At 38.2% G+C, this 66,831-nt stretch overlaps 1 protein-coding gene and 1 long non-coding RNA gene across 9 annotated transcripts; one reads left to right on the forward strand and one right to left on the reverse strand.

Annotated features, from left to right (window-relative positions):
- Positions 1–17,318: 17,318 nt before the first annotated feature.
- Positions 17,319–37,941, reverse strand: LOC103885389. Of its 8 annotated transcripts, none has more exons than XR_001903731.3 (9): positions 37,798–37,941; positions 36,241–37,700; positions 28,241–28,310; positions 27,906–28,029; positions 26,441–26,544; positions 25,825–26,007; positions 20,010–20,157; positions 18,787–18,874; positions 17,319–17,829 (listed from the first exon to the last, which is right to left on the reverse strand). It is a non-coding gene; the product is annotated as an uncharacterized LOC103885389 (long non-coding RNA). The 8 variants fall into 8 exon arrangements; XR_001903733.3 differs by having other exon boundaries at positions 26,441–26,549; XR_001903734.3 differs by having other exon boundaries at positions 37,767–37,941.
- Positions 21,217–33,222, forward strand: CTXN3 (cortexin 3). Its single transcript, XM_003900057.4, has 3 exons — positions 21,217–23,576; positions 27,508–27,614; positions 31,603–33,222. The coding sequence occupies exon 3, from the start codon at positions 31,702–31,704 to the stop codon at positions 31,945–31,947; it is 246 nt and encodes an 81-aa protein (XP_003900106.1). The 5' UTR covers positions 21,217–23,576; positions 27,508–27,614; positions 31,603–31,701; the 3' UTR covers positions 31,948–33,222.
- Positions 37,942–66,831: the final 28,890 nt, after the last annotated feature.

Consider the following 66,831-nt stretch of genomic DNA (forward strand, 5'->3'; position numbering starts at 1 on the left):
ACCATCAGAGAATACTATAAACACCTCTACGCAAATAAACTGGAAAATCTAGAAGAAAGTGGATAATTTCCTGGACACTTACACTTTCCGACAACGTGTTGTTTGAACTCTGAAGAGACAAATAGCAGGCTCTGAAATTGAGGCAACAATTAATAGCCTACCAACCAAAAAGTCCAGGACCAGATGGATTCAGCTGAATTCCCTCTACCAGAGGTACAAGGAGGAGTTGGTACCATTCCTTCTGAAACTCATTCCAATCATGAAGAGGGAATCCTCCCCTAACTCATTTTATGAGCCAACATCATCCTGATACCAAAGCCTGGCAGAGATATTAACAGTAAAAAAAAGAGAATTTTAGACCAATATCTCGATGAACATCGATGCAAAATCCTCACAAAAATACTGGCAAACCGGATTCAACACATCAAAAGCTTATCCACCATGATCAAGTGGGCTTCATCCCCTGGGATGCAAGGCTGGTCTAACATTCGCAAATCAATAAACATAATCCAACATATAAACAGAACCAAAGACAAGAACCACATGGTTATCTCAATAGATGCAGAAAAGGCTTTTGACAAAATTCAACAGCCTCATGCTAAAAACGCCCAATAAATTCGCATTGATGGAACGCATTCTCAAAATAATAAGAGCTATTTATGATGAAACCCACAGCCAATATCATACTGAATGGGCAAAACTGGAAAAATCTCTCGGAACACTGGCACAAGATAGGATGCCCTCTCTCACACTTATTCAACATAGTGTTGGAAGTTCTGGCTAGGCAATTAGGCAAGAGAAAGAAATCAGGGTATTCAGTTAGGAAAAGAAGAAGTCAAATTGTCCCCTGTTTGCAGATGACATGATTGTATATTTAAAAAAAAACTCAAGAAGTCAGGAGGTTGTGAAGATTTCAAGTTCCTGATTACTCTTTAGTCAGGAAATTTTGGGTGAGTTATGTAGGGAAGCTGAATGTCCTTATCAATTTCAAGATAAGATGGTTTGCATAATCAGGCCATATATATATATTTGTATATCAATACACATTATATCTCTATTATTTGAACTCATGTTGTTTTTCTTTGTATCTCTAAATATGTTAGAAATTTTGTAAGATTATATATGCGTGTGCATATATCACACACCCACAAAAGCCACCAATATCTATTCTAACATTTTAGCTCTTATGAAAGACATTTAGGTGAACTATGTTTTTGGAATACAATTTGTCTAGAAAAAACTTTTGTGAGATTTCTGCAAATACTATTTTCACATCCTAATTACAGGCATGAAATCCATAACTGAAGTGTTATACTCTTCCCACTTCTCATGCATGTCTGAACACCTGCACCCACTCCTGTCAGAGCTGGTTCTGATAGAAGCAGTAATGTACATGGCATTGCTTTGGGCCCTCGTCTGCCCCTGGTAGCCCACCTCTCCTCGGGCTTACCTCAGGTCATTGAGTATTAATGTACACATACACGAGTACATCTTTGTGATTTTTTGTACTTTAGTGTGAGTGCTGATGAAGAAAGAGAAACAAAAGGACAAGAAAGCCCTGAATAACTCCACCACATTGCCAATGTGCAGTCAGCTGCAGTGGAAAATTCCCCAAGGAGCTGTCACCTCATCTTCTAGTCTAAGCCCAGAGTTCCAGTGTCAAGAGGTGACACACTCTACCCCGTGGTCCAACACCTCAGGTTCTGAGGGTTCCTTCTCAGATTTTACACAAGGGAGAAAGGGAACACTATTAACACTTTTCTGCCCTTATGGGCCTTTTAAAGATCAAAATCAGGGAGACAGCGGGCCTGCAAGGATGCCTTATGGTGACAGAGAATCTCCCCTTCTCATCCTGTTGGAATCTAAACACTTCAGAAATAACATAAGTCGTCTTCCAAATGACAATTTTGCCTTCCTAATGTGAAAATATAAATCATTAGTGCTCTATGTAAAAGAGACTTTTTCTAGCCCCATCTTAAAAAACTAAAAGTTGATTTGTTACTAAAAGAACGTGTATTTTGGAGTTTAATGATTCTTTCAATCTTGTGAACCTAATCACTTCAATCTTGATAGCACATTGAGAGTAATAATAAAAACTAGTTAACAGGGTTTCTGTAAGAAGTAACTGATAGAATTATAGATAAGGAGGCTGGGCCCCTTTACCCCAGGAAAATGTGAGCTAAGCCTGAACAAAGGATGCCCCTATCCCACTGCCACTGCCCCCTCAGTCTGGTGATGGACCTAGGAATGAAAGTGGATATGTTAAAGGTTTCACTCTTTTTCTTTTCGATATTCATGAGCTTGGCTGTTGATCCACAAATGCATCCACTGACAGAGAACAAGCCTGAACAGATAAAAGTATCCTAAGAACGGTTGGGAGCGGTGGCTCATGCCGGTAATCTCAGCACTTTGGGAGGCTAAGGTGGGCGGATCACGAGGTCAAGAGATCAAGACCATCCTGGCTAACACGGTGAAACCCTGTCTCTACTAAAAATACAAAACATTAGTCAGGCATGGTGGCGGGTGCCTGTAGTCCCAGCTACTTGGGAGGCTGAGGCAGAAGAATTGCTTGAACCTGGGAGGCAGAGGTTGCAGTGAGTGGAGATGGCGCCACTGCACTCCAGCCCTGGAGACAGAGCGAGACTGCATCTCCGAAAAAAAAAAAAAAAGTACTCACTTTGGCAACACATATACTAAAATAAATAAATAAATAAATAAATAAATAAATAAATAAATAAAGTCTCCTAAGATTTAGGCACAAAGTGAAAATTTGTTTCTGGGCAGATTTCAGCATTGCATCATTGTGCAGAAAGGCTCAATGTTCTTAGTTGCTCTGCAGCCAATAAATTGTTTTGTATCCTTACTCAGAGAGAGATACAAAATGGTTTTGTATCCCTAGAGAGAGAGAGACTTATAAGTCCTTCAGTTTTAGTACCTTCAGCTATAAAGTGATTACTAAAATAATTGCCTTCTAAATGAATCTGCAAAATAAATGAAGACATTGTAAACCATAAGTAGTGAATTCCAGTAGAAACAGCTACTCTAATCAGAAAAGTCAGTGACTATAATTAAAAATGTGAGGAACCATCCCTTTAAAATATTGTGGATATATATATGAAATATACTTATGGTAATGATATCACTTTTTCTGAAGACATTTCTAAATCTTTCCTTAAAGCTTAGATCTACATAAATACAAGTTTATGCCACTGGCAAAAAAAAAAGAGGAATTCTTATTACTTGCATCCAGGGAAAACTAAATACATTTATGAATTAGGATTCATTTAAATGTCTATTTTTACTGCTAATCATTTGTTTTTTTTAATGAAAAATATTTTGCCTTCATTAAAATTTTGAATGCTCAGAGGAATTTAACACAATGATCAAAGTTCAGTTAATACTCTGAAATATTTATACCTGTAATGAACGCAAATGGCTTTGCTTACCCTGAAAATTGCTCTTTTAACCAGGGGAATGTAGATTAAACACTGATTTATGAATTTGCTAACTACTTTTGCTTAATATGGCCGTTGCCCATTGTTTTGTCTTCAGCTGCAGCACATATTTAAGAAACATTTGCTTATGCGTTTATTAAAGACCACATACAGAAATGTGTACTAAGACTAGTTGTAATATGAGCCAATTGAAATACACTTTTCTAGCTAGTGACCTATTAATGGTAAGCTGTTGACACAAGAAAAAATTTTAAATTTAAGTTTTGATATTGGAAGTATAAGTGGGTAAAAATTCACAAATTGACTAATTACGCTCATAAATCCATGTATATAGATCAAGCATATATCCAACTTGAGGAAATTCAGACATATAGTATTATTATGTAAATGTAGACCAGAGATTTCTCATGTATAATTATTATGTGGAGGCCCTTGATAATCATAACCTTAAAATTTTGCTGCATATATTATTTGCCATAAACATTTTTCATTTACAATCTGTACAGATAGTCATTACTATCAAGACTATTATATACAGGTTGCATATCCCTTATCTAAAATGTGTGGGACCAGAATTTGGGATGTTTTTCAGATTTTGGAATATTTGCATATACATAATGAGATGTCTTGGGAATGGGACCAAAGTCTAAAGACGAAATTCATTTATGTTTTATATACATTTTATACACAGTCTGAAGATCATTTTATTTTTCCGTTGGGAACACTGAATAAGCTGTGTGTTGTGCACCTGCCTTTTGACTGTGACCTGTCACATGAGGACAGGTGTAAAATTTTCATGGTGCCATGTCTGTGCTCAAAAACTTTTGAATTTTGGAGCCATTTAGATTCTGGATTTTCAGATTAGCAATGCTCAACCTATATTGAGTACTTCTCTGAGCTGGACTATTTAGGTTTGGCGAGGAGAAGAATGCCTAGGTGGTTACATATGATAGCTTTGATGAAGCTCCAAAGTTGAAAAATTTCTCCCTCTTTGGCCTGAAATTTCAGCTCTGATATAAATTCATTTCTCACATTCTGATTTTCTTTAATATAATCCTGATTGAAGTACAGAATTTCAGAGAAAGTGATATGTTGTCACTAATATCCATTAGCATCATCATACTTATCACAACTCTTTCTTAGCAGTTGGGAGAAGAATCCTGGGGAATAGGATGAAGTTGGTAAGTTCTGATGCAGGGAAATACAAAAGGCTCTTTCAGAAGTTAGCGTGTGAGCTGACAATACAAAGGCTCAGCCCTGAAGACAATGTCTAAGGACAACTCTGAGACACGAAATAAGTTAAATTCAGTCCCTGCTCTACACCAAATTTCAATCTAAGACATAAAAGTTGTTGACATGTTATACATTTAACAGTTAAGTTGAATTAATAAGTATTCATGTTATATCATTAAAGGGGATACACTCTACTCTGGTAGATATCTATAGTACATATCTGGTATCTATAGCTAGAGATAGATAGATAGATAGATGGATAGAGTACATGGTAGATACCTGTAGTAAGTACACTAACAATAATAAGAATACGTACTTAGAGCAGACAGATTTGAAGAGAAATCCCCACATTTTTTCAGGGCTAGTGAGTAACTCTTTAGGGTAGATGTGTTGTTGGAGGAGCTGTTTACAGAGAGAAAATAGAAGGGTTTGGCTTAGGGAAGGGGAAAGAAGAGCTCACTTTGTTGAGAGGGCAGGAATTGAGCCTATATTGTGCCACGCAAAAAGCCGCAGGTGCAAAACTGCTCTTGAATGACATCAACCATACTACATTTATATTTCACTCCAATTTGTAGACTAGAGGAGAATTCCAGAACCAAGCTTTTTCATTGATCGGCTTTTTATGAATCATCTCCATTTCTTGCCTTTCCTACAGCATATTTCCTCTATGCTTTTGTTAATCACCAGTGCAAAGGGAGGAAAAAACTCTACACATTTTTTACAAACTCCTCCATCTGAAACGACCTAAGCATTGTTCTGATACATTTTGGGGAATGTGGGATGCTACTCAAAATTTATTCCAACCTGGTGATTCTAAGATTTTTTTCTACTGGGACATAACTAGTATAGAGTTTATATCTTTTTGGTGTTGCCCAGGTTTGGAGACGTTGAGACTTGTGGCTAAGCACTCACTGTGTTAATAAATTCTAGTTCCTATGATGTGATTTGTTTTAAGTATGTAAATCTGAAGGGGAAATAATTTAGTTTTTATACCTTGGATCTCACTATCCATTTAGAAACGATGTGTCCATAGTGATGAGGATAGTAGCAAGTAGGAAAGTTTCCGAACTGGCAGTGAGCCCATATCTCTCCTGGGCACCAGAGAAACTCGGTACAAGTTATCAGTAGAGTTCAGTGTGGTTAAAGTAGTCCAACTGGGGCCCAGCAGCACCCTGCAACTCTGAAAGAATCTCTTTTTCTCAAGGTTTTCCCTAGGTTCAGAAAGATGTAGCTTTATTTGAATTACTCTGAAAAAGTTTAACACTAGGGCTAGCATCAAAATCCACAAACAAGCATGAGATCTTTTCTTTCTGTTTGGATTTATTTTCTCTCTCTTTTCCATGCAGAATGATAATAGGAGAAGCAGTTAGTTCCATTAACAATCATGGCTTATATCCCGTCTTTTCAGCTCTGATGCTAATCACAGCAAAGCCCCAGCAGCCTCTTGAAGCACTGCTGAGCAATCCATGTTCAACTGTGACCCGAATTTTAAAAGTAAAAAATAAAGGCAATGTTTTCAAATAGCTTATCAAGAAATGTTTTTACAAGTAGTATAGTACAACTCTTAAGGGTTGTATGGTGTACAACCCTTATATAGTATATGTACAGTATAGCATCTCTTAAGGGTATGACATTTCAATTATTTATTTCCCTATTTTCCTCCTTCCTTGTATTGGTTTGCAAGTTTGACCCCTTAGCATTCTTATAAATTACTGATATTTGAAGCATCTGATTATCACTCATTTAGATGAGGAAAATATGATTGATGTCCTCAAAGAATATATAGAGTCATCATCTGTTTTTCTATGGCCTGTAAACTGTGGATGGTTTTACATTTTTAAATGTTGGAGGAAAAAAGTCAAAAGAAGAATAATATTTTATGACACAGGAAAATTAAATGAAATACAAATTTCGGTGTCCAGAAATAAATTTTTATCAGAACGCAGTCATACTCACTTGTTCATGCCTAATCTATGGCTGTTTTCATACTGCAACAGAGTTAAGTGGTAAGTACCAAGACCAACGGAGCGCTTTACAGGAAAAGTTTGCTGGCTCTTGAATTAGAATATAAACTGTAAAAGTTTAAATGTCGATGTGAAGAGAGTGTTGCCCTAATTAACTGCAGTTACATTTTCCACAATCAATTGTTAGTGCTTAATATTTTGAAGACATCTCATACTTGTGGAGTTCTTTTCCATCAATAGTATTTAATTATAACAACTAATGCAAGCTAAGGTGACTCCACAATTACAGTGAGTCAGAAGGAAATGGCTTTTCCCACAGTGAATGAGGCTTAAGAAGAAAATGGAATTCATAGAAGAGGAAAAGATTGCTTTATACCTAAAATCTTCCACTTAGTTTCAATCAACATGTATGCATTGCTAATAGAATTAGAGCATTTTCTACAGTCCCTGGTGGGGGCTTGGCAGATTTCTGGCTGAATAACAGTCTGCGTCTTGGCTTTCAAATATAAAATAATGATGGGGAGGGAGGAAATGCTTCCCAAGATTCCTCCACATAACAGACTCCCAAATTCTCAGTGTCTTCCCCTTTGCCTGCTTAGTCATTTTGGGTTCTTATCTTAGAGGCTGAGGAGACTTTCAATGCTTAATCCCAATGCATGCCATTTTTATTCACGAGATCTGATCATCATTTGGTGGGAGTACAGAATTTATTTTATTTTATTATTTATTTGTTTATTTTGAGACAGAGTCTCACTCTGTTGCCCAAGCTAGGGGGCAGTGACTTACTGCAACATCTGTCTCCTGGGTTCCAGTGATTCTTCTGCCTCAGCCTCTCAACTAGCTGGGACTACAGGTGCCCGCCATCATGCCTAGCTAATTTTTGTATTTTCAATAGAGACAGGGTTTCACCATGTTGGCCAGGCTAGTCTCAAACTCCTGACCCCAAGTGGTCCACCCACCTCAGCCTCCCAAAGAGCTGGGATTAGAGGTGTGAGCCACTGAGCCTGGCTCTGGAGTACAGAATTTTGGATGGATATTTTCCATGATCTACTTCTCTGTAAAGTTTCTGAATGTACTGTCTACTGGCTAATGTCTCAGAAAAGAGAAAAAAGAGGGAAGAAAGCACTTGCTTTTAAGAATGATGATCCTGATTCTTCACTTTTCCAGCTAACTCAGTACAGACTTGCCCAAATGTAAGGTATAGGGAGAGGTACCAGCAGGGAAAACGAGTCCTCGATTAGAATAGAAAAATCATCTCATTCCAAACGAATTCTGTAGCGCTCACAATCCAATGGTATCACATAGGTCCGAATATTTATGCAAGGCCTGCTACATGCCCTAATCCATTCTGGACTTCTGGGCGAGTGTAAGTCTCCTCACTGATATTAAACTAGGGATCTAGGACATACGTAAAACGTTGCTCATTAAACAAAATTGTGCCTCTGTGAAGAATCTAAACTTGGGCAATTCTGCTGACATATAGTTGACAATAATTTAATAGTGACTTGTTTATTATTGCACAATGATAGCTGTTAACTCAGGAATTGAAATGAGGAACTTTCTGTTCATAACAAGAAATAATAGAGGATAAACAAGTGGTCTCTAGAATCTAGCTGCCTCCATCTGAATCTTCTGTTGATAATTTTCTACCTGTGTGATATTGGGAAAGTTATATAGTCAGTCTTTATCTAAGTTTCCTTAGCTGCAAAGTTATAAAAAACAGTATCTAACATATTTATAAGGACTAAATAAATCATAGCATCTAAAGCACCTTAAGGGTGTCTGGTATATAAATGAAAATCCAATAAAAAATAACAACAATATACATGCATGATCTAGAAGATAGTTCAATATTTGTGCAGTGTTCCAGTTCCAATTTGAGCATAGGGAATAGTTTTTAACGTTATATTTGTGTTTAAATTTACTGGAGTTATGATGAAATGAAAAAACTATAATGTATCTTGGGAAGATGTGTGCAATCCGCACAATCCAAAGAAAAAAGATAAAAGTAATATTTATCATTACATAATAGTCTATACGATAGCCTAGATTTCCGTGCACCAGAAACTGTTTCAAGCTCTTTTATATAAATTTAACGTACTTAATCTCCACAACTCTGGGGATACGTAAGTACTATTATTATCCTCATTTTACATATACAAGAGTACAGGTAAGATGAGAAGAACAATGCAATGATTCGAATTGCTTTATGTCTTACGTTGCTGCTAACTATGAACTCTTGGGCTACCATTAGAATCTCATTCTTTAATATGTCTATAATCTAGTTGTTTAATTTTTTAAGCAAAATTTCTGCTATGAGTTATTTATATTAAGATTTTGCTGATTGTATATTCCAGGGAGGGTCATTTTGAGACAGGGCCACGCTGATTGAGGAATAGACCTCAGTGGATGAGTGGTTTCTGGAGGTCATTAAGAGATGTGTCAGCAAACCGGACAAGCCAGCACAACTGACAATTGCTAACAATAGAAGTACTTTTGAAATTACATTATGGTTGAATATGACCAAATCCAAAGTGGTAGAGATGCTTGAATACATAGGTACTTAATCAATCATTTAAGATGAAATCCTAGTAGCAAAAACTTACCTAGCAAAGCATCACAAGAAACTCCACTGGAAACACTGATGAAGGCTTCACAGTTTCTAATTACACCCTGAAATGACTCTTTATTTAGGTCCTCACAAAATATGCTTCTGCTTGCAATGCATCAGATTTGTTTTCACTATATAAATAGCAACCTTCGAAAGGAAAATAGCCAGTGCTATCACCAGCCACTATATTTGAACTGTACCAATTACTCAAATCATGGTGGATGTGAATTAGTTATCTTTGTGTTTATGAAAACATGCTTGTAGAATTGAAGTTTTTTTCACACTATTTATCAGTAAGAATAAAGCTCAAGCATTTTAGAGTAACAGTATAATTCCCTATGATTGGCCAACAGACAACATTGAGCTATTTTGATACTCAAAGGATTGTAGAAAATATTTCCGGATATTTGATATTTTCAATTTAAATGGTAGGATTGTGTATAAAAATTGATATTGTGCTTCATCCACGGCAGATGTGATTCTCTCTTCTACTTCCCACCCCGACCCCTACCCTCCAGCGGGTACTATGCAAACATTAGAGCTGAGTAGAAGTTCCTGCAAAATGAAAATATGCCTCGCCCATTCACACCATGTTTCAGAGCCTTCACCCCTCAGGTTTCAACAACTGACTTCTAACTCTGCAGGTGCTACCCCCATTTCCTTCTGTCTTTGACAGAAGTAGACTGTACGGCAATATTGCAAGATATTTTACTAGAAAGTGTCCATGGGAACTCAAGAAATCAGTCGCATCTTCCAGATGAGAATTCCCTCCTGATATTCCTCTTGACACCCTGGTGGATCTATTCTTTGCTCACACGGTGGGGTTCTTAAAGGGCTTGCACTTGCTCCCGTCATCCTGAAGGACACGCTGAGTATTTTGGAAAGCTCAGCCATGCACGGGAAGAGAGTGATCGTATTTTCCTGTGGACATTTTATAGATGGAATCATACAATTTTTGGTCTATTTAGGGTGTTCTTATTTTAACAACTGGAGAAAGTGAGACCCATGAGCTGACTTGCTTAGGGTAACTTTGCCCCATGGCCAGTGTAAGAATGCAGATCTCTAGGATCCTTGCACCACTTTGCATCCCATAGGTCACAACCAAAGGGCCCAGGAGTCTTCAAGCAACTCTCAATCCTCTTTTCTCAGTAGGAGATTGCAGTGCCTTGAATGATTTATGTCCAAAATTGTATGGTTTTTTTTGTTTTTTTTGTTTTTTTTTTGCAAATTGCAGTGTGTTTGCATTCTAGTTGTAATGCAGCTCGAGACTCAAAAATATTCTTCCTGAAATAAAGGAACTCAATATCCTTAAAGTAGCAAAGCATTGATTGCCTTATTTGTTGATGCCTCCTGCAGTGCAACATCACTGAGAGGGAGTGTGGAGCTGTCTTTCGGTTCCACACTAATTAGAGTGCAGTTTTGAGACATGATTTTATAATGGAAAACATAAACATGGAAAATATTGACAAAAATTTCTTCTTTAAATCAAGTGGTAATGATTTTTAGACTTTTAAGTGAGACAGTTTATCCTAACCTCCAACCAGTCTCTGACCCAGTGCTATGCTGCGTTTGGAGCCACCAGTAATGAAACGTTTTAACTCAAGAGAAGATTCAACTATGTAAGGGGTGGGAGTGGATAGCAAGGGCCTGAGGGGTCTCAGCTGCCCACTTGTTGAGTTAGTGCTCTTGCCACACGATGGCCAATTCGAGACTCATGTTAGCCTGAAAACTCTTTAAATCCATGCAAGGATGTGAACAGGCTAGTTTTTTTGGAGAACACTGACCTTAGGTGTGGGGTTTTGGGTTGGTTTATTTTCTATTGTTTTTTTGTGAGGAGCTTTCTCTGTCTGCTCTCAGGAAGGCACCAGGCTTGTGTTGTCCTCAGAGAAGAATGAAGAAGCAGAAACATTAAGCAATGTTTACACCTTGTGGGGTCCCCAGTAGTCTAAAACTCACACCTCATTAGAAATGTTGCTGCTTTTTAAAAGTCTTCGTTCTACATGTGTCCAGCAAAGGGGTTAGTGGAGATCGGGGTGGTTAGAAGAAAGATTTCAGAGGCACTATCCAGTCAGAAGAAAGCAATGAAACAATAAAAGATGGCACAGGAGAAACAGAAAAGACAAACAGAAACAGTCTCTGATTAGCAATCTATTCTTGAATATTGAAGTAGGTCAGAAGTATGAAAAAGAGCCACCTAAATACGTTTTCTCTAAGGATCTCAGACCCAAAGAATGGTTGCCTGATTATGGAGATCAAGCTCCCTTCCTACCACCCACGTTTCATGCTCACCCAGGCCACACTTACTCTTCATCTGCTGGAACGCTTCTGCAGACCAGAGAGACAATTCTCAGACTCTAAATCTGATGCAGTCTCTTTCAAGGTCCACATCCACCATCTCCACTCACTGAGAAAAGAATGTCATTGCTCTTCCAGAGGTCCCTATCAAACTTTGAGTTACGTTGAGACCTACCATGGTTCTTTCATTTTTTATTTGTTTTCCATGACGCAGTCTCCGGAGGTCCGGAGGACATGCACCCCTGGTTCTTTCTTTTAGACACTGCAGAAGAGCGAGAAATGGGCAAAAATGTTTTCAATGTGATCTTTGTATTCCTGAGTAAATAATTTAACCTCCTCACATCTTGTCTATGTGGCTATAAAATTACCATGATAGTATTTGTGTCCTAGGACGATATGGCTCCTGTGAGGTACTGGCTGTAATAACTGATCCATTAGGGATGGAGCCAGGACACGGGAATGCATCTGGAAGTGTCAGACTGTGCCCTTGCTCATTAGGAAAGATCTAGAGTTCTGGAGTGGCATGAGAGGAGCAACATGCTAAACAGACAGCTGTATTGTGGTGAGCTAGAAAGGAGACAAGACGTAATCCGAAACAGGATCCAGTAGACCAGCGGCTAATGAAACTAGGTAAACTAAGGCACCACAAGGCAACATGAGGCTAGAAGCAAAGAGAAGGCAAGGAGGCTGAAGCAGGAGGTTCAAGCAAGTGCAGGTGGAAATGGAGCAAAGACTGGAAGATAGTGTTGGTGTAGGATGAAGTTCATGTATGCTGAGATGGGGGATAGTTATGCTAAAGAAAGTTTATCTTGGGAACATAATCTATGAAGAGTCATTCTGTAAATGGTAACACTCTAGTTAAATGTAGTTGTAGACTATGTCATTGCTTGACAGTATTCCATGTTCCTTCCTAGGGAAAGATTATACTTCTTAGCCTTTTAAATCCAGATGTGGTCATGAGATTTACTTTGTCCAATGCAATTTGAGCCACTGGTAGAGTCCTTAAGAGCCAGCACATGCTTTACCATGCCATCTTTTCTCTCTACCTCCTTATCTGGTAGAATCCAGCCTCTCTGTCTGGGTCTTGGAATAAAGATGATGGTGACATAGGAGAGGAGTCCCTGAATGACCTTTCATGAACATGTAGCAGGAAATAAACTTATGTGGCTAGGTGTGGTGGCTCACGCCTGTAATCCCAGCACTTTGGGAAGCCAAGGCAGGCAGATCACCTGAGGTTGGGAGTTTGAGACAAGACTGGCCAACATGGTAAAATCCTGTCTCTACCAAAAACGCAAAAATTAGCTGAGTGTGGTGGCACACACCTGTAATCCCAGCTACTGGGGAGGCTTAGGCACGAGAATTGCTTGAACTCTGGAGGTGGAGGTTGCAGTGAGCCAAGATTGCACTCCAGCCTGGGTAACAGAGCGAGACTCTGTCTCAAAAAATAAACTTTTGTTATTTTTTGCCACTGCAAAATATTTTTAAAAATCATAGCATTATCTAGCCTATCTTGTCTGACACAAATGAAGATTGGTCTTTCAAAGCTAGTAATTAATGATTACGCCAGTTTAGACTTATTTTACTATGACAGGCAAAGTATAGCAATGATGTTGCAAGAGAAAACAACTGGAAAAAAATCCAATTGCTTTGATTGTTTACAGTGATTTGTAACAGAGAGTGAAGTCTGTGGATAGATGTGTTACCTCTCCTAAAATCACAATCACTCAAGTGAAAAATAAATTAATAGAAAATAAAACTTACCACTCGTACTATTTTTAGGTATATTGTTCAGTGGTAAAAATTCATTTATATTCTTTTTTCTTCCTTCTTCTCTCCCCTCTCTCCTTCTTGGCCTCTGGTAACCACCAATCTACTTTCTATCTTAATGAGATACATGTTTTTAGCTCCCACATATGAGTGAGAACATAAGATATATGTCTTTTTGTGCTTGGTTTATTTCACTTAGCATAATGGTTTCTAGTTCCATTCAAGTTGCTGCAAATGATAGGATTTCCATCTTTTTTTATGGTTGAATAATATCCCATAGTATATACATACAGTATTTTCTTTATCAGTTCACCTGTTGATGGGCACTTAGGTTGACACCATATTTTGGCTGTTTTGAATAGTGCTGCAATAAACATCAGAATGCAAATATCTCTTTGATATGTTGGTTTCCTTTCTTTTAAATATATATCCAGCAGGGGAATTGCTGGATTGTACAATAGTTCTATTTTTAGTTTGTTGAGGAACCTCCATATAGTTCTCCAACGTGGTTGTACTAATTTACATTCCCATGAACAGTGTATGAGGGTTCCCCTTTCTCCACATCCTAGCCAGCATCTGTTATTGCCAGACTCAAACAAGACAAGAATGCCCACTTTTGCTGCTATTATTCAATGTAAGAATGAAAGTCGTAGCCAGAACAATTAAGCAAGAGAGAAATACAGGGCATCCAAACTGGAAAGGGAGAAGTAAAATTAGCATTGTTTACAGAAAACATGATCTTATACTTAGAAAAACCTAAAGACTCCACCAAAAGAACTGTTAGAATTGATAAACAAATCCAATAAAGTTGCAGGATACAAAATCAACACACAAAACTCAGTAGCATTTATACATGCCAATAGCAAATCATTTGAAAAGGAAATCAAGAAAACAACCCCATTTATAATAGCTACAAAAATTATAAAAATACCTAGGAATCAACCTAACCAAAGAAGTAAAAGATCTATAATGGGAAAACTATAAACCTCTGAAGAAAGAAATAGAAGAGAGGACACCCGAAAAAAATGGAAAGATATTGCATTCTCATGGATTGGAAAAATTAATATGTCAAAATGACAATACTACCTGAAGCAATTTATAGATTAAGTTCCATCCCTATCAAAATACCAACGACGTTCTTTGCAGAAATAATAAAAATAATTCTAAAACTTATATGGAACCAGAAAAGACCCAAATAACCAAAATAATCCTGAGCAAAAAGAACAAGTTATCACATTACCTGACTTAAAAATTTACTACAAAGCTATAGTAACTAAGAGAGCATGGTACTGGCATAAAAAGAGATGCATAGACCAATGAAACAGAATTGAGAACCCAGATATAAATCCATACATTTACAACCAACTCATCTACAAAGGTTCCAAGAACATACAATGGAGAAAGGATAGTCTTTTTAATATATGGTGCCAGTAAGACTGGATAATTGTATGCATAAGAACGAAACTCGACCTCTACCTCTCACTACACACAAAAATCAAATCAAAGTGGATTAAAGACATGAAAAAAATTGAGGAAATTCTTAAGACATTTTTTTGCATAAGGCCCCCAAAGCACAGGCAATCAAAGGAAAAATAGACAATTGAGATTACACCAAGCTAAAAAGCTTCTGCACAGCAAAGGATACAATCAACGAAATGAAGAGACAACCCACAGAAAGAGAGAAAATGTTTGCAAACTACCCATCAAACAAGGGATTAATAACCAGAATATTTAAGAAACTCGAACAACTCATTTACAAAAAAAAAAGCAGTCTGATTTAAAAATAGGCAGAAATTTAAACTGATATTTCTTTTTTCTTTTTTTTTTTTTTTTTTGAGACGGAGTCTTGCTCTGTCTCCCAGGCTGGAGTGCAGTGGCGCGATTTCGGCTCACTGCAAGCTCCTCCTCTGGGGTTTACGCCATTCTCCTGCCTCAGCCTCCCGAGTAGCTGGGACTACAGGCGCCCGCCACCTTGCCCGGATAGTTTTTAGTAGAGACGGGGTTTCACCATGGTCTCGATCTCCTGACCTTGTGATCTGCCCGCCTCGGCCTCCCAAAGTGCTGGGATTACAGGCGTGAGCCACTGCGCCCGGCTTAAACAGATATTTCTTAAAAGAAGATACACAAATCGCTAATAGATATATGAAAAAATGCTCAGCATCACTTATCAGAGGGTCCAATTCTTGCCATTATAAGAGTTCAGTGTCTAAGAATACCAAAGGTACAAGGTTGATGAGTTTTGTTATTGTGATTATGGTATTAATATTAATATTATTTTACTGTTGCTTTTCCGGTGTTAGATATCAGAAAGACATAAAAACAGAAGTTGACTGAAATTACAAAAATACGTTATATTCTTTGTTGTATTTACTTTCCTGAGCCACATAGTCTTTGAATGGACAATAGTTGAAGGAAAACATCTTGGAGAAATTTATTGTTTTGGCAGTGATAGGACTACAGAATAAGGAAGGTTAAAAAAGAGATGCAAGAAACTATACCAGACAGAGAGAGAAGTTGTAGATTCCATCCCTGGAGGGAAACCAAAACAGAGCCCTAGAAGCCAGAGAGAGAGCTCATCTCAGCGCATAGAGGCCAATTCTCGAAGGCAGGGCCAGGGAAAAGGTGACTATTTAATGATGAATGGCCCAGTCTGCCATCCTGCCTTGGCCTAGGAGAGTAGGCATGTACAGGCAACCATGGAGAGATTTTTCTTCATCCTTTTCCCATTTGCAAACAGCTTTTCTTGGATGACACATTAGTAATCAATAGTTCACTGAATATTATGCTGGCATTTGATCCAATTCCCTAACCATATTTATAATATGCAGCATGAATCTCAGAGCTATTGGCAATACCTAATGTTCATTTTTCTCAATTGACCCAATATCCACTTTTGAATTAAGAAAAATGTGGAGAACAAAAGCAAGGACCCTTCCTAAAAGCAGTGCTGAAGGACATTCTCATGAGGATGAAAAAAAAAAAAAAAAAAATGGAAGCAAGACTTGGCTAATATCTACTCTGTCTCAGGTGTTTTAAAAGTGTTATTCTTGAGCATTTCAAATGAAGATTGAAGATGCTTTTTTCACAAGCTCTTTGAAAATTGTTTCTGAATTGTATCCAGTTCGTATTAATTTAACATCCAGCTTTTTCACGTTTGTGTTAGTAAAAAACACTGAACATACTGAAGTATGTGCTATTGCATTTGTCTGTGTACAATTACTGCAAAAATAAATTAATAAGGGACACAGTTTTTTTTAGATTAAATATGGGTAGTGTTTCAGCCAAACAATCACTCTAAAAGGATTTTATTCTTCAAAATTTGAAAACAAGTACATCCAGCCTTTTATTAGGTTATCAATAAAAAAATTGCATGACTTTTTACATAAATACATAATTACAGAATATCACATAATAAACATGACATCTGCTACAGCTAATGACATATAATCTACTACATAGCTTTCTTCAAACATTTCTGAAATGTAATGGGGTATAAATACATACACACATAAATAAATGAAAAAATAAATAATTAAATAGAAGTTAGCTATATAACTGAATAAATAGCTAACACATATAAAAACAGATCATGTCTGCCTGCTATGGAAAAACAAGGGCAGTAGTTTAGATTTTATTGCACTGCATGTGATTACAATAAATTACATTTTAAGTGTACATAGTATGTTTGAGGAGAACCAAGAAAGATTAGCTTTACTTATATGCAAAGCAGACTATAACCCTAGAGGGAAGACTCTGAATGTTCTAGAAGTCCCCGTCCTCAAAGAATCATCCATTCATTTGGTGTTAGTATGTAAGATGCTATTATATGAGATTTGTTGCCTTGGTTAAAGGTGAGGTTTTATTTTTTAACGGTTTGCCCACACTATAGTGACAATTTTTGCAAAGTGAAATTGCACATAGTTAGTCAATATGTGCATGGTTAAACAATCAAATTGCATGAAAGGGTTTATAATGAAAAGCAGCAAACCTGTGCACTGTCCTCATCTTGAAGGTCTAAACCCAGGGCGAAGGAATTTTAACAGTTGCTCTTTTTAATTCTCTCGTTTGTTGTTTTCTTAATAATAGATGTTGACATCATTCCTGCTTTTTTATCAGTGTTGACATTCTCTATGATGTTCTTACTATCATAACTGGTAATTGAGCTCAATCTTGCCACCACCTGTCCCAGCAGCTATATCAGGATTCCTGACCCACTGGCTGCCTCCACAGCCTTGGAATGTGATGGGTCGTTCATTTGTCCATGGGGCTTCCACCTCTCCCTAATTTAGCTTCATTTCTCCTTCCTGACCATAGTCTTTCCAGCTGGGCAGTCACTCTCCTTTTCAGCTGGAGCTGCCTCGGCATGTTTTCTGAGCTCTGTCTCCATTCAACATTCCTCCATTCGCTTTCCCTCTCCCAGAAATTGACCAAGCTTCTCTCTGCCTCTTGTTCTATTCTGTTGTCTTCCTCCTATGGGCTTTATTCCACTCATTCTTTACTACCACTTTAATGGAAGGAAACAAGGAGAGGGAGAAAGGAAGGGAAGAAGAGATGTATGTATTTTGAATGGGAATTCCAGGCAGAGGTTCTTAATGCAGGGCATATACATTTTTCTAATGGCGGGTCCATGGATGTAATCAGTTTTTCACAGAAGTCTGTGATATTCGAAAGGCTCTCTCCCCACACAGTTAAACTGCTTATTATGGCCAAATAATCAAAAAGGGGAAACAATCATTTAACTTTATAATTTTTCAAAGTGTGGACTTCATATGCCCTACATCATTAATCATGTAGGTTTCTTATTCCAAATACAGGTTCTTGGCCTTACTGAATTAAATTATCCGGGCCTACCTGCCCTCCCCTCCCCCATCTCCTGGCTAAATATGCATGCTTAACAAGCTCATAAGGTAATTTAATATTATATATAACAGAAATACAGGAGATTTATAATATTTACATACTTATTATACATAAATATGAAATATATATTATTTACAGGCAAAATTATAGATGATAGGCCTCTTATTAAAGTTTGGAAGAGATAGATAAAACCTTAATATCTGCCTATTTTAATCATATATTACATAACTGAAACTCTTGATGGCTCCCACTGAAATTTTGAAATATCTATAAAGTTAAATATTTTTGCAAGCAGCATTTAAGTACATCATCTATAAGATGTAGCATCGAGGGGGCTGAAATTTGCATTCAATGCCCATCTATCACAACTTCTGTTTATTACCACTTCCTCAAACTCCTGTCCACCATTCTACAAGTATAAATATCAGAAATGGAAATTGGGTTTTCATGATCTTTTTTAAACAAGCATTTTTTAACTGCTTCCTATGATTTTTTTCTCCTCTGGGTGTTTTCAACATTGATTTATCAGTGGAAAGATTTTCAGTTCCAGAATTTTGTTAGGTATTAAAGTCGGGCTAACAGGTCAGTTATTCCCACGTACCTTCTATTTCATTTCCTCGATTATCCTAATGTTCTAAGCTGCTCAGTCTTCAAATTGTCCATGCAGTAGTTTCCTTTCTAAAATGTAGCTGTTGAACAGAGAAAGAACAGTTCCAAAATGACAGCATAAAAATATAGAGGAATGATTTGTATAAAACTCTAATTGGCACTTTGTATGACATTTTAAAGACATTAAGTATTTCAGACCCATTAAGAAAATTGTTATTATTGTATAAGTCACTTTAAAAGAATAAATTTACCCACCAGGCTGTTAAAGCCAAAGTATTTCCTTTGAACAGTGAATAATCTGTAGTGACGTCCTTATACTTTTATACTGTAATTAGAATTAATAACTTAAATGTTGCAAATATTGCTTCTAAATAGAACTACTGCTGTGTATTTTGTGAAGTTGATCTTTCTTAGGGTTGGAGATCAGCTTCTTTGGCAGCGTGATTCATTTCCTGGCTATATACTTTATTGTTCTGACTTACACAGGAAAGGATGAACAAAATTTTGTAGGGCAATCTATAATCCTCACAAGTATTAAATTCTGTCAGTGTTTTTTTTTCTTGCGCATACATTTCCACTCCGTTGCGGCATTCTCATCTTCATTTTGAGGCTTCTCTATTCTAGATGTATCAGCTACTAATTGAGCATTTAGCGTAACACAGATATGATGTATACGGAAATGCATTCAAGAAAAGATCAAACCAGGAGGCTGCCTATCTGCAGTTGGACTTTAACCTGCTTGCTTTTAATAACTCTTACATATAGATCCCAATGTATAGGCTTGGTGTGAATATCATTAAACCTTTCCCACTGTTCCCTTACGCTTTGAATGTTCACTGATCTGTGAAGATAGCAAATGGATAAATAAGCTTAGATCTGGCAAATCAGAGAGATTTTAGAAATAGAGCTAATCTTGACTTTTCTTTAATGCAAAGATTTATGTTGCCTGGTATATTTATTTTTTTAAAACAAGAAGACAGAAATTAAAATACCACACATAAACTGACTAGCACTATTTTTTAATGAATTAAAAAGTGGTGGGGTTATTAACGTGTATCCTAGCCTGCTTGTCTTTCTACCTTCATTTCCCATTTGCTGGTAGTTGCATGAATTTTATTTGGCCTGAACCCCAGAGTACCAAAGAGAGGCAATGAAGAGAGAAGGCACCAAGGGAGAGGGACCCTAAGGGCTGAGATAATTGTTCCCGCCACTCACTTTAATCCACGTATTGTTTTTCTGAACCTTCCTTTTGGTGAGTGTTCCACTATGTTCAGTGTTGCCAAAAAGCAAGGAAGATGAACGTTAAAAGGACTCTTTGGCTTGAGGCAACCAGAAGCCACTGGTGACCTTGTGAAATCAGGTCCTGTGAAAGGTAAGGATACAGTTCAGATGTCTGCTGGGTGAGTCGTGAAGGGGGAGGTTGGGAAGGTTAGGAATTGGAATTTAGTGAAAGTGGGCCAGTCTGTCAAGAAGCTCAGCAACCATCGCTAGAAGTGGAGCTCCACAGGGCCCTGGTTACCAAGGAACCTCCTAGAGCTGTTCAGTGCACAACCTGAACAAACAGAAGCCAGGACCTAGTATTCATATTGTTTATTCTTTGCAACACCTAACACAAAACATATCTGACATTGAGAGCTAATGAATGGTCCCTGGATAAGTGAAAGAAAGAACATACACAAAGGAGGGAAGAAAGGAGTTTTACGAAGAGTCTATTGATAAGAACCATGTTTATATTTTGAAGGTTATATAGAGTTTTTGTTCAATTTTATTTTGAGAATTAGGCAGAGTTAGAAAGAAACACAGTAATAATAATAATACAGCCTTGTACTAGCATGAAGACTGATGGCTTATAGAGTCTTTTTTTCATATTCATTATCTATTTCTTCATGGAAAAGTGCATCATAGGACATTTAGGAAATAATTGTAAATTAAAGAACATTGAAGGTGAGGCTTGAAATAAAAATGTAGAAGAAGTTCTTAAAGTAGATTTCTAACTAATGTTAACTCATGATGTTGTGTAACTAAAGAGAAAGACTAAACTACACCCAGGAGTGGCCCTGGATCAGAATGCGTAAGTAGAAGCACAGCATATATAGCCATTTATACATCATAAAATCATCCTGTTTCACCACAATTCCATGTGTATCTGAGCTGTGTACAGCTCGATGTAGTATTCTAGGCTTCCTATTTAAAGTTGCACCAGAGATGAGAAATTTTAAGAATTCCGAGAAGAGATATATAGATTATTAAAGACGAAGAAATAGGATCTATTATAAAATTTCAAATGGAACTTTGGTGACCCTTATTATTGTGTTAGAATTCATGATGATTCACATAAGCCATAGCTGCAGAAGGGAAGGGCTGATTTTAATAATTTCAATTGTAATTATCTTTGGAAAGAGATTTAGAATTTGGCTCCAGCATAACCTGAATCTTCATCAAATAGTATTGTAGTATTCTAGGCTTCCTATTTAAAGTTGCACCAGAGATGAGAAATTTTAAGAATTCCGAGAAGAGATATATAGATTATTAAAGACGAAAGAAATAGGATCTATTATAAAATGTTCAAATGGAACTTTGGTAGACCCTTATTCATTGTGTTAGAATTCATGATGATTCACATAATATGGCTGCATAAGGGGAAGGGCTGATTTTAATAATTTCAATTGTAATTATCTTTAAGAAGAGAGATTTAAACTTGGCTCCAAGCATAACACCAGATCTTCATCAAATACTCTTTGGTTTATCTAGTTCGGCCTCCGTGAAGGGAAAGGGCATTCTAACAAAATTTTGGAGTGGTTAGTGCCTGACTTTTTGCAGCAAGGACAGAATGAAAAAAAACGCACCAACCCATTCAGACTAAGTAAGCAATGGAGGAGTTCATTTAAACAGGGGTTGTCAGAGGAAGTCATGGAATCTACTTCCCTGGAGAGTTTTTAAAATAGGCAAGGCACTCATCTTTCTGGGATGATTTCAGCCTGCAGAGTAGCTAAAGGACAGCCACAGGCCCTCTCAGGTTCCCTTCTACCTCTACAAGTCTGTAGGCTAAATCAATATCCCAGAAGGCCTCTTTGGCAGGGCAAGCTACAGTCACCCAGGCTCATGTCTATCTATGATATTTTCTCACTGCATGGAATGATAAGTATAGGAAGGAGGGTGGGGTCGGAAAGATTCCTCAACCACACTCTGTTGGCATTGCCAAGACAGGCATTCCCTCTGCCAGCATTGGCTGAATGCAAGAGGGATGCCAGTTAGTACAGGATGATCATGCTCGGTTGGATTTCATGTGTCCTATTGTCTTATGGTGTGTGGTATGTGTGTGTCTGAAAATAGGATAAGTAAAATGAATTAGAAAGAAAATTCAGTTAAAAATTAGGAAAACAAATGGGGAAAGAACCTGCATATTCTCTTGAGGTTAGACTCTAACATCAAGCATTCGATCCTAACATTTAGCATTTGATTTGAAAGGTTCCTTTTGGGTCCGAGGCCTATCCTATCCAGGATTGTGGTCTGTCGTGAGCAGATGGGGTTTCCCTCTTAGAAAATGAGCTTGGTTCCAGTTTCCTAGAGCCTTTGGGTAATGGCCGGTTGCTCACAAGAGCTGAGGAGACAGCGTAGCTGACAGGCATAGTCAGAGGCAGCTTTAAATATCACGCACCCTATCATTTGGTGGGTGGGAGTGTTGTCGCTCACTGTGCTTCCACTTCAACAAAGAAAGTGGTGGGTTGCTAGAAAACAAGGTTGCTCCATCTTAAGCATTATGCTGAATTCTTTTTAGAGAAGTGGGTTTTTAATGAAGAATTTTAGATGAAAATATTTTCCAAATTTATTTAGAAAATTTATTTATCCAAGGAAAGTAATTTAAGCATTGTAGCAGGTAACTAGAATCTGTAGAATGAGAACAACTTTCTCTAACAAAAATCAATCTTCTTTATTCATCAAGTGGTCTCAGGTGCCCTGTGTGGGGTGGGGGCTTTGCCAATGCCACAGTTACGCAGGCTGCTCAGAGAGACACTGGACCTGGCAACCTACTGCCCAGCTAATTTACAACCAGGTGACAGGTGGTGAAACTATGATTTTGTTCTTTTTAAATGGTTCTTTCTTTCGTATAAGTGCTGCTTTTTGGAAAGGTCACTTTCGTTTTCTTTAGGAAAATGAGCTTTTTCTTTCTCTCCCAAATGCTAAGTTGATGCCCTTCTCCAGAAGTCTTCCTATTAATTGAGTTGGCCTGAAGGTCATCAACTATAATCAATATGAAGGGTTGCTGCGAGGTGCTAATTGACACTCCCAAAGAGGAATAGTGTCAACAATCAATAAAGAGGACAGAGCACTGGTAGATTTATGGCTTTGATTTTTAAAAGGTATGGGAATGCCCAGTGATGTTTTCCTCCCCCCGGTACTCCTTTTGAATGTTAATGCTTTCTTGAAGATGATTTCAGACACACTGCTAGGATACTGCCTCTACTCACTGAAGCAGAATCCTCTGAAGAGTTGCTGAGGCAGAACTGAAATCATGGCTCACCTCAAAGAAGCAGCAGTATTGGCCGTTAACGATGCCTCATACAGAAAGACGGTGCTCCTTTAACTCGGGGTTTTAATGGGAAGTTTCTAAGCCTGAAACAACAGCTTTAGACCTGGGGTGTGCCATCAACTGCCTTGCAGCTACCACTGTCTACTGCTTTCACACAGCGTGGTCGGGAAGAATGGAAACTAAAGAGGCTCGTAACTACCTGTAACTGTTCCACCAGGACATGGATCAAGTGTTTGTTCAGCCAGAGCCAGGTACTTGACCCAACCTGTATCTTTGACGGGCTAATTAAATGCTTTTCTCTAACTTTACAATTGATGCATGAGCAATCATCGCATACATGCCTTTCGGATCATAGTTCTGAATTTAGATAAGTCTAATTAAACAGTTGCCAGATAAAGTTGAGAAGAGAGGGGGTAAAATGTAATGATGCCTTTATTTTTAAAGCATGGTTAAGTTTATAATGTTATTGATACTGGATGAAGAAGTAGTAAAACAGGCTTTTTTTTTCTTTCCTAAGCTGCAGTAATTTATTTCTGAAAGCTGTTTGCCCATTATCATATTTTTTTTTCAGTCACCTAAAACGTCCAACCTTCCAAAATGTAACGAGGATGTTCTGATTTGTTTACAAAGGATCACAACTCAACCACTCTTATTGATAGCATTGACTGTCCTTGGCTGATAAGCTGTGTGCAGCACTAGCCTTTTGAGGTATCAGCAAGTAGCTGTTTTCACTATGAAACACACAAAGAAAGACAAAGAAAGCCAAGTGAAACAGTAGGGCTTATGATTTGAAGTTAAAAGTTCCAGTTTGCTAAGGGTGCCTTCTGACACCACTGGTTCCTGACTGAGCACCCTCATGGTATTTTCTGATGTTCTCAGCTAGGCAGCAGCCTTGCCCTGCAGTCTCTTAAAAATTCCTCAAGCAGATATTAGGAGGAAGATGAAGATGGAGAAGAAGTAAAGCTGAGATTGGGGCTGAGGCTGAAGAGAAAGGTCTCCTGTTGACCCAGAGCTTACAAGCAGCAGCGAGTTGAGAATAACAGGGTCCACTCCCAGCACAAGCAGACGTGTCTGCAGGCTGACTTTGCAGGAACAAGCAGAGAACAGACTTCCAGTGCAGCAGTGGGGGCTGGCAACAGTTCTGAAACTGCCTGTTGACATTTGTAGCTGAAGACATCCTCATGTTTATAAAATCATTGTTCGTAGGCTTTCCCCTAGTAGACTTGAGTCTATGTTTTGAGAGTATAAAATAATATTTACCCTTAGTTGTCCTGTGAATTTTGAAGCATCAGGGCTATTGAATTGGAACAGGAGGACTGTTCTTGGAAAAAAAAAAAACGTATAGACATTGTCGTGTGTTTATATGAGCCAAAAACAAGGGGAGTGGGAGGATTTAAAATCTATGAAACACCTAGAAAGAGCCAGGAAATCTTTACCTGAAGTTCTTTGCTGGTAAACAAGAGGGCCATGAATTATTTGAATTTATATGAAATATTTTATATCTTTGTGTGTATATCCTGTATTTACTGTTCACTAGAATAACACACAGAATTTCTAAAAGATTTGTAGGGGAATAATATTTGCTTATGTGGTGATTCCGTTGCTTAGATAATGAGGTGGCTTATGCAGATGGCTCACAATTGTGGTGGAGATGGATAACAGGATCATTTGGGAGATTTACACATCTAGGGTGGGTGAGTGGGTTGGAGAATGAAATGTACTTTGAGAGACTACAGTTATACAAACAGGAATGCAGCCCAGGCTTCCTTTAGTGCTAAAAGTAGAGAGGGATTCTATTTAGGCTCGGTATCAGGATGTGTATTACTTGAATCATTCAAAGCCATGTTAACATTTCCACAGTTAACTTCAGAACTGTTGCAGAATAATGCAGCATTTTGAGTAAGTTTGTCTCTGCCAGTCACTGCAAATTCAGTCCTGCCTAGCTAGGCAATTCCATTCCTGTTAAAGTCTACAGATTGGTCTCGCTAGTCTGCCAGATAAATATAAATAAGGTTCATAGTATATCTTTGTAGGATAAAGTGTCCTGTCCATCACATGTGAATGGAAACTGGACAAGCCCATGGGTGTCCTTGCTCAATGGATGGGCTGTTTTGACACCTACTTTTGACACCATGTCAAGTCACATAACTAGGTTTCTGACCCAGAAGTTTTAAAAATTAGGTACCTCAATTACGTGGTTTAGGAGTACTTAAAATATAGACAGCATTGCTTCACTGTGCCCTACAGGCCATTAACACCTGAGGGACAACACCTTCAGTTCATTCCAACATGCCAGTGAAAAACTTGGGATCTAACATCCTTTGGCGGTGGGATTGTGGGTGTGGGGAGCGCTACCTGTTTGGTAACTGATTTTTATAATTCTTAGCAGTTTATTTATAATTTTCATACCTTAGTGTGCTTGATCACATAATAGAAATGAAAAATATTTATCATTTTGCACAAAAATGGTGTAAAGAGAAAACACTCATTCATCCCCACCTATTTATCAAACCTCCACTATGTGCCAGGCAGGACTACACAGGTACTGTAACTATTAATATGATCATTGCACCCTACTGCAAAAGGGTGGGCTCTTGAGTTGATGACATGTAGAATCAAGTCCTTGTGTGTGGCTCCACAGAACAAGGTGTCCAATGCACTTAAGTAATTCTGTTTCTGTCACTAAAAAAAGAAAGAAAGAAAGAAAAGAAACATGTCATTGCTTTAAGATAATTTTCTTAAGAGAAAGTATTTTTTCCTTACTGTGAAATTGTATAATGAGATGCGAATGAAATAAAATGTCCAAGGGATCCAAGTCTGAGAAGGGTACATGTTGACATTAATAGTTTTCGTGTAAGACATTTGGATTCAGGATATTTTAAATGGCTGCCCTTCCCCACCAAAAAGTAGATTAGGTAAGGAAAAATTGACTTCTTAAATAAAAGGGTAACTGTCTATCTCTGGCTGATTTTTATATTTCAGATCCACCCATCAACACGGAGGCCAAGGAAAATTTAAAGAGCCAAATAACTATGGCTCTTCAAATTACAAGATCTGTGGTTTTAACATGTCATTGTGACTTGAACTAGCTGTGATTCTTTCAAACAAGACTTACTTCAAATGTGATGGTCCAGCATCTCAGTCTGGCTGGATGACTTGTGCTTTTGTTTTTCCTCTCTGCATCAGTTAGTTGGCGCCTTGGATTTTGAATTCAGTTCCCTGGACTATAAGGGGTTGAAGATTTGATTTAACCTATATTTAAAAAGGCAGTGATCCCAGAACAGCAAATAATTCCTCAGGGAGCTTATTGTATAATAAGGTGGAGATAAACACCGTCAAGACTTGCACTGTAATCACTGCTGCCACAGAGTACTGGTGATGTCTCTGGAGATGGAGTGGAAAACACCCCATCCTTAGTGAAGGCAGACAAAGAAGGCCCCACTGAGAAGGGGGTATTTGGTGTGAACCCTAAGGGAGGGAGAGATGGAAAGAAGGAGAGGAAAGATGCTTGCCTCATTATGCTTGCCTCCTCTCTTTCTCTCCACAGATGGAAAGAAGGAGAGGAGGCAAGTATTACGAGGTAGGAAACCTGGAGGCATTCAGGGCACAGCAGGCATTGGATCAAGCTGAACAATAGACAAAATGAGGACATTCTCCACAGGTGTCCAACACTCAGTTACATGGAAGTTTATTCTGATCAACACATCGGCCATTTTACTGAGAACTAAATGTGATTAGGTGTTGGCTCCTTCCTAAACTTATAAAAATAAATCTCCAATCTTAAAAATTCCATTGTCAGCGTAGGTCCTAATTTGTGGTCCAGAAAACGTCTGGGCATCAGGCCCACAAGGGGGTTAATGGGCTGTGGACACTGGGGTGCAAAGGTTTTCTGAGGGAAGAAGTGGTGAGGTCTGGGCTTAGAAAGATGAATCAAGATGCAGTGTGTAGGAAGTATGGGCAAGGGAAGAGGAAAGCCACTTTGAAAATTACTCAAACTAAAGCGAGCGGCTGAGAGTGCGAATGACCATGGCTGTAACGACTGTGCTCATTGGACTTCATAAGTCATTACGGTTGTCTTCTGTTTTTGTCAATATCACAAGGGAGCTTGACTCGGGCAAAGGAATGTATTATATGACTTTTGAAAAGGGTATCTTTTAATTAAGGTTTTCTTTAATTTTTCAGTATTAAAATTAGACTTTATTTCCTGAGCACCCACAAATGGACCTGACAAAGGGAAGACACAGATGTACTGTGTGATGGGGAACGTCTGTCAGGATTAAAATACGGCCGTGAGTAACTGTGGTCCTTCTTTATACTTAAAATAGCTGCCATGTGTTATTATGAAGATTTCTGATGGTAGTGTCAAAATCCTTTGAAATAATAGACTTACACAGATTTCCCTGGTCATCTAAAAGACAGATGTCATTATTCAGTTAAAAGCAACCTTGCACATTTTCTAAGAATCATTTTTACCAAAAAGGGACATTTTACTGCAAGACAGTCATTTAAAAAATTTACATGTCCTGAGATATTTTTGTATTGTGGTAGCAAAATGACTACATTTATTTCTTTTTCTCCACCTTATAATAGCTGATGCGTCCTTCAACTTATACATGCTGTTGGAGCTTTCTATATTGGTAAATTATCGATTAGCTGATTGCAGGTTTAAAATCAAGCAGACTCTTCCGGGGGTTTCAATCAGTCCTGGGAAAAATTGTGAAATAGTCAGCACTGGTTTCTGGATCTCTTTATCCCTTTAGCAACCATCTCCTGATTGTCTCTACCCACCATCCCTCATCCCTCTCCCAAGGCTCTCCAGTGGGCCCCCTGCTCACACCACCATGCCTGTCTTCCTGTCCTGTCCAGGAGTCCCTCATTCCCAACAAGGTCTTCCTTCAATCGCCTTTCTACTTACCACATTTCCCCCTCCTTCAGGCGGGAACAGTCCTCACAAATTCCTGCTAGCACATTAATGTGCCACTTTCCTAGGTAAAATATTGCAATTTAATAGGAGACGTTGACACTTTGACTAAAAGCAGTTATTTTTATAGGAACTTAGGCACCACAGTGTGCTGGGGGATGAGAGGTTTACAACTCTAAATGTGCTACAGAGTTTAAAAAATTCTTTGACCTCTATTTGCTCATAATTTGGTATATTAGGAAGGGTTTGGTGATGAAGACGTTGGAGAATACACATAGTTATATTTTAGGAGGCTTCTCAATGCAAAGAGGGCTAACCCTTCCTTTGTACTTTGCCTTTTAATCAGTAGAGGATGGTAAAACTTCAAAATAAAACTGATTTTAAAAATCATTCTAATACTTGGCATCCTCATGCAGAATCTGAGTCCCAGAGTCATTCCCAGGGTGGTTGAAGAGGCAGATCTGGCAGATAATCTGAATCAGGATGAATAAGTTATTTGCTGGAGTTTCTGGAATGGTTGCCTGTCACTGCAGCCCCCAAATGAATGGTTTGCTCGCTCTAAACCCTGAGTTGTGGGTGAAGCCTAGAAAGTATGACAGTTGATCCAGGAGAGAAGGATCTGGCATTTGCCCTGTATGGAAGAGAAGGCTGGGGAAGACTGCTCCTGGGCTCACAATGTTGCTCATCAAGTGGAGACCCCCGGTGGGAAGGGAGGGACTGAGCAAAGTATCGCGGTACTAGTCAGCCTGCTTTTGCAGAGGAGGTCATTCTCAAGGACCCCAAAGGTTCTCTATCTAGTTCTTGCCTGATTTTTTGGATTTCACAGATCCAGAAATCCTTATGTCAATTTATACCATTAATGGTCTTTTTTTTCTTATATTTCCTTCTTGGATTATGTGGTGTTTTCCTAAAGAACTTTCTGAAAATGGCCGGGCGTAGTGGCTCATGCCTGTAATCCCAGCACTTTGGGAGGCTGAGGCGGGCAGATCACCTGAGGTTGGGAGTTCAAGACCAGCATGACCAGCATGGAAAAATCCCGGCCTACTAAAAATACAAAATTAGCCGGGCATGGTGGCACATGCCTGTAATCCCAGCTACTCAGGAGGCTGAGGCAGGAGAATCACTTGAACCTGGGAGGCGGACATTGCGGTGAGCCGAGATCGCACCATTGCACTCCAGCTTGGGCAACAAGAGCAAAACTCCATCTCAAAAAAAAAAAAAAAAAAGAACTTCCTATCTCAGCTCTGTTGAGAATGGGCAAAGAACAGGACTCTGGCCTCATTTGGGTTGGAGGGAAAAGGACATGGAATGAGATTCTGATAATCCAGCAAAGAGAGCAGGGATCACAGTGAGAGGATCCTCAGTAGGATATGAAAAAGCAGAAGGAGCAGGTCAGGGATGGCCTCAGCATCTGCTCCTCTGCCATCAGTGGGCTTTTCTTTGGCCCAGTCCTTGGAGAATTTTATGTTTCATATGATTAAGTGTAGTTTGAATCTTTTTGGTGGACACAGGAGGCCCTGTCTGATGTGCTGAGGAGACCTGCATTGGAGGCTCTGGCCTCCCTTTCTGCCCCTCCTTTCCTGGCCCACAAGGAATTAATACTCAAGGCTGGGAGGGTGCTTAGAAACAAGCAAACCAAAACAAAAGCTAGTGCATTAACATCCTCTACATTCCTAAAGAGCTTATTTATTAAAAATGCAGTCAAATTTTTATCCCAATCTTACTTCAAAACAAACATGAATTATAAATGGGTTTTGCAACTGTTCTAGCCTTTAAAAAAATTCAAAGTGATAGAGCTGCAAAAATGATGCATTACCCAACTGGTAACTCCTTCCTCCCAGATCCTGGCTGAGATCCCCCTTATAAACTGTATTTTAAACAGTGATTTTATAAACTTTGAAGTGTCAATATAATGCAGACTGTTATACTATAGTATGATTACTAATGCTGTACTTGAAGGCAATGATTATAAGTTAACTGAAGAAACATTGTATTGATACTTTAGGTCACATATTCTATTTTTATTTGGTTGTTTATTTTCATTGAACAAAATTTATTTTGTGTCCGTGTTAATTTCCATAACTAGTTACTGTGCTGTGTAATTTTTATTATAAATGAATTTATAATAAATGTTATTTAATTTTCTATACAGTAGTGTCTAATGTATATACTTTTGTTTACAATGTGATTTAAGTAGATTTACTTCAGTATCTGAAGCTTTCAATGACCTCTGTGTATACTTGTCATGTATATATTTGTATATTTCTATGGTAATATATACTTGTATATTTATACAGTAATATCTATATATCTAAGTTTTTCCACCAGTAAAATTAAAATAGTGTTAGCTTGTCCTTTTCCTTCTCTTCCTCTGTACCAAATAGTCTTAAATGGTAGGAAACCACTGTAAGGAAAACTATCCTTTTGAAAATATGCATCGATCAATTCGTTTCTCTTGGCTTAATTCTCTAGGTGCTTCCCAGGGTCAAGTATTGAACCTGGTCTTTGTTTTCTGAGGAAAAAAGAAAAAGCAACAGTAACTTGATGGTTTGGGAGTCTGAGATACTTCCGTTCTCCCTTGGCTCAGGCAGTAGAAAGGAAAGGAGAAGCAGCATAGCTCCCTTAGTTGTATCTTAGGTGAAGCAACACTTGGCTTTGTTTGTTTTTCATTTTTTGTATACTTTTCAAAGGGTTTTCACAGCTCTTCATCCTGATTACAGCACCGTGAAAGATGCAGGCATTTCTACTTGCATTTTTATAGCTTAGTGACCTCTCCAAGGTCCCACACTTATTTTGCAGTAGAGTGGAGGCCGGAGCCCAGAACCTGACGCTCCTGGAGAAGGTTTCTATTTTAGCCACCTTTTCTAGCCTCAGTTTCCTTGCACTGGGGCTACAGAGATCCCTGCTTTCATGAAGCTCACAGTAAAGTGGCTAACGTGTGTCAGTTTAGCCACGGTGCTGGCTGAGGCTCGCTCAATGGTGCTATCATAAGAACAATGTGAGAGTAATATTAGTGGAGCGGAGCTGAAGGAGACTTGGCAGGGGAGGCTGGGTTCGGATGTCAAGTTGACAGCACACCCTGAGGTCAATATTACTGTGCACATTTCTTATCTTCTATATTATAGTTGTATTCCCTGCCCATCCCTCCTGGCCCCAGGTGGCTCTTCTGAGAACAATCTGGTAATTTCATGCAAGAGTAAAATATCTTTCCCCATAATTATACAGAATTGAGTATCTCTGGTGAAAAAGAAAGCTGGTTTACAGATTTCTTTTTCTCACTAAAAAATAGGACTGTGAACCTAAAAAATAAGGCTGCTATTTTATAGGTATTCCCTTCCCTTCCTTTTTCCCTGTAGATAACTCAGCCTCTCCAGAGTGCAGCCACCATGACCTCTGCAGATTGATGATGGAAGAAAAGGAAACCAGGACATCCTGTGCTCTGGCTTCCCTGGACCATGGATGGAGGACAGCCCATCCCTTCATCCCTAGTGCCCCTTGGGAACATATCAGCAGATTCTAGCATGTCCCTGGAGCAGAAAACGACATTTGTTTTTGTGATTTTGTTGTTTATCTTCTTGGGCATTCTCATTGTCCGGTGCTTCCGGATTCTTTTGGATCCATATCGAAGCATGCCAACCTCTACCTGGGCTGATGGACTTGAAGGCCTGGAGAAAGGGCAGTTCGACCATGCCCTTGCTTAGAAGGGATGGCGCAGGATCTCCTCCTGAGGAGATGAAGTGCTTCGTGTCTTGGCGAGGATTCCCTTTATGTAGTGTTCTCAACAAATCAAATTTAAACAATATTTGGTCCCAGGACCATAATCCATGATTCCATAAATATGCAGTTGGATTAAAGGCATTTGGGGATGTTGGAAATGGACATTTATATAACTAACACAACATAAGAAGGTTTAAATTTTTATGTTTGCTCAATGAATGAATACTCTTAAACTTGTGTGATTGTGAAACCAAGACCATCAATACTGACATAGATTTGCCATCAAACACACACCACCTGATCTGACTAAAGTATAAAAGACTAGAAAGGATCTCATATGAATCTGGTGACAAGATCAGGAAGAGATTTCCTTGCTCTAATTATGTCTATATTTGTTTTATTTCATGCGCATCTATCTGGGTCTTGAGCAGAATGAGGAAGATTGCGCTGAATGGACCCAAAGTAGTTCCTTGTTTTCTCCTAAAGCAGGGAGCATTGGGAAGCAATGGCAAAGCTTAAGAGATGGTTCTGTCCTTGGTAAATGTGAGTGAGAATTGTGTTTTGTTTTCAAGTAAAATTTAATTCAAAGGCTACAGAGTTTTAAAAACTATTTACCAAGCCAACTACATTATATGTATTCATATTAATAACATGTGTAGAGGTAGCTATACATTACTTGAATTTACTCTTTACACAAATGATTTAAATAATAGGCTGCAAGTGCAGCTTCAAGTTTTTTTTTTAATGAAAAGTCAATTGTTTAGAGGAGAAGACTTTTAGTCTTCAGAGGGATGTGTATTTATGATTGTATATAGTCACCAAATAAAACTTTTCAAGAAACAGAAATGCTTCCTCTCTTATTTCACCAGAACTAATGCACTGAGGGTGCTACCTGGTACTGAGTGCCGAGGCTTAACATTTTTCCAAGAGAGGAGAAAAGCGCTAACAGCATGAAAGGTCATCTAATTCATCCCTCTCCCATTTCAAGAAGAGCGCCTATAAATTGTCCTGCACAGATAAAACCGATAGTTTTTAAGACCACCAAAAAGGGAGATGTGAATACCTCTTATTTCAACTTTTATTGGAAGGAAAAGCTTGTATCTAAACCAACCCTGCAGATAACTCAGCCTAAACCGACCGTGTTAGGCTGTGTTTATAATCTCTGTCTTCTAATTTTCTCCTCAGCTAGTCATTACCTTTTTTAATTTAAAAAAAGCACACTTCTTTAACCTATTAATTGTAAGATTTTCTTTTTTTTTTTCAAAGGTACTGTGTCGTGTGTGTCCTCATTAATTTTTTTTTGTATTTTTGTTAGAGTCTGTTCAAACCCACTCATGTATTTATGGAGCTCTTGCTTTGAGCCTGGAATTGCTAGCACCAGAGAGAGAAACAACAGGCAGGGCCAGTTCTTAATGTTGAATACTTTTCTACCTTGTTGGATGGAGAATACATTTAAAAAGGCATATGACTGAATCATTGTTCAAATGACTAACATGGACTTGATGGTTCCCAAATCATCAGAATCAACTGGGGAGCTTAATATGTGTGCTAATTTGTATTATTTTTTTACATTCTATTTTTATTTTTATTTTTTTAAGAGATGTATTTTTTTTACATTCTATTTTTATTTTTATTTTTTTAAGAGATGGGATCTTGCTCTTTCGCCCACTGGAGTGCAGTGGCACAATAGCTAATTTTCATTATAAAAGTTGTACATCATCATGGCAAAAAAATTTTTATACAATATGGAAAAATATAAACAGCACTAGTCAAAATTCTACCAGCTTGGGTCACCCTAACTCCTAACTCCAATTTTTCCTGGGGAGTTTATTGACAGTGGACATTATTACAGCGTTTCATCCCTAGGGGTTGATTCTGTAGAGTTGGGTTAGTGAACAAATGCTCCAAGAGATAAAACATGAGGAAATATGAATGTAGCCAAAATAATTAAAGAAATGTCCAGGAGACCATGGATCAGGTATAATTGTGCATGTTTAAGTGCTTGGCATAAAGTTTAATGCAATGTAAGTTATTATTATGAAATAAAATAAATCTTGACCTATGATGGAGGTAGTTGATGGAGGTAGTTTAGACATGTGCAAGGGAAAGGAAGAGGGAAAACCATAGAATAAGGAAACAGAGGTATGGGTGTGGGGCTCAAGGCAGGAGTGCAGCCTGGCTGGAGTAGAGAGTTGGAGAGGTAGCTGGAGCTCCTACGGGAAGGACAAAGGCAGAGCTAGACCTCAGAGGGTCCTAAAGAGAAAAATTAAGGGTGGGAGTCACCATAGATTCACGAGGAAAAAATGACGTAAGGAGTGGTGTGTCAGTTCCAGCTTCCGTGCCCTTCCTCAGGGCAACACTAGGATCCATTTCTATAATGGGAACACGCTGAAATAGCCACCTGCTCCCTAAGAGGCCTTTGAGCACAGGCATTGCCCACAAGTGCCACAGGGCCTCCCAAAGCCTGCCCTTCTTTCACTCCTCCCTTTATTTCCCACTCTATTTTTGTTTTCCCTTCTTAGATTACTGCTCCTTGTTCAACCTCCCTTCACTGGCTCTCCTGCCTCCTCCCTTGTCCAGAGCAAGAGTACCATCACAAGTGAAAAAAAGCTTTGGGCTATTCACAGTAAATTGATCCCCCCAAAAGAAGTGCTAACTCTCTGTTTTAATTACTCCGGGCTTCTTGGAGTGAACAACTGATTCTCAAAAGGTCACATAAGCTCTCTCTTTCCTGGCTTTCTGGCTAAAGGAGTTACAGTGCAGCACTTTGCCTATCTCACAAGATATTTATAACGAGTGCAGCTGGCCTTTATGAAGTATATCTGCATCCCAGGATGGGGGAAAGAAACCCTGGACTTCCCCAAGGTCACTCTCTAGAATAGACCTGCCTTTTGATTCAGAAAAATGCGCAACCTCATTCTTAGCCTGAGCTCGAAATCACAACCCTGTGTTTTATTCCCCCAGGCATCCCAAGTTCTAGATCAACATTTCTCCCTCCAAGAGACTTTTAAAATACTTTAAACACTGCGTAAAGCAAGTTTAACTTGGGTGTGAAGGAGCCTAACTTGACCCTGCTGTTAAATTAATAAACATTAATAAACATTTCAAGACAGGCAATTCTTTTGCTATTTTTAAGGGTTAAGGCTGAGGAAAAATAAACAATTTTGAGAGGCAAAACTTAGAGAGAGCAGATGTTTATGTATGCAGAAAAAATATGTATTCAAGCTCCTTTTATATTGGATTCATTGCAGTGTTTTACTGAAACACTGAAGCTTTTTTTAATGTGAACATATTGATAAATTTGGCACAATGAGAAATTTCACTTGTTCACTATAAATTACTTTTTTAAAAAAACCTTATAGTTTCAAGATGTCAACTTTCAGAATTGACATGTAAAATATATTGAAACATGGTTATTTTCAATAAATAGTCTAAGCCCAAAAACATTGAATAAAACCTAAGATATGATTTGCGAGATGTTTGTCGACCAAGAAAAATTATGTAAGATGGGTGTCTCAGTTATTGATTAATCAAAAAGTTGTAGAGTTGAGCCGTGATCTCCAGAAAGTACCCAAATGACTATACGTGTGTATGCGATCCAGGATCCAACTGGCCTACTCCAGAAGAGATTTTTTTTGTTTTGTTTTGAGATGGAAAAGGAGAACCCTCTAAACTCTGTACTTCCCGTTTCTAACAAGAATAAATGAATTATTTTCAGAGAGGGGTGTGCTCTGAGGACATGAGGCCTCCCCATATGGCATCTTGCTCTGGTCAGGTGAACCAAGCCCAATACTTTAGCCAGTCTTTAGTCCTTTCCAAGGTCATGTTTTTATAATAAAGTTCCCAGCTGCATTTAGTACAGTGGAAATTTTGCCTTCAGTTTCCTGCTATAAACTATACTCGTGTCTTTTTCTAAAGCACCTCAAGATCATCTGAGATCCCTCCATCCCACAGCCTTTCTCAATATCCTGATTGATGTTTCTCTACTTTCTGTGCTTCAGAGTAAGAGAAATTCCCTTTAAACTATCTTTTCAAAGAGATTTCCACCCTTATTTTCTTCTAGGCCTTATGACCAGCCCCAGAGCACCAAACTTATGCCAGCTTTTAAGAAAGAGGCTCTTCCTGGGTTCTTTGGAGTTTGAAAAGCTGGAAAGAGACATTGCTGTCATCTATTTCAACCTCCTCATTTTACACACAAAGAAACAGAGAAGCAGAGAGGTCATATGGTATGACCATGGCCACTTCTCCACCCACTGGTTGTAGCTGTAGCAACTTACATATGTGGTGTGCAAATGGGTTCAAACAGAAGGGCCAGTTGATAAAACCATAAATAAAAATATCCATTTGTTAATTGACATGAAAGTTATAATAATCTTAAATAGTCTCTTTTGGCAGGGATGAGGGAAGACATATTTTGTTTCTGAAAAAAGTCCTATGGATGTTGTATTTTCTTTTGCAATATTCTGAAGCTTCAGTTTAAGTGTCCAGGCAACGAGAAGTATTTCCAGTTAGATTGTAGAGAATGCCTTAACAAAAATTCTGTTTCTCAAAACACAGGATAATCAATCTAGGAAAAAGAATCAAAGTTAGTTTCTTTTTTTGTTTTTCTTTTTAAAAAATTTCCAAGTAGATTATTGAGCTGTTTTTCTTAGCTAAAGAAGCTTGACAAGGGATATTACAACATAAGTTTATAAAGGCTCTGGATACTGCTCTGTCTATGGCTTATCAAAGAGTTATCTGGATCCTCTTGGGACATAGATATGACTTCAGAAAATATACAATTAAGTATTTCAAGTTTGAAAGTACACTTTATCCTTTTCTGTTCTGCCTTTTTTCCTAGTTACTTCACTTCTTTTTCTCCCTCTACTTTCTGATAACTGGAGTGCTGGAAGAAGTTTGATATAACCATTACATTCAGTGATTCTCTGGTATATTAATATTTTTCTCAATAGTCAACAACGAGTGGCTGCCTAGTTTCTTCCTTAACATGTCTAAGGTCTTAAAGTGACCATCCCATTTTTAGCTTGTTCTGTTGTTTATAAAATATCTCTTTATCAATCCCAAATTTGTCTTTCTGTAATTTTTGCCAGTTGAGTCTTGTTTTGTCTTCTGGAGTGACAGAGATTTCTAATACTCGTTAACATGCCAACTCTCAAAATATAGTTATTGTTGAAAGTCACACTCCATGGATCATTGCTGTTTCTGCATGTTTTTCCAGCAGAGGCACTGACAACGTTTTGTTCTTTTCAAAGAGATTTGTTTAGAGATAGTATCTCCCTTTTCCTAAAATTGGCTGGGCAGGTTTGCTTGCAGCTCATTATGAAAGACTGGGTTTTCCTAAGCTCAGAGTTCCCCTCCTGTAATGCAGCCCATTGTGTGCACCAAGCACCATCTGGCTTTTTTTTGTGTTGCCCTGTGGGAACTGGAGCTTAAGGAATTGGCACAGGAAAATGCTGATACTCAGTGTTGTGATTGCTGTAAATGATAAACTGTCCTTTGTCTCTGACCCAGAGGTCTTGTGTCTTCTGCCAGCATCCATGAAACTGTGGCAAACTAGTTATCCGGAAAGTAGGGTAAAATCTCAGATCCTTCATTGTTTTTGACGGTTATCATATTCCCCCAGGATAAACAATTCCAGCTCCTTCAACCACCCTATATAATTTTCACATGCTTTGAATTATCTCTTATTCTTATCAAAAATTCTGGATGCTCTTCAGTTTGACCATCTCGTTGGTACCTAGAAAGGAAAATAATAGTTCATAGGTGGTCTGACTAAAATGAGGGGAATCAAATTATCACTTACTTTGTTTTGAAAACCGCATGACTTTTTATACCTGACTCCCTCATTATCATATTCCTTGCAGTCTCCATCTTTGTATCACCTGTAAATTGGCCCAGCAAGCCTTCTATTTATTTATTCACATGAATGATAAAATTTTGAACAGATCTGAGCCAGGAGAGAGAGAGTCCTGGGCCTTGCCACAGAGATCTCAGGGCACATAAGAAGTCAGTTGGCAGCAGTAACTGTCAGCAACTGCTCCCGTGGAAAGCTCCATGGAGGTGTTCCATGGAGATGTTCAGGGAGGGCGAACCTATGACGCATGACAACTTATACAAGTCATGCAGCAAAGCTTCAAAAGGAAACCACCAAAGTGATATTTGTGTAGCTTCCAGAGCTCAGCTAAAATGTCATGGATTCAAATGGGCAAGAGGAAGTCAACACTGAGTGGCAACAAGGGGCTCTGAACACGTTGTCTAGGACTTAAAATTCACTAGCACCGAAAAGACTTTTGACTACACCTCCACGTCTCTGCCCAGCACTGTAACTGGTTATATATAATCATACCTTATTTGCCTGAGGAAAACTTTTCCTGGAAGGGATTATCAGTTATTTATTCACCAGCTAGAGATAGCACAGGGTAGTGAAAGAGTACATGCCTGGGACTCTGGCAACCTGGGTTCATTACTGTTTCCATAAGGAGTTAGCTTAGAGGTTTTTGAAAATCACTTAATTTTGGCCAGGCGTGGTGGCTCATGCCTGTAATCCCAGCACTTTGGGAAGCTGAGGCGGGCAGTTACCCGAGGTCAGAAGTTCGAGACCAGTCTAGCCCAAATGGTGAGACCTGTCTCCACTGAAAACACAAAAATTAGCTAGGCATGGTGGTGGATCCCTGTAATCCCAGATACTCAGGAGGCTGAGGCAGGAGAAATGCTTGAACACGGGAGGCAGAGGTTGCAGTGAGCCAAGATAGCACCACTGTCCCCCAGCCTAGAGTCTGAGGTGGACAGACTCCATCTCGAACAAACAAACAAACAAACAAAACAATTAATTTCTCTGGGCTTCATTTTTTTTTTCATTTGTAAACTAAGTTTGGGCTAATCTCTAAGTTCTGTTTTACTTCCTAATAAACATTTATAGCTAGAATTCTGGGGACAATTTGCTGAATACCAATATGAAAGAGACTTGAAGAACTTGGATAGTAAGCCCCAGGTCACATGGTCCATGTGAAGCAAAGTAGGAATTTGAATTCAGTTTGCCATGAATGCCTTCCTATCTACAAAATAGAACCAGGCTTCAAGAAAATAGAAAAAACTACAGGAATAAGGAAAATTCTAGAAATAGAAATAAGGTTTTCCAGGAAACACTAAATTACATTAACATTCTGCTGAAGTTGTTCTTGTTATTATTGGCATTTTAATGAAACCTCCAGGAAAAGAGAATTTATTAGCTAAAAAGTAGCTTTTGACAGGGCTGTGCAGTTGTTCAGTATACAGTTTTGTTTTGTTTTGGATAGATACTCATCCTGCTTGCATTCAGCCTCCAACCCTCACAATTTCTGTGACCTTGGGAAAATTAATATTTTTATACCTCATTTCCTCATCTGTAAAATGGGCATGGTATGAATAGCATCAGCTCCATTTAGTTTTTTACAAGACTAAATGGGAAGGTGAGAATAGTATCTAATAAGCTTGCAATAAATGTTGGCTCAATAAATATTACATTACACAAGATATTTTTTACATGGGTAGCTTGCTGAAATCCTTAATTATTTAAACATGTGCCAGAGCACAAAACTCTGGAATTAAGTATTAGACTAATAAGGCAAACTTTATAAAATTTTTCTTTATGATTGTTTCATTTATTTTTCCAAATTCAGAATATAACAAAGAAAATGTTTGGTTAGAATGAAGATTAATTTGAGCTCTGTGCTTAAAATAAAAGCTTTGTCTTTGGAGCTAGCACAGACCTCTAGGCATTGAGAGACCAAGTTTCTCTTTTTCATTCCCAGAAGTGCTCTTTCATCATACATATTTTTTTTCTTTATATGAGCCAACTTTCAAAATATTTGGAAGAAGAAAGGATTCATTCTCAGGTTTCTCATCATTGCTTTGCTGGTGACCTTGGGAAAGTCAATTAAATTATTTCATGTTTTTCATAGCATGGAAATAATAAGTGAGACTATTCAGCACATAAATCAATGATTTGGGAGTGCTTAAAAATCCTGCAAAAATATTAAATACCAAAATATGACTATTTGAAAATAATGAATTTATGTTTGTGTTTCAAAAACAAAATAATCACATACTTCATTGATAAAGGAAGGCACATTGCACATGTGACAAATGCTATTTCCTAGTCCCCAATTAACATATTCAATGCTGAAACATGGAGGATTTATTGTGGATGTTCTGTAGCAGTGTAATCCCTGCCCCTTGCCAGCCTGCCTCCCCCTCTAAGATAAGTAGAGGCTTTTGCAGCTATTTTTAGTTTGAAATTAGATTTAAATAGGGAAAACATTAATCTTGTGATTACCCTCCTCACAGAATTCCAAGCCTGAGCTTTCACAGAGGTCACACTGTTCCTTAGAGTGATATGTAACTGAAGTTTCAAAGAATACCCAGCTAGTGAGTCCAGGAATGAAACTATGTGTTTATTTAAATATCTCACCAAGGAGGGCAAAATATGAGAATGATATGTCCTCTAACATTTACAAAGAAATCTTTGGCAATAAATCCCAATGACTCTTTGGAATTGGATAGCTCTGCTCAGTATGTTGGACAGATTTACAGGATATCAGGTTATGGGGCACAGCTTTTGGTGATGATATTTCTATGGAAACAAGACCTCTGGGGAGATGTCTGCAATTTGTGCACCCCACAGGACATCTCTGGGAGGTCAAGTGGAGTAGGCCCTGTGGTCAGCTGCCATCTTGCCCTAGCTCCTCTTCTCAGGGTAACTTTGCTCTTTGGCCCTGGAAAAGACCTGCCTGGTTTCTTGGATTGTTCTATACTACCAAATCATTCTTTTGTTCTATATTACCGAATCATTCTTTGCTTACCTTTGTGGATAATTAGAATTTAAGAGATGAAGTTTTCTGAATACTGCCTTATGTTTTATTAATTCATTCATTCATTCTGAACATGCAATACTGAGTGCCCATTGTGTATCAGGCACTGTGTAAGACCCTCATTAGCTTTACAAAGATAAAAAACAGAATACCTACTCTTAAGGAATGTACATTCTAGTTGGGGAGCAGAAAAGATTCTGCTTCTATGGATACCTATTGACTACTTAGTAACTTTTGAAGAAGCCAACATTTTGATAAAATTTTGCCCAAGGTGCCATTTAAGTTTGGTTTGCATTTTACCTTCTAGAAACAAAATTACCATTACTTTTTCAGTGAATATAATTTTAAAGCATTTCATAGAATTTAGTAAAATACGATATATGAGTAAATGTTGTTGAAATATGTTAATGTTTTGAATGAGGTCTTCAGATTCCAGAACCACTCAAAGCTTCATTTCTGAAAATGTCTTTAAGGCAGATTTAGAGAAAATGCTTGGATTTAAGTCAAATGAAGAATCTTAAGTTATAGGAAGACAAATTAAATATGTTAAGTGATGACTAGAAACAGTTGTCTGGGTAACTGAGACTCCTTCTTTCCCAGGAACCAGTGCTAAAGTCTGTATGTGGGGATGGGGTTGATATTCAGATCAATTAATCTATGAACAGTATCCATACTGCCCAAAACTTCTGAGGATAGAAATTATTTGTAATCATCCTTAATTACCTTATATTTCCTAGCCAACACACTGCCTTGCATATAATAAACACTCAATAATGATTTGCTGCATAGTGTTGAAGTGAATTGAATTAAGTCAAGTGTCTAAATATCTGCTTATCCCCATGGTCGCTAACCACTGGCTGTGATAAACTTCGTTGGTTTGACTCTTAAGTTTGAAAACACAGAGGGCCTGTTCCTGCCTTTTTCTTTCTATCCTCTGTGTCTCATTTAAAAAATCACTAGTAGGCCCTCTGTGAGTGAATTTTGTTTGTGTGTGTGTATTTTCCTTAGGACTCATTTCATTTGGGGCTGAGCTTTTCCTTCTAACCCTCCTTTGAGTCCTACATAAACAATATATTTAAAAATAGAAATGTAATGATTTTTTAAAAGATGATCCGATACATGAGATATATAAAATTCCTACTTTTAAAAATTCATTCCCTCTCCCTCATCCAGTTTGAAATAGCATTTAGTATAATAAACATTTACTTAATAAATATACTGGAACAGAAGAATTGAGGTGATAGATTATTTTATGTTTAAACATCCACGGGCAAACACTAACCAACTCTTTTTCAATTTAACTAGACTGGGTCTTTTTGGCTGGAAGCCTCTCTTCACTTAGCTGAAATGGCACTCTGCGTGTTTTAAGGAGACACATGGATTTCCAGACTTAATCTTTAAATCCCTAATACTCAGTCTCTGCTATAACTCACTAATTCTCTTCTTCTTAAAAGACAGGCTTAAAGAGGAGGAGTGAAATTATTTTTTAAAAATCAATAGCAAGCTTCGAAATGTATGTGGAAGCTTTTTTGTTCAAGGGAATCAGAATGGATTGCATCATTGCATGTTTGTTTTTACATTTTCATGCATCCATTTTCTAATATTATAGATTTAGTAGCCAGGGTTCTAAGTTGATACATCTTGTTCCTTTGTTTAATCATTTATTTGACAAAAAGGCATAGAGAGTTTCCTATGTGGAAGGCATCTCCTCAGTGGACACACATTGTCTCAGATAGCATCATCACCCTCACTTAACTGATTTAAGATCCAAGACAGGAGCTCAGGATCACAAACATCTAGCAGGTTACAGACTGAGTGTGAGCAAACAGGCTGAGTGGTAGGTCACTGCTGGTTGGACACTGTGGAGGAAGTGCCTTTTATCTTAGATCTTGAAGAACAGGGGGAATTCTAACATGCAAAATCAGAAGAAAAGAAGAAAAATAAATTATGTGGTGAAAAAAGTACAGGACTGGAAAGTAGCAGATCTGGGTTCTGGCCTCTATCAGAAATTGACTTCATGTGCTCCAGTACCTCAAGCTTCTCATTTATAAAACGAAGAATTGGGCTAGATGATCTCCAACTTCTTTTCGAGTTCTACCATTCTATATGGCACTTCATGCGAGGGGAATAACCTGAGCAAAGGTATAGATTTAGTATGCATGGTAATGGATGAACAGTAATCACGATGAGCTGGTATGTAGGGTTCATGATGAAGAAAATAATAGTAGGATTTGGTTTTGAATATCAGATTGAGATTACCTGGAAAAATATTAATGATCGTAACAAAATCTAATGTTAAAACAGTATTTTGATTGTAGTTTGGAAAAGCAAAACCTTTCGAGTCTGCTTTGCCCATCTTCTGACACTCAGAAAATAGTACTGAATGCCCAGATATTTGCATGAAGTTTTGTTGCTCTTCTTGTGTATTTCCAGTTGCTCCAATTAATTGCTTCAGGAAAGTTTGGTGATCTCTTGCTCTTCTCAGAGAGAAACCAGTCCCAATGGTGGGTAAAATTTAGATATTTGGATGTTTAAGAAACAATGATATCAATCTTGGCATCTCAGAGGAGGAGCCAAGGCCTTCTGGGAGCATCAGAAACCTTTCTTTCTAGCCTGTTTGTTATATAGGTTCCTGTTTTTTGTCAACAGGTTGGTGGTTTTGGGAATACATGAAAGAAGATGTACTATTCCAGGTTATAAAATCCCTGTGAAGGATATCTTTTTCTGAGCTAGGCTTAGTCAAGTCAAAGTCGCTGGGAAGTGCCGTGTGACTCCCTCACCACACACACACACACACACACACACACACACACGAAAAGTAAAGTTCTTCCAGCTAAACAGAGCTTCATCTTGCTGTGCATTTCTTTGCCATCTTAAAGCATCATAGCTCCTATGTGAAGGGCAAGGAGAAGGGGCTGTAACAGTTTGGACTTTCTTTGAAAGACAGGGAGGAGTAATTGTTTTTGTTTTTTATTTTTGAGTAGAGAGTAGTTTTATTTGAACCTTTCATTGGGAAGGTTGATTTGGAGACAGAACACAGTTTGGATGAGACAAATTGGAGTAGGGAGATTGTACAGGCAGAGAAACCTGCTAGAATGCATTATAAGAAGCTTGAAATAGATAATAATAGTAAGACTAGAATGAAAGAAATTTTTTAAATGTTGAAAAGGAAGACTAGAATGATGTAGAACAATGCTGTCCAGTAGAAATCGAAAGCAATCTACACATGTGATCTAAACTTTCTGATGACCACATTAAAGCAAGATAAAAAGACATAGAAGAAATTAATTCTAATAACATATTTTATTCTACTCAGTCATTTCAACATGTAACCAATTTTTAAAAAATATTAGTGAGATATTTTATATTCTTGCTGATTGTACTAAGTTTTCAAAACTTGGTGTGCACTTTGCACTTACAGGTCTCAATTTAGACTAGCCCCATTGCAAGTGCTCAGTAGACACATGTGGTTAGTTGCTACCATATTGTTCAGCATAGCTCTAGAATGATGACAAATTGTATGAATTGGACTGGAAGAAAGGGAGGGAGAATCTGAGGGATTGAGTCTAAAAGAAGAACAGTGACTCCTTTATTAAAACTGGAAATATCAGAAGATGCATATGATTGAGGAAGAGAGTGGGGAGAGAGGATGAGCAAGTAATGATTCCATTATTTTGACTTAAAGGGGCCAGTAAAACACCTGTTGGGGGATATGTGGCAGACAACTGTAAAGGTAGGGTTATTCAGCATGGAAGACAGAACTCAAAATGGAGATACAGCCTTGGGAACTGGTTCTAAGAACATGAACATCAGAAATGGTGATATTCAATGTGGTTACAAGTGCAGAGATACAGAGAGAGGAGAAAGCCTTGAGCAACCCTGAAAGTGGAGGGCTCAAGGAAGAAGGCAATTTGGTAAAGGAGAAAGGGTCACAGTCGAAGGCTGGGAGGAGAGCCAGTTCTGGCAGTGCCTGAATGAGGGATTGTTGAGTTGGAGTCTACCCAGGATTCGGAAGGCACATAAGGCAGGAGAAAAATGGAAGCATGGGAAGAAAGTTATGGTAACAAACGGGTGTTTGAAGTTTGAATTTCATTATTTCAATAGCTAACTAAATAACTTTAGAGAAATGACTCCATCTTTCTAAATCTTTGTTTTCTAATTGTAATAACAAAATAATAGATGCTAATACATACTACTTGCTTATTCTCCTATATGTCAGACACTTTGTTAAGTGCTTTAAGACCATTATTTCATTTCATTTTTATAAAAACCATTGTAAAATGTATTTTAGGAGTTACACTGAGATAGGATATTATTAGATGATAATACACTCAAGGGACCTGTTTTTAACTTATCTTAGACACCTTGCTTCCTAATGAAGCTCTTGTGAAGTAGACAGATGCATAAGGGACATGAAAAATAGTGAGTGTGGTACCCTTTACATTTTCTGGGTTCTGCTTTGAACCCCAACTTAAGCCTAATAAAAAGGCTGAAATGCATGAGCCTTTTCATTCCTCTTGGGGAAACCATGACTCAGCTTACCATCCAGCAGTTTAAAGGAGACATGCCAGAGACAGACACACTCATGTGCACATGCTTCTTTCTTTTTATGAGACAGAGTCTCATTCTGTCACTTAGGCTGGAGTGCAGTCACATGATCACAGCTTACTATAACCTCGACCTCCCAGGCAGGGCTCATGTGACCTTCCCGCCTTAGTCTCTGGAGTAGCTGGGACCACAGCTGCATACCACCTTACTTTTTTTTTTTTTTTTTTTTTTTTTGTAGAGACGAGGTCCTACTGTGTTCCTCAGGTGGGTCTTGAACTGGGTGAAAGCAGTCCTCCCACCTCGGCCTCCCAAAGTGCTGAGCTTATAGACATGAACTATGACACCCAACCCATGCATCCATCTTTCTTGTGCACAGTGACCTACCACTAGTAAAAATGGCTCAATAAATTACCTGGTCTCTAACCAACCAGGTTAGTTGAGAGTGTAAAGAGGAGTGATGGTGGAGGGATGGATAAATTAAATACTCTCTGACTTTTCTTTGAGGTCTCCAAGAAGTTTTCCTGTCCCTATTTTATAATGAGGAAACTGAGGCCCAAAGAACTTCATGGAGACTTGACTTTTGGAGTGGCAGAACTCAGATTCAAAAGCAGGCCTGCTTAGTTCCTAAGGCTCTTAATAATTGAACAAACTACACACTTCTGCAAGTATTTTATTAGAAAGTAGGATTCTCACCAATGTATTTTGACTTCTAAACTCATATTATTTGTATTACACTTCACTGTCTTTTTTGTTACTGCTCACTTCACTTCTACAAGGCAAATTAGTTTAGTTATATTGCACTGACATGCGAGAAAACATAGGCAGAGGGTGTCAAGGGAAATAACATTCTAAGTTGCACAGTTATTTGGAACTAATGTTATTACCTAGCTGCCTTCTTGGCCTAGTTTTTATTTTAGTCATTTTATCTCACATTTCAAATACATACACACACACACACACACACATACACATACATATATATGTATTTGAAATGTGAGATAAATGTAATATATATTTGTATATGTATTTTACACCTCATAAATTCAGGAAATTTTGCATTTATTTTATATATATGAAATTTTCTGTACATACTATATATACATATTATACACACACACACACACACACACACACACACACACAGATGTAGTTTATATGTATTTCTCCCAAGATCAACATCATTTCTGTCAGCTTAGCCACATATGTTCTTAGGCTGTGGAGGCTTATGAACCCCAGAGCACCAGGTTATTATATATTAGGTTTGCTCCTAATATCAACTTTTTCTTTTCAATTTGATCTAAATTGTTAGGTGGGGATCTAAAAAATGATTAAGATTGGGGAAGAATAACATTTCAGGCTTTTGGTACAGGCTAACCTTGATCATTCTTGCCTTATGTTTGAAATAAACCTCCTGTCATTTAATTCAGACCCCACCATCCATATCTTCTTAAACAGATTATTTATTTATCATCTAGAAACTGAGCTTAAAATGCCTTTGGTTTCTTCAAGCCAATACCAGCCAACATTTTGTGTAAGTGGCCAATTTAGAAATCTAAACTATGATTTTCATTCAACCATAGCAAAACAGTCATTATTTGTACAGTGCTTTCTAAATACAAGGTCTTGTATATGCTGTTCATGAATTAATTTATTTAATTCTCATAGTATTCTGTGAGCTAGATACTATAATTATTCTTATTTTATTGAAAGTAAATCTAAGCAGAGGACATTTAGGTTACTTGCTCAAGATCATACAACTAGTAAATTGGAGAGCTAGGATTCAAGACAATGTGGCTTTAACTACTAAGCTATGTTATATTTCAAATAGAGGATGTGAATGCCGGAATGGACAGCAACATTCTAAAAATTGGAGGCCCCAATTGTAATTTTTTAATCAAAATGACAAGCTAATTGGAAACTTAGTTATTTCAATCTATTAATGTTTATTTATTTAACATGCATGACACAGCAAAGCAAGAGAGGATATGGTAATGCATAATAGTAACACAAAGTCCTTGCTGGTAATGCATAATAATAACACAAAGTCCTTGCCCTTCAGTCCTCTAGTTGGGGAGACAAAACTGCCACATGGAACATTCAGAGAGCAATAAAAGTGTGTAGTTAAATGCTGAGTCATGTGGTATATTAAGAGCATGTACTTGTACTAGAAGAGCATGGAGAAGAAGGAGAATGCAAAAGAACAGTGTGGTCAGGAAAAGACTTGTAGAGGATCTTAAATGTTAGGGAGAAAAAGGGTGAGGAGACAGGCTATAAGGAGACCCTGGCAAGATGAACAAGATGAAGGTGATTGGAATATCAGAGAGGGGAATGAACATGATATGGTTTCTGTATTCTTCATTCCCTTGGTCTCTTTTCTCTCTCTGTATATACATACATACATGCATGCATATTTGCGCTGTATATGAGAATATATGTAGCTACACATCACAGATATATAATGTTTCTTTTGCACCAGTATTAAAATGTCTCTGATAAACTCAGAAACGTGATGGGTGTGATGGTTAATACTGAGTGTCAACTCGATGGGATTAAAGAATGCAAAATATTAATCCTGGGTGTGTCTGTGTGGATTTTGCCAAAAGAGATTAACATTTGAGTCAGTAGGCTAGGGAAGGCAGATCCACTCTTAATCTGGTGGGTACAATCTACTCAGCTTCCAGTGAATATAAAGCACACAGAAAAATGTGACATGGAGAGACAGTCCTAGCTCCCAGCCTACATCCTTCTCCGATGCTCGTTGCTTCCTGCCCTCAAACATCATACTCCAAGTTTTTCAGTTTTGGGACTCCGACTGGCTCTCCTTGCTTCTCAGCTTGCAGACAGCCTATTGTGGGACCTTGTGATCATGTGAAACTCAATCTTAGTCAACCTCCTATTCGTTCTGTCCCTCTAAGAGAACCCTGACTAATACAGAGTTTGGTAGCAGGAGTGGTTCTAGAGGGACAGAATATTAAGGATGGAGTTCTTTCATTGGTTTTGGAGTTTCTGGAGTTGGCTGCTTAATGATTAGGTCCAAAAATGCTAAGGACTCTACTTCTAATACTATGGAAACACTGATAGTCTTTGATGTGAATAGAGAGTTATGCAAAATAAATTCATTTCACACTCTTGATTCACTGCTTGTGAGAGGCAAGGAGTTTAGTGACTCTATACATAATATCTTTGACCACACGTGAAGAACCAAGGAACATAATGAAGCTGGTTGGTTGCATCTAAATTCAATGGACAAAGTGATGAAAGAAAATGATGAACTAGGGGATTCTGTCTCCCAGCTTCAGAAGCAGATACTGTGCCTCAAATCTGCTAAGATTGCCCTGAGAGTCTTATATCCTATAGAAAGAGAGCTGAAATTGTGGAAAAACAGACACAAGCTCTTATCATGCTAGTGGTTGACCTGCAACAAAAGATGCACGCACAGCCTCACCAGGTGTCTATTGTTAAATGAAGGCATTGATTGGAAAAGAAGGGGACCCTGAAACTTGGAATGGGGATGTGTGGGAGGACCCTTAGGAAGCTGAGGACACTGAGTTTGTAAACTCTGATGAACATTTTTTGCCAGAAGAAACAGCTTTTCCATCCCCAGTAGTGGCAACATCCTCTCCCTGACCCATGTTGCCATTAGCCTGTCCACATTTGTCTGAAGAGATAAACCCTGAGCTGTCTGAGGCAGCAGTGATGGCCTCCCATTAGGCAGTTTCCAGGCAAGATAATGTTGATTCTCCTCAGGAGCCACCCCAACACCGCTGTTTACTTCTAGACCTATAACTAGACTAAAGTCCCAGCAGTCCCCTAGAGGTGAGGTTGAGAGTGTGACCCATTAGGAGGTGCACTATACTCAAAAAGAACTGTTTGAGTTCTCTGATTTATATAAATAGCAACATGGAGAACAAGCATGGGAATGGATATAAAGGATGTGGGTTAATGGCAGAAGAAACATAGAGTTGGATCAGGCTGAATTTATTCATCTGGGCCCACTAAGTAGGGACTCTGCTTTTAATGGTGAAGCTTAGGGAGTTAAAAAAGGTTCTCACCATATATTTGCTTGGTTTGCTAAAGTATGGATTAAAAGATGGCTTACTGTGAGTGAGCTGGAAATGTCTGATCTCCCTTGGTTTAATGTAGAGGAAGGAATCCAAAGACTTAGGGAGATTGGGATGGTGGAGTGGATTAGTTATGTTAGACTTACTCATCCCAGCTGGGAGGGCCCAGAAGATAAACCCTTGACCAATGAGTTGCAAAATAGGTTTGTGAGGGCAGCACCTGCATCTTTGAAGAGCCCTGTAATTTCTCTTCTCTGTATATCAGATCCAGCAGTGGGAACCTCAGTCACTCAACTACAAAATTTAAATACAATGGTAACAGTTGGATCCCGAGGTGCCAGGGGACAAGGGGCAGCACTCAACCATCAAAGGCAAGGTGGGAGTAGCTACCATACTGAACAGCAGAGGCAAAGCAGCAATCAGAATAGTCTGACTCATGTAGAGCTCTGGCACTGGATAATTAATCACAGTGTTTCTAGAAGTGAAATTGATAGGAAGACTACTGCATTCCTACTTAAATGAAACCAACAGAAAACTTCCAGGTTGAATGGACAAAAGACTTATTTGAATTACAAAAATAGAGAATCGCAGTCCCTCAATTCATTTCCAGACTTGAGCCAGTTTACAGACCCAGAACCCCTTGAATGAAGGGGAGACCAGGTCCCCTTGAGTAAGGACCCCTTTGCATTGCCAACAATTTATGTAGTGAATCTTTCTCCCATCCTTCTTCAAGGAGATCTCTGGCCTTTTACCAGGGTAACTGTGCATTGGGAAAAGGGAAATTATCAGACATTTCGGGGACTACTGGACACTGTCTCTGAGCTGAAATTGATTGCAGGGGACCCAAAGTGTCATTGTGGTCCTCCAGTTAAAGTAGGGGCTTATAGAGGTCAGGTAATTAATGGAGTTTTAGGTCAGGACTGACTTACAATGGGTGCAATGGGTCCCTGGATCCATCCTGTGGTAATTTCCGCAGTGCCAGAAGGCATAATTGCCATAGACATATTTAGCAGCTGGCAGAGTCCCCACATTGGCTCCCTGACTGGTAGGGTGAGGGCTATTAAGGTGGGAAAAGCCAAATGGAAGTCATTAGAGCTGCCTCTATCTACAAAAACAGTAAGAGGATGGGAAATTGATCACATCCCTGGAGGGATTGCAGAGATTAGTACCACCATGAAGGGTTTGACAGACACAGGGGTGGTGATTCCCATCACATCCCTGTTCAACTCTCCCACTGGGCCTGTGAAGAAGACAGATAGATATTGGAGAATGACAGTGGATTATTGTAAGCTTAACCAAGAGGTGACTCCAACTGCAGTTGTTGTACCAGATGTGATTTCATTGCTTGAGCAAATTAACACATTTCCTGGTACCTGGTTTGCAGCCACTGGCTTGGCAAGTGCCATTTTCTCCATTCCTATCCATAAGGCCCACCAGAAGCAATTTGCCTTCAACTGGCAAGGCCAGCAATATACCTTTACTGTCCTACCTCAGGGGTATATCAACTTTCCAGCTTTGTATCATAATCTTATTCGGAGAGACCTTGATTGCTTTTTGCTTTCACAAGATATCACACTGGTCTATTACATTGATGACATTATGTTGATTGGATCTGGTGAGCAAGAAGTAGCAAACACACTGGACTTATTGGTGAGATATTTGCATGCCAGAGGATGGAAAATTAATCCGACTAAAATTCAGAGAGCTTCTACCTCAGTAAAATGTCTAGGGTTCCAGTGCTGTGGAGCCTGTTGAGATATTCCTTCTAAGGCAAAGGATAAGTTCCTGCATTTGGCCCCTCCTATAACTAAGAAAGAGGCATAATGCCTAGTGGGTGTATTTGGATTTTGGAGGCAACACATTCCTCATTTGGGTGTGTTACTCCAGTCCATTTATTGAGCAACCCAAAAGGCTTTGAGTTTTGAGTGGCGTCCAGAACAGGCAAAGGCTTTGCAACAGGTCCAGGCTGTTGTGCAAGCTGCTCTGCCACTTGGGCCATATGACCCAGCAGATCCAATGGTGCTTGATGTGTCAGCGGCAAATAGGGATGCTGTTTGGATCCTTTGGCAGGCCCCATAGAGGCCTCCTTCACAGTGGAGGCCTCTATGCTTTTGGAGTAAGGCTCTGCCATCTTCTGCAGATAACTACTCTCCTTTTGAGAGACAGCTCTTGGCCTGTTATTGGACTTTGGTGGAAGCTGAACGTTTGACCTCAGGTCATCAAGTCACCATGCGACCTGAACTGCTTGCCTATGATGAACTGGGTGCTTTCTGACCCATCTAACCATAAAGTGAGCCGTGCACGGCAGTATTCCATCGTCAAATGGAAGTAGTATCTACATGATCAGGCTGGAGCAGGTCCTGAAGGCACAAGTAAATTACATGAGGAAGTGACTCAAATGCCCACGGCCTCTACTCCTGCTACCCTGCCTTCTCTCCCCCAGCCTGCACCAATGGCCTCCTGGGGCGTTTCCTATAATCAGTTAACATAGGAAGAGAAGACTAGGGCCTGGTTCACAAATAGTTCTGCATGATACGCACACACTACCCGAAAGTGGACAGTTGCAGCACTATACCCCCTTTCTAGGACTTCCCTGAAGGACAACAGTGAAGGGAAATCTTCCCAATGGGCAGAAGTTTGAGCAGTGCACCTGGTTGTGCACTTTGCATGGAAGGAGAAATGGCCAGATGTGCGATTATATGCTGATTCAGGGGTTGTAGCCAATGGTTTGGCTGGATAGTCAGGAACTTGGAAGAAGCATGATTGGAAATTGGTGACAAAGTCTGGGGAAGAGGTATGTGGATGTACTTCTCTGAGTGGTCAAAAACTGTGAAGATATTTGTATCCCATGTAAGTGCTCACCAACAGGTGACCTCATCAGAGGAGGATTTTAATAATCAAGTGGATAGGATGACCCTGAGTGTGGATACCACTCAGCCTCTTTCCCCAGCCACCCGTCATCACTGAATGGGCCCATGAACAAAGTCACCATGGTGGCAGGGATGGAGGTTACTCATGGGCTCAGCAACATGGATTTCCACTCATGAAAGCTGACCTGGCTGTGACCACTGTTGAGTGCCCAATTTGCCAGTAGCAGAGACCAACACTGAGCCCCCGATATGGCACCATTCCTTGGGGTGATCAGCCAGCTACTTGGTAGCAGGTTGATTATATTGGATCTCCTCCATCATGGAAAGGGCAGAGTTTTGACCTCACTGGAATAAACACTTACTCTGGATATGGGTTTGCCTATCCTGCATGCAACACTTCTGCCAAGACTACCATCCATGGACTCAAAGAATGCCTTATCCACCATCACGGTATTCCACACAGCATTGCCTCTGATGAAGGCACTCACTTTTTGGCTAAAGAAGCGTGGCAGTGGGCTCATGCTCATGGAATTCACTGGTCTTACCATGTTCCCCATCATCCTGAAGCAGCTGGATTGATAGAATGGTGGAATGGCATTTTGAAGTCACAATACAATGCCAACTAGGTAGCAATACTTGGCAGGGCTGGAGCAAAGTTCTCCAGAAGACCATGTATGGTCTGAATCACTGTCCAATATATGGTACTGTTTCTCCCGTAGCTAGGATTCACAGGTCCAGGAATCAAGAGGTGGAAGTGGCACCACTCACCATCACCCCTAGTGTTCCACCAGCAAAATTTTTGCTTCCTGTTCCCATGACATTATGTTCTGCTGGTCTAGCAGTCTTAGTTCCAGAGCGAGGAATGCTGCCATCAGGAGATGCAACAATGATTCCATTAAACTGGAAGTTAAGATTGCCACCTGGACATTTTGGACTCCTCCTACCTTTAAGTCAGCAGGCTAAGAAGTGAGTTACAGTGTTGGCTGGGATGATGGACCCAGACTATCAAGATAAATCAGTCTACTACTCCACAACAGAAGTAAGGAAGAGTATGCATGGAATACAGGAGATCCATTAAGGCATCTTTTAATGTTACCATACCCTACGATTAAGGTAAATGGGAAACTACAATAGCACAATCCAGGCAGGACTACAAATGGTTCAGAGCTCCCAGGAATGAAGGTTTGGGTCACTCCACCAGGATAAAAACTGTGACCTGCTGAGGCACTTGCTGAAGGCAAAGGGAAAAGGGAATGGGTAGTAGAAGAAGGTAGTCATCAATACCAGCTACGACCACGTGAATCAGCTGCAGAAACGAGGACTGTAACTGTCATGAGTATTTCCTTCTTCTTTTGTTAAATCATGTTAGTGCATGTAAACACTTGTACTAAGAAAATGTCTTTATTTTATTTCCTTGTCATTTATCATGTAACATAAGATTTATTGACCTCATATCAGCATTTAAGTATTGTTAACTGTATGTTATGGATGGTAGTATTTGGGTTGGGGGTCGGTGTGTTTCCAGTAGCACAAAGGATGGTTGGAATATGTTAGGCGTAATTATGACCTTACTATTGTCTTTATTTGAATATTATGTATGATCTGAGGAGATGTGTATGGGTTCAACTTGACAAGGGATGAACTTGTGACGGTAAATACTGAGTGTCAACTTGGTTGAAGAATACAAAGTATTATTACTGGGTGTGTCTGTGTAGGTGTTGCCAAAAGAGATTAACATTTGAGTCAGTGTGCTGGGGAAGGCAGATTCACCCTTAATCTGGTGGGCGCAATCTAATCAGCTTCCAGAGAATATAAAGCAGTCAGAAAAAAACGTAAAAAAGAGAGATGGGCTTAACCTGCCAGTCTACATCTTTCTCTGTGCTGGATGCTTCCTGCCCTCGAACATCGGACTCCAAGTTCTTCAGTTTGTGGAATTGAATTGGTTCTCCTTGCTCCTCAGCTTGTGGACAGACTATTGTGGGACCTTGTGATTGCATGTATATATGTGTATACATGTGTGTGTGTATATATGATATATATATCATATATATATCTCATATACATCTCATGGATACTATATATATATATAAATATATAAATATATATAAATATATCTCCTATTAGTTTTGTCCCTGTAAGAGAACCCTGACTAATACAATGGATTACTGGGAGATGGCAATTTATAACTTCTAAATCTGCAATGGCTCATCTGTGAGAGAGAAATGAGATAGAAGTTATCCTTCAACCATATCCTGTAATACTACCCTCCTTTCAGAAATCAAGGACAAGTCAATACTTATACCAGAAAGATATTTTTATTTTTTAAAAAAACCCCTCTATATATGGTAAAATTGATTGTTTTTTGATTGACACCACATTTTACTCTTGTACACATTTTTGGTTTTATCATTGCTGTAGGCAATAGAGAGGAAATTACTTCGTAATATCCCTCTGTGTTTGACAATAAAATACAAGAAAAATTAAGTCTTTCTCCAGTATAGTGAGTTAGGTGATTGAGATGAAAATTCCCAGTTTTATGGGTGGGTAGAGTTGTGAATCATGAGTGCTGTTACCAAAAAAAGGCTACGTTTTTAAGACCAGGATAGGAAATTCTTACATAAAATTATCTCTGTCTCACGCAGCCTTGATTATATGAAACAAAGAAACCAAAATTCCTGTTTTTTTTAAAAAAAGTTTTGAGACATAGTAAATTGGATTTTATTTGCCACAAGATTTTTTTACTGATAAAAAAATTTCTTCAATATAATTCTTATTTACCCCAAAACTGTAATCCACCGACTTGACTTAAAAGCTATCTTTTTTCAGTCTGAGTGCGGTGGCTCAAGCCTGTAATCCCAGCACTTTGGGAGGCCGAGTCGGGTGGATTACGAGGTCAGGAGATCGAGACCATCCTGGCTAACATGGTGAAACCCCGTCTCTACTAAAAATACAAAAAAAAAAAAAAAAAAAAAAGAAAGAAAAATTAGCCGGGCGTGGTGGCAGGCACCTGCAGTCCCAGCTACTCCGGAGGCTGAGGCAGGAGAATGGCTGAACCCAGGAGGTGGAGCTTGCAGTGAACGGAGATTGCGCCACTGCACTCCAGCCTGGGCGACAGAGTGAGACTCCATCTAGGAAAAAAAAAAAACAAAAAACTATTTTTTTTCATGCCAGTTGAGTATAATATTCTTGTTCTATTTTTGTATCCTTAATAACCCACTTTGAGCAATTAGTGGAGGAAAAACCATATCTGTGTTCTGCAGATGTACTCAACGGGGCCATCCATTTATATCTGGATATCATCATATCTGGTAGTTCACTGATAGTAGAACTAGGTGGTAAAGTTGATTCTCTTCTTTTTTCTTTTACAAAATGCATCACAATCTTATAGATATTACAATAGGCTTCAGTAGTGGTGGTGTTCTTGATTTCATCAACAGGAGGTACATTTGTATGTGAGGCTGTGTGTCTGTGTGTGCAACCAAAATGGCCGCCTCTTGGAGTAATTACATATTCTCCAGATTCCTAGAGTCACTTTTCCTTTAGTATTGAAGCAAAAAGTTTTTTGAATTATCTTCTCACATATTATTGGAAAACTAGCATATTTTCCCATAGCTACACTGATTCCTGTTGGGTTTGATCAGTGGGGGGATGTCACTTGCATTTTTTCTGATTGCTTCTGACTTCTAGTTCTTGCTCTATTGAATTATAAAGTTCTTCTCAACCTTTCACTTCCTATCTGTAAGGCCATATTTCACTCTGCTTTACACTGTCCAAACTGTTTACTACTAAAGTCCTCTGAGTCTAGAATATGTGCATAGCAGACTTTTCTGAAGGACTTGGGGACTAAAGGAGAATTATATAAAATAGGCAACATATTTGAGGTAATCTAACCTTCAATGTTAGACAGCCTTGGTCTTAAAAGTCATCTAATCATTCTCATTGCAGTTAATCATCATTGGTTATATATTTGACTTTGGTTTCAGCCTATTGCCATGCTGTTGGATTTCCCTTTCTTCCTTCAACTGTTTTCCCTCTCTTTTCAGCTTGCTAATCTCTAACCCAAAATTCCTGTTCATTCCTTCTATAGAATAGTTTATTCATATCCTTGAGTAGAAGAATATTAACAAGATTGGCTATACTTGCTCTGAAGGTCTTATCTCTGTTGCCAGAATATCCCTTGATATAATTTACATGGTCAACCCATAACCTAAAAATGTTTTTCTAAAGAATGATACATACTAAAATATTATGGAATAAATGATGTGTCTGGGGTTTGCTTGAAAATAATCTGGGGGAGAGGAATGGGTAAACATAGAGATGAAATGATATTGACTATGGGTTGTTGTGTCAATATTGTTGTGTTGTATCAGTATTGACCATAAGTGCTGAAGCTGGGTGATAGGTACATGGGAGTCCATTATATTTGTTTACTTTACTTTTGTATATATTTAAAATACTCTATAATAACAAGCTAAAATTTTTTTCTACTATTTATTGCAATATGTAGTATATGTTCTATAAAATTATAATAGACAATTAAGTAGATAATTACTCTAAGCCAATGTAAGAGATTAATAGACTAAAACTCAGGGTAAAAGCAGATATTGGAAGGGAGGCAAACTTAAGAGTACATTGAAAAAATTGTAAGGAGAGATGCAATGATAACAAATATATTTGTTACCTTCCAGGGCACAAAAAATTACCAAAACTTAGTGGCTGAAAACATCAGACATTCATTATCCCAAAGTTATGGGTCAGGAATCGGGGCAAAGTTTAAGTGGATTTCTCAGGATCAAGATACTTTGCAAGGGTGCCATGAAGTTGTTGGCTGGAGCTCCAATCGTACGAGGCTGAGCTAGATGAATATCTACTTCCACAAACACATTTATGTAATTCTTGGCAGGTCTCAGATCCTCGCTGGCTGTTGTCCAAAGACATCATTTTCTTGTCCACATGGTTCTCTCCATAGGGAAACTCTACAACATGGAAGAGATTTCCCTTAAAGAGCGATTGAGGGAGCAACTCCAGGTAGAAGCCACAGTCTTTTTGTAATCTAATTTCAGATGACAGGCCATTGCTTTTCTATATTCTATTTTATAGCAGTATGTCTATTTTTTAGAATAAGTTAGGAGGAGGGTATCATTTGGGGCCATGTTAGAGGGTGCCTACCATAGTCTGGACTTTGGGCTCCAATAGTTTACATTTCTCTCACATTCCAAATACATTCATTCCCTCCCAAGGTCCCCAAAGTCTCTTGTCATTATAGCATCAGCTCAAAGTCCAGGATCTCATCAACTAAGTCAGGTCCGGGTATGGATGAGATTTCTCAGGGTTAGTTCCAAAGTTCAGCTCCTTTTATGGAGTTTCTCTTACTATAGAGACCTGTGAAAATAAAAATCCAGGTTCTCTGCTTCTCACACATCAATATACAATGGTGAAACAGGTATAGGATAAACACTATAAATATTCCTTTGAAAACAGGGAAAATGCCAGGGGCGGGCACAAAGGAGTCTCTGATCCATAGCAATTCTGAAGTCTAACTGGGCAAATGTTGGAAATTCCTTAATTAGGTCTTAAGGCCTAGCAATAAGTCTCCATGGCTGTTGGCTCTGCCCTCTGGAATTATACTGGTCAACCCAGGCTGCTATCAAAATACCACCAGCTGGATGCCTTAAACAACAGAAATTTATTTTCCTACATTTCTGAAGGCCAGAAGTCCAAGATCAAGGTGTCAGCAAGATGGTCTTTCTTCCTGGCTTGCAGATGGCTACCTCCTCATTGTGTCCTCACATGGTCTTTCCTCTGTGTATGTGCAGAGAAAGAGGGGAGAGAGAGCGAGACAGAGTGTGTGCATGAGAGAGAGATAATACCAGTACAGCATGAATATAAAGATTACAGGAACAATTTTATACATTATTCATGCCAATCATCATAATAATTTCCCAGGATGCCTTTATTGTAAGTGAAGGTAAAACCACTAAAAATTCCACCAGATAAATCAAAATCATGTTATCTAGCACTTAAAGAATTATATAATTGTACTATTATTTGATTATACTTTTTATCTAATACAACCTTGATTTTGTTAATATTTCATCTACTCATTTATTCAATAAATTATTGTTAACCACTTACTAATTGCTAGGTATTGAGGTTACAATGGTTTCCACCTTAAAAGAGCTAGCAAATTTTAGTTCCTAATTCTATAGGGTGATGTAATTTTCTATGTAAGAAAGTACCTTAACTGAAATAATTTTTTCAGGCATTTCATAGACTTCATAAATTGTTCCATTTTTGTATATAGTTTGAAAAAATAATTTTTTCATGAACATGTTTAAAAGCTAGAAGAACAATTGAAATTTTCTAAATATATGAATATTTTAAAATTTAATTTATATTTTAAATATGTATTGGCTTTTTCACATCTGGCAGAGATGATACTTGTGGTTTACAGTGAAACAGGTAGCTCAATGATTTATAGTCTTTAAAAGTGACTGTCCCTATGGAAGACTCAATAAGAGAAGGAACGATGCTCAAAAATCCCCTGGCTTGCTGTTGCCTGAATCAAGAGCTACATTTTAAGATTAGTGCTTGGAAGATAAACACTGCAGCCTCCAAGGGAGATGATCCTCACTGGGTATCAAATGACTCCAAGTGGGAGAACAGAGAAACGACTCAGCTGTTGACCAGCAGAGCTAAGTAAATATTTATGCCAGAAATGTACACATTTGCTATAATAACATCACCCCTACTCAGCCGCCCCAGTAGATAAATAGATATTTTAGCTTCCTCCCAGGAATATGGCATTCATAGGATATTAAGTTATGTAGCTTTTGGTGGGATATTAAAGAGGATTTCTGTACAGACAAATATACTAGACACTTGATAATTCCTTGGATATTTTAACAGAGCCCCAGCCAATGTTCTTTGTGGTCAGAGGCCGTCACTTGACTAGGCTAAAATATCACCAGCAAGTCTCCTCTAGTCAGCATGCTCTGCTCTGCTAATGCCTGGTACAGAGAGGTGCTCTGCCCCACTGGGAGAATATTACTCAATATTAGGAATGACCTGATATCCGACATTCATTTTGACAAATGAAATATAGTCCTAGAGTCTTTTTGCGGTTCCATCTTCCAGGCCATTACTGAAGGCACGGTGTACAGAAACACAATTACCTTTTTTTTCCCCCTTTGCTAGAAATGGCACACACACTGCCAATTTTCCTTCCAAAATTCAGAAGTGGTACAACAATTAAAATGGATTGCTGTGTAGAAAGTGGTGAGCCTAGCAGCTCAGCGTTTTTTCACTTAAAAGCTGAAAATTGTATTTTCAAACAGTATTCTAATTAGAGGAGACTTTTGGAAGCTTGCTTTGATTCTTTGCCTTTGATTCTTTGAATACTGAGTTGTCTTGGTTGGGATGTTTTAGTTTGTTTAGTAAAGCCCACCTTGTCATTTTCTCAGTGTAGGGAAAAGTCCTAGTTAATTAAGTCACATCCATGAATTGCATCCATTTCAATTATTTTTGAGATATGATGCAATAGTAAATGTTCTTTAGAAAAATCACATTCTATGAGTCATAATCAAATTCTAAACCACCTGAAACATAACTAAGTGAATGAGGAAAATATGCCACTGAAAAGAAGCTGCAAAGTAGAGAAATTTTTCTTGAGTTTATAATTGCTATAGACTCTTTGGTGTGACGTATTGAACAAGTCACAAGAACCTCAGTATGGCTAAGAATCTTTGTTTCACTGTAGCCTTACAAGAACAAAGGAGAGATTCCTAATTCGTGTGTGATGTTGTTCTTCATTTCTCATGCTGTTTTTTTTTTTTTTTAGAATTACCAGCAGTTCTTTTCAACCAGGTTAAAAAACAAAACAAAACAAACAGGTTCACTTTTGCCAGATATCTTAGAATGAAGAAAACCACAGTGCAAGTCAGGCAAAAGGAGAAATCTTGAATAATCATTTTTCATTGTGTAAGTTGCTGTGAGATTCTCTGGTTTTTATAATAAACAGTGCATACAATGAATGGAAGAGAAAATACCAAGTGTCTCAGAAGTCCATCTCAGAAACTGTAAAATCAGAAAAAAACCTTCTAAAAATTCTCCGAATATATCTCTCAGGACTGAAAGAACTATAACTATTTTAGGCCTGCCCTTCTGACCCCACTTTCTTTCTAGCAAGTCAACAGAATTCAATAATCAAATGCTTCAAATGATGCCAGAAGGTCTGACATAATGCCCGCGCACAGTTATTGGAGTTACAGCCGGGAAGAGGCAGAAACCATAGGTGGGTCTTTGAGTCTAGGTCTGATTCAAAACCAAGAGAAAAACCATAAAAGCATCAAGCTAAGAAGAAAATTGTATGTTTGGCCTTCCTGTACAGACAATGGTAGGACTATTAGACTTCCACATTGTTTCAAAGTGAGTTCCTGGATTTCCTGTATCATAAATTCCCTTTCTGAGACTTTCAGAGCCACTCATATTCAAGGACAAGGCACCATGTAAAAACAAGATTTAATTAGGGACCCAGGAGGTGGTGAAGATTTAGTATTATGCGATCAAATTAAATATTCTTCTGTAACTTTTAATTTTCTTACAACTTAGCAAAGTTTCTCATAATATAAATAAATCTAATGGAGAATAAGCCCAAGTGATTAACTCAATAGTGGCAAATGCTATGACCTTCTCAGAGGGTACTTGGTTTTCCACTTTTGTCTGAATCCATTTCAAGAAGAATTAAATTCAAAAATAATGTGGAAAATTGTCTGACCCAGTGTGCAAAAATTCAGGGTTCTGTCAGAAAGAATAAAATTGTGCCATATGTCTAAGAATTTACAGAATACTATTTAAAATTCTAAGTGCCCACTGTGGAATAGCTAGGAAAGCACTGGGATCTAGTTCCGGTTTCATTCATTTACTCATTCACTGTCTCACCCATTTATTCTTTCCATAAATATTTGTTGAGAACTACTATATGCTAGGACCTGAGCGAGGCACTAGTGATACAATGTTGATCAAAATCAGATTTTGTTCTCCAAAGCTTATTAGTCTAGAGAGAGGAGGTATATGTTTCCAAATAATTACTGTATTATAGATTCAAAAAGAACATGATGTTATGGGTGTAGACCTCAACCAATCTAGGCATATAGGAAGCGTTCCTTGAAGAAGCAGGATTTAAGTTTTAATCTAAAGGAGGAGTAGGAAGAGTTCATTATGTGAAGAAGGAAGGACATTCACCTAGAGGGAACAGCATATACAAAACTCATGGGGAAGCAGAGAGCACAGTGTTTTAGAGACATTAAAGCAAGCGTTCCGAGGGACAACAACATCCTAAAAGCAATGAGTAAGCTAAGTGTCTAGATCTTGGTTCCTAAATATCACTTTTTACTAAAAAGAGACAGTACTCCTCAGAGAAAAGGCCAAATTTTCCAGGACATCTTGATGTATCAGAAAGTAAGAAAGTGCTGAAAGAATAAAGGGACTTGGAACTTGTCAAAATAACACTGAAGCAACTCCAGGAGGTTCCTTTTGGCCAAATTTCTGATGATTTGAGTACATCAAAATAAATGATGATAGCAATAGATTATAAAACATGGCATAAAATAATAAACCATGAGTCTATGTTGATCAAATTACTAGCAAGAATAAATTAAAAATTTGATAACAAATAGGATATTCACATAGTGTCAAATTACGTTCTCACAAATACTTGTTAATTATACAGAAAAAAATAATACTTCACAATGGAGAACCTTGGCAAACACCACTGTAACAAAGTTAACATCAATAGTATTGGTACAAAATGAAATTGTGTGCCATTTTATAGTAATCAGTGGGAAGAGCACAGACAATTTCTTTAGCATTCCTACAAAAGTACACAACTATCATGAAGGAAAATCAGAACAATCTAAATTGAAGGAAATTCTCCAGAATAATTGGCTTGTAATCGTCAAGTTTCAAGGTCCTGAAAGTCAAGGGATTGTATGAAAAACTGGTCCCAGTTGAAGGAGACTAACCAAACATGACACATGACTCCAAAATGGAGCTTTGGCTCTAAAGAAAATTATTTGGGTACTTTGTGAAAGTTGACTGAGTTCCAAGAGACGAAGTAACCTTAATTTCCTGATTTTGATGGTTGAATTTTAATTATGTAGGGGAATGCACTTGTTTAGGAAAAAAATGCATTGAAGTATTTAGAGGTGATGATACATCATGTCATCAGTGTGTGCACCCAAATGGTTCCTGAAAAAAATTACCTGTACTATACTTCGAAGCTTCCTAGAAGTTTGAGATTGTTTCAAAGTAAAAAATAAATCAATTAATTAAAAAAGACCAAAAAAGGTCAACACTGCTAGAAACCTTGGACTTCAATTTCCACATTGGGACAATAAAGAAGGTAGCTGAAATCCATGAATCTCAGCTCCAGTTGTACTGTAGTGTGCTAACTAGTCCCCACGAATGACATACAAGGGGGAAAAATGTGCGTTACCTTTTTATTGCTATGTAACAGAATACCCCGAATTTGGTAGAACAGAAGTTTGGGATGGCCTGAGTTTTCTGGTGAAGGCAGAAATCAAGTTGTCGGCTTGAAGCCCCCACCTTCTTTCTGGCTGTCATCTGGGGACTGCTCTCAGCTCCTAGGGAATGTCCTCAGGTCCTTCCCTCATAGCCCCTTCTATCCCAGCAAGAGAGAGCCTCCCTTACATCAAATCTCTCTCACATTTTGAATTTTCGTTCTCGTCTGTTAACTGTCTGCCGTAAACTCTGCTTTTAAAGGCCTTGTATGATTAGGTTAGGCCAGCTAGATAATTTTTCCATCTTAATGGATTAGTAACCTTGATTATGTCTGTAATATCCCTTTTGCCATATTATATAACAGAATCATAGGAGTAACAGCAGTGGGAAAGATTGTGGGGGCCCTCATAGAATTCTGCCTATGACAAAATAGTCAAGAAAAATGAATTTGGGTCTGTTATCAATCAATACAGGTAAAGAAAAAAAGAATATAAAACTCTGCTTCCCTGATTCATGAATTGGGGGTTGGGGAATTCTAAACTGTGGTCTCTGAGACATCATCAGCAGTGAAGTTATTTGATTTGTCTTTATTAGGTTGTAAGAGCAGGCACGGACTCTTTCTGATTTACTGTTTCATTGCTAGCACTTAGCTCAATGCCCCAAACCTAGTGGATGCTCCAAAGTGAGGGTATAAAGAATAAATAATAAGTGAATAATTATATATGGCAACCAAAAACTTATTTTCTTATTTGACAAATCAAAATCTTCAATGCTAGTCCCTCAGTGAATTATTCTTCCAGAATAGCCAGGTTAAGAAGACATCTGACAGTTAATTTCCAGTTCCATTTTGATAGATAATATTTCTGTGTATATAGAATTCTGGAGGGATTTTTTTAAGTAAATGTAATTTGCCAAGACTTGGAACATACCCATTTATCAATAGAAGAGGAAAATACATTTAGTGTGAAAGGATCTTATGATGCTATACTGTTCCAATTAACAGATATAATAATGAAAGCTTGAAACATTCCTACATAAGGGTATAGGAGGAAACACTTTTAAAGATTATTTTGGAAATAGCTTTATTGCTTTTTAATATTATGAAATGCAAATATGCTCAAGATAAAAAATTGGAAAATAAAGAAGGTATAAAGAAAATAAAGATAATTTGTTATCCACAAGTCAAAGATAATTGCTCTCAATATTTTGATAGATATCCTTTTCACACATTTTCCTCTGCACCTATGGGTGTCAACACACCAGCATATACACATGCAGTTCTATATAGATAATGCAGTTCTATAGAGATAGTTTGCTCTTTTCATTTAGAAATATATCAAGATATATTTTCTTGACAATAAATATGAATGATCATTTTTAATAGCAACAAGGTATTTTATTTTATAGTTGTCATAACATATTTTATTTAGCCAATCCTTCCTGACATACTACTAAATAATTTCCAATTTTTCTAGCAGTATACATATCACTTCAATGAACATTCTTGTACCTCAATCTTTGAACTCTGGCTTAATTATTTCTGTAAAATAAATATCTAAAAGTACTATTGATAAGTCAAAGGGTATGCAAATCTTGATATTTTCAGATTGCCCTCAGAGATGTTTAACCACATAAGTAGATTGTAAAGTACCTGTTTGCCCTTGCCAACAATAGATATTAACAACTAAAATTTTTTTCTTTTTTTTTGAGACGGTGTCTCGCACTGTTGCCCGGGCTGGAGTGCAGTGGTGTGATCTCGGCTCACTGCAACCTCTGCCTCCCAGGGTCACACCATTCTCCTGCCTCAGCTTCCCGAGTAGCTGGGATTACAGGCTCCCACCACCATGCCTGGCTAATTTTTTTGTATTTTTAGTAGAGACGGGGTTTCACCTTGTTAGCCAGGATGATCTCGACCTCCTGACCTCGTGATCCACCCGCCTCAGCCTCCCAAAGTGCTGGGATTACAGGCATGAGCCACCGCACCCTGCTAAATGTTCAGTATTTTCCAGTTTGACACATGAAAATGATACATTGTTTTAATTTGTATTTCTTTTTATATAGTATTTTAAATCTTTATTTCTCTTTTGAGTTTGAAAAATATTTTAAGGTGAGGTTTTTTAAATAGCTCTTAGACATTATTTTTTTTTCTTATTACTTTGCCGGAAACTACGTTTTTACCATTTTAAATTATTTGTCATTTTCTACATCATTTTCAAGTACATCAGTGTGGTGGGCAACCTCTAAAATGGTGCCCAAGGATCTTAAGCACCTGATATTCACAACTTCTGTAGTCTCCTCCCCTTGAGTATCAGCCAGCCCTGTGATTTGCTTCTTTGTACAGCCAGCATAACATGGAAAAGGGAATGGAATATTGCTTCTGTGATCAGTCTCATGATTTCTATCTTGTTAGCAGATTCTCTCTGTTGCCTTCTTAGTTTGCATGCTCTGATGAAATACCCTACCATGTTGGAGAGACCCTCCTGGCAAAGAATTGAAGATAGCCTCTGGCCAAGAGCCAGCAAGCAATGGTCAACAACCCATTACGAAATGATTTCTACCAACAGCCATGTGGTCATGTAAGTGGATCCTTCCCCAGTTGTGTCTTCAGATGAGACCCTAGGTCTGGCTAACACCTGCATTATGACCATTGCCATACTCATTCTTGCCACACCCATTCCATTCTTGCCATACCCATTCTATTATTCCAGTATCTCCAATGTTTATGATGTAAAGTTTCTGATGTACAGAAATGTGACTCTAGCTTTTATTTTATAGTATATGGATTAAATATTTATGTTGAAATTTCATATTATGAGTTATTATATATTGTGTGGCAATTGGGTGATTTCAGTGTAACTAAATGGAAATTTTGGTCTTATGTTTGTTTATTTTTGACAAAGAAAGATGATAAAAGCTCTTGTAGATGAGCTGTAAGTTTCTTAGTCTGAAAGATGGTGTTGGAAGAAGAATACATAATTATATTTACTTAACTTCTTCTGTAATGAGATTTTGTTTGCCTTATTAATTACTTGATGTATTTGATGTATTTGTGTCTTGTTTTTGTTAAAGAACTTATTGGATATATACTCAACTTTTTACTCCTCAACTAACACTGAGGTTTTTAAGGACACTCCTGTTTTGATTTCATGATAAACATGGGAAATTTTATAACAATTTATTTGCATGTACTTGTATTTATATATATATATTTGAGAATATGCTCACTTTGTGTCCTGACTCATCTAGATTCTGTTAAAAATAAAAGATAAATATCTGACTTTTAAATTCTGGCATGCATAATTCCCCTGAGAAATGTTCCCCGGGAGGGCTGGGAATTATATAAAGGTACCCCCATTTTGTCTTGAGAGGACTTGAGATCACCTCAGTTTCCTGGCCTAGAATAATAACTGCTGTCTCTCAGCAGTTCTGTATTAATGTGGGTGAAAGTAGTTAAAGACTTAAGGCATTTTATGAATATAAGGGAATTATCCATGAATGTCTCATTTGGCCCTCTGCTTATAAGGCATTGTCAGAGACCTAGAAATTGTAATTTAGGGAAAAAAGACAAAGCCTCTCTTGCTTCCCACATTACCTTCACCTCCTGTACTCCTTGACTCCTGCCTTCACATTAAATATCACCTCAAGACATTCCTTTGAGAAAGGGAGAGTAACATTATTTTCTTTTCATTTAAATGTCCATTATTCCAAGAGATATAGCTAAAATTTAATAACACCTTATTGGGATTTTATTCATACATTCACTAAATGTAAGTTTCCACATTTTCACAAAATATTGAATTTAGTAGTGAAAAAAACAGATTCATGGTTTTATCTACCAAACACTTAGCTATTTCTATTTTATTCTCATATAAAGGAGGTTGACAACACAGGAATTTGAAAGGTGAAAGTTAGTGGTAGACTGAAGTGGGTCAGGGGGAGAACCCAGAATAAATAGATGGATGGAGAAGAGGAAATAGATCACCTCATTCGCAATTGTACCCTAATCAAGCCACTTTTGA

The sequence above is a fragment of the Papio anubis genome, chromosome 5 (assembly GCF_008728515.1).
Source record: "Papio anubis isolate 15944 chromosome 5, Panubis1.0, whole genome shotgun sequence".
Taxonomy (NCBI): domain Eukaryota; kingdom Metazoa; phylum Chordata; class Mammalia; order Primates; family Cercopithecidae; genus Papio; species Papio anubis.

Bases quoted from the DNA above. Each gene is read 5' to 3' on its own strand.
- CTXN3 (XM_003900057.4), top strand. From the start codon at position 31,702: ATGGATGGAGGACAGCCCATCCCTTCATCCCTAGTGCCCCTTGGGAAC.